The sequence below is a fragment of the Podarcis muralis genome, chromosome 17, assembly GCF_964188315.1.
Source record: "Podarcis muralis chromosome 17, rPodMur119.hap1.1, whole genome shotgun sequence".
NCBI lineage: Eukaryota > Metazoa > Chordata > Lepidosauria > Squamata > Lacertidae > Podarcis > Podarcis muralis.
The window spans coordinates 32,294,069-32,345,506 of NC_135671.1; the positions used below are offsets into that span (position 1 = coordinate 32,294,069).

The window sequence follows — 51,438 nt, forward strand, 5'->3', positions numbered from 1 at the left end:
TGCTATGGCCTTTTTAAGGAAACTGGGATGCACACTGACCGACTTGGCACTCCCATCCTTCCCACAGCTGCTTTTTTCTCTTTTGGAATGGGGTTACGTGCTGTTTCCAAGAAGTAGCTTAGTCTACATGGAATGACATCCCATACCCTTTGAGCCCAAAGGAAGCAGGTTCTCAGTTATATTCAACCAGGAATGAGCTGTGTGGAGTTTTGTCCGAAGACAAGGCCAATGGCCAACGTCTGAGGATTTGGTTGGGGAACAAAGGAACAGAAACCCAGGCAGGGAGGACAGAATGACTAAACCCAGGGGCTACTATAGCATTGTTTGGGAGGCTGTTGAGCTCCAGAGCTGGGGGCAAGGACAGGAAGTGTTTCCTTCTAGCATCTGGCAAAGCAGACTAGAGGCAGGCATTTATGGAACACCAGCTTAGCGACTTACAGGCTGGCATCAGTCGGTCCACCAGAAAAGACAAAGACCTCCAAATGCCAATCACTTAACAAGTGCTGTTGGCATACAAGCCTCTGTACACCCTAGGGAAGGGGAGGAACATGGGGAATGGTGGGTTGGAAGCATTTCAGAAAGGTGTCTGTGGTGGGCTCTGTTTCTATGTGCAGCAGCTGATTTTGGCACCTTCTGGTGGACCTCAAAACCGGTGGTCGTTTTAATAAAGAGCAGTTGCGTCAGGACACATCTCAACCAGCAGAGAAGGACCTCTGTCTGAGATCTTGGAAAAACCATTGCTGGTCAGAGTAGACACGATTCTGGTCGAGGCAAACCAATGACCTGAAACATATAGCCTCCACATGCTCATAGAACCCTTATTGTTAACCCCAGGCTATGTGGCATTCTGCAAATGTTCCAGATCACTTTCTGCTGTGGCTCAAATGGAGCCTTTGCTAGGATGGACCAGGACCAGCTGATGTGCTCTAGAAAGGGCTCCCAAAGCTCTGTGTTAGCATATAGAGTCCCTTGAGCCCTGAACCTTCAATGGCCCATTAGACCAGTTCCCTGTAGTCACATCCCCCATTGGGCTTGGAGCCATTTGCATGTGGGTATTCTAGGGTGACTTAGGGCAGACCCTCCAACCCTGTTGTCTCTTAGGGGCATGCTCTCACTACTGATACAAGAGTTGAAGCAACTTCTCTAAATTCCCATTCCCACTGTGGTCGAAGCCAGGTCAGGAATAACATTAGCTTACATGCATGACATAGATAGCTTCATTGTCCCTGCCACACCTCTTTCGCCCGCCAGCAGCAACCCCACTCTTCCAGATATTTCAGTTGCAAGCATCTTGGCAGACAGTGCTGTCCTCACAACATCCTGCCTGCCCACTGTGGGTAACCCCCCCAGCTTCTGGGAAGAAGCACTGACCTGGGCCTCTCTGCCCATACATTTGAGAGACCCCCAACTCCTATCCAAGCCAGCACCCCGGCCTGGTGCCGACAACCGCTGCTGTGCTAGTGCATCAAAACCACTGGGCATATTTTGGATACACCCTGGGGGCAGAGGGATGCTTCAGAGAGCATCAGAGGGTCTGGGCTGCTGCTACTATGCTTGGAGCAATGGAACACCCACACGTTTCCAGAATGAATTGAATAAACTAATGTTTTAACAATCTCTCTTGTTCAGGCAAGTCATTCATTTGAGGAAGGGTTCTGCTGGTTTGAGTGGAACTTGGGGGTGCCCAGTTCACTGTGGGTCAAATATGGACGGGTCAATGTTGGTTTCTCGTTTTTCCAATCTTAAGATCGGTTCTCCACATCAGTTTGGAATTTTAGCCTTCCTTCATGCTCTCCTCAAGTGCTTTTGCCTGGTCTCCTCGAACTGTGATAATGCCTCGTTTGCCTGGATGGAGAATGGAGTGGATGGGTGGGTGTGTCGAAACCTCTGACTTTTTGAGTGGCTGGAATAGAGCCTACTGTGCAAAGGTAAGAGCCATATCCATTAGTCTGCGTACTGTTGCTTTGGGTGCCACCCACCACTGGCAGGGCTGGCCCTTCCATAAGGCAGAAAGAGTGAGGCAGCTGCCTCAGACAGCAAATTCTGAGGGAGGAAAAGTGGCTAGAAATGTGCCATGTGGTCTCTCCTACAGCCCCTAAGCTAGCTCGCTGCCCTAAGGGTGTGGTGGAAGACATAATAATAATAATAATTTTCATTATTTGTACCCCACCCATCTTACTGGGTTGTCCCAGTCTATTCCATCACCAGTGCTGAAGTAAGATTCAGCTGTCTAGTCAAATTTTGTGCACAAAATGGGGAATTCACTTCCTTTCCCTTTGCCCCAGGTAGCAAAATGGCTTGGGCAGATCCTGACCTCTGGCCTGGAGTCCCAGAAGGGAGAATATGGCCTCCAGGCTGAAAAGGTCTTGGTCTAAATTGTCCGGGGTGCAGGGTCAGTGTAAAAAATAAATGATTTGCGAATGGTATATGCCCAAAGGTGGAAAGAAGAAACAGTCCCAACGAAAGAAGATTGGCAATTAAAACTGATGGAATTTGAAGAGATGGTGAAACTTGCCAGAAGAATAAGAGATCCAGATGAGAGACGTTTTTCTAACAGAATGTGAATTTGTTGAATTTATGAAGACAAATTGTAAACAATTAAAAACGTTAGCAGGATTGACATAAACAGGAACAGTAAAAAAAAGTAACATAGAGAGTAAAATGATTAAATTTATAAATAGGTTGGAATTGGTGATGCAGTAAGATTGTGATATAAAATAAGGAACAGCAGAGAGGAGGGGAAGCAAGTCGAAGAAAATGTTGGTTTTTGTTTAGATTAGATTTTATTTTTTTGTAGAAACATTGTAAAATGAAAAATTGGAAAAATGAAATATTTTAAAAATAAATAAAATATGAAATGACTTGCAGGGGAACGAGACAGAGTTTTGATGATTGTGTAAGGTGGCATGGAAGAAACTTCGTTCCAAGTTAGTTTCCCCTACCTCTTTCCTCCCTGATTAGGCTCCACAGCTTCATAAACAACAGCAGTATTGGTAGGCCTCTTCCAGGATCGGATTTTCCTGCCAGTAATCTCCCTTTAATGAGGAGACACCTTTGTATATGCCTGACCTGGAACAGAACAGCTGTTTTGTGTTGCGATGGGTATACATGATCTCTGGCAAATGACAGGGCTTTCTTTCTTCCTTGACTGTGGAGAATTCTCAGAAAAATTAAATTTGACTTCCCTATAACTTTAGGTATTAGCTAACATTCTTATCCTCTCCCCATTCCCAGTTGTGTTTCATGTTTCTATTGTGATGAGCTGTATTTCTCTTATTAGAAATCTTTTTTTTTTTTATAAAATTTTTATTAAGATTTTTACATTACAAAATAGAAAAAGAAAAAAGAAAAAGTACAAAATAGAAATAGTTAAAAACAATCAATCTTTTCATCACATTATTTTTCATTTACTTGTTTCTCGGACCTCCTCGGACCTCCCTTTTTTGTATTCCAATTCAATTTATTAGCTCAGCAGTTTCTTTCCCTCTTTATTCTACCCAGATCTTTAATCTTAAATTATTATAACCTTGAATTTTTACTTATAAAAAAACCATTTTTTCATATTCTTTTATACCATTACAGCTAGAAACCACTTAATTTCAATCCAACATCATTCTAACATTCATTAATTTTACAATATCTCTGTAGATAGTCTTTAAATTTCTTCCAGTCTTCTTCCACTGACTCTTCTCCCTGGTCTCAGATCCTGCCAGTCATTTCCGCCAATTCCATGTAATCCATCACCTTCATCTGCCATTCTTCCAGAGTGGGTAAATCTTGTGTCTTCTTATTAGAAATCTAACCCATTTGGTTTTTGTTTTTTTTTAAGGCGGTGGCCAAGGAACTTAAGGAGACTGCTCACTATGCTCCTGGCACAACTTTGCAGCTTTGCAGTAACTGTAAAATATGGGGTGAGATCCAGCATCAATCATACTCAAAGTAGACCCATTAAAAGTACTGGGTTAAGTAACTTCAAGTTGATTGATTTCAAAGGGTCTTTTCTGACTTAGTTGGATATCACCCATGGCATTTATTGCCTATAAAGATAGTTAAAAGTTTTGCTCATTATATTCAATAACTGGGAATTTCTCATTCCATCTAAAGAAATCCAGTACATGTGGAAAACTGTCATTGATTGATTTAACACCATCTGCTAACACAATCTTTCTTAACACCATCTGTTTACCATCCCATTTTGATGATAAAAAAAAAGCATTTTATGGAGAGGAACAGAAACACCTCTATCAAATATGAGGTAAAGGTACCCCTGCCCGTACGGGCCAGTCTTGACAGACTCTAGGGTTGTGCGCCCATCTCACTTAAGAGGCTGGGGGCCAGCGCTGTCCGGAGACACTTTCCGGGTCACGTGGCCAGCGTGACAAAGCTGCATCTGGCGAGCCAGCGCAGCACACGGAAACGCCGTTTACCTTCCTGCCAGTAAGCGGTCCCTATTTATCTACTTGCACCCGGGGGTGCTTTCGAACTGCTAGGTTGGCAGGCGCTGGGACCGAACAACGGGAGCGCACCCCACCGCGGGGATTCGAACCGCCGACCTTTCGATCGGCAAGCCCTAGGCGCTGAGGCTTTTACCCACAGCACCACCTGCGTCCCATCAAATATGAGAGTAACCCCTAAAAATGGGGAACAACATAAATAACAACTGAGAGAAGCCAGAGTAAGTTAGTTAGCCATACATCAAATATTGCTTCTTGTAACTCATCCAAGACAGACATGACAAGGCCATTATCTGAAAATCTTATTACTGACACATACGGTATTTGCCAAATAGTAAAGGTATAGTCTCAACTTTATATAAATTGCAGGGTTTGTTTAGCTTGGGAACAGAAGGGTTAACATTGATATGGGAACCAGGCATTGGGGAATCAATATGTAAAAAAAGGGAAGACTTTTTAAGATGGTCTCAGCAAAAGTTAGAGAGTCCTCTTTAAAACCAGTCCTCCACTGGTATCATTCTCCAATTAAATTAACTCTGTCTGTTGGAGAGGTTGCAGTAATAAAGGTACAGTCTTCCACATGTGGTGGACTTGCTCCACTGTGCAATTTTTTGGGGACAAAGGTCTTTGCTGAACGTGGTAATGTAATTTGGCACAATGTACAGCCATCTCTGGAACTTGCCCTGTTGCTATTGTCCGGAAAGCAAAACTGATCCCTACCATTTATAGAAATAGTGACATTCCTTCAGGATGCAGCAAGACAGCGAAAAGCACTAGATTGCTAAAATAAATAACATTTTGAGAATGTTATTTCCCAAACCCTACTAAACAATTAAGAGCGTGAATAAACAAAAATTATGAAGTTGAATTTGCAGCACTGTCACTTAGATAATATATGTTAAAGAACAAAGAAGGGAAGATCTCACTGAATGGTGATTCACTTCGGTTAAGTATCCCATCTAAAATGGAACTGGTTTTAAGCTCTTTTGGACTATTGGTCTAGTTAGATCAGAGATTCCTTAACAAATCCTCCCATGGTTATGGAACAAAACAGACAATGACAGAAATATACCGTATTTTTCACTCTATAAGACGCACCAGACCATAGGACGCACCTAGTTTTTGGAAGAGGAAAACAAGAGGAAAAAAATTCTGAATCCCAGAAGCCAGGACAGCATTCGCTCCATAAGACGCACACACATTTCCCCTTTTTAGGAGGGAAAAAGTGTGTCTTATAGAGCGAAAAATACGGTACTTAACATAAATAACATTCTAAGAAGAGTTAGGCAGAAACCTCAGGCAGCAGCAGCTCCTCCTCTTGCCATCCTGTCCTCCTTCCTGAAGCTAAGCTTGCTTGGTGCCCTCCTTCAGGTATGGTGGAACATCACCAATTTTGAAACAAGATTCAGCTTCTATTCTCATCTGATTCTCTCTGTAGTGGAATGTGCGCACACCATCTTTAATAATAATACCTTTATTGTCAATGTACAACCTGTGTACAATGAAATTAACCGAGCCTCCCCGCCCCCCACAAACACTCAGTCTCATTGCACTCTGTGTGCTTGTCACACAACACACCAACCCCAAAAGTCAGTTGCAGTATATTATATATATCTTGTCCTTTCCGTTGGGCAGCAAAATGTCTTCAGGGAGCCCTGTTTGTTAACCCATGTTGAGTTGCGCTGGAATCTGGCACCACAACATTTAAGTCTCTTCCATTAACAGCTACTAGTAATAACACTGCTTCTTTGATAATTTTATTGTGTGGGTGGGTTTCTTGCTCAAAAATTCAACATTGCAGCAAGTTCTCTTAACAGTTCAAATAAATCCTTTGGGAGATTGGTCAACCCATCAATCCCTGTTGAATGAACTTTATTCAGAGGAAATGGATCAGCAGGTTCTCCCAGTTTCTATCAAGTTTTGGGCAGGCTAACTAGATGCAGTGGAAGACCAGGCAAAGTTAAAGTTGATGTTGTCAGGTAAGGTAAAGGTAAAGGGACCCCTGACCATTAGGTCCAGTCGCGGACCGCTCTGGGGTTGCGGCGCTCATCTCGCTTTATTGGCCGAGGGAGCCAGCGTATAGCCTCTGGGTCATGTGGCCAGCATGACTAAGCCGCTTCTGGCGAACCAGAGCAGTTCACGGAAACGCCGTTTACCTTCCCGCCGGAGCGGTACCTATTTATCTACTTGCACTTTGGTGTGCTTTCAAACTGCTAGGTTGGCAGGAGCAGGGACCAAGCAACAGGAGCTCACCCCGTCGCAGGGATTCGAACCGCCAACCTTCTGATCGGCATGTCCTAGGCTCTGTGGTTTAACCCACAGCGCCACCCGCATCCCTGATGTTGTCAGGTGCAGCTTGTCAAATACGGACAAGGAAAGCTGCAGATACTGAAATTCCTTCTTCCTCACAGTGCAAAAATACAGTGGTATCTCTGGTTAAGAACTTAATTCGTTCCAGAGGTCCGTTCTTAACCTGAAACTGTTCTTAACCTGAGGCACCACTTTAGCTAATGGGGCCTCCCACTGCCGCCGCTGCGCAATTTCTGCTCTCATCCTGAAACAAAATAGTACCCGAGGTACTATTTCTGGGTTAGCGGAGTCTGTAACCTGAAGCGTCTGTAACCTGAAGCATTTGTAACCCGAGATACCGCTGTAAAATAAAATACAGGAACCCTGCTGAGTCTTCCTCTGCATTTGGCCACCTGAGTTATGGGGTCGGTCAGAAATCAAACTCTCTCTCTTTTTTTAAAATAATTTTTATTAACCGGCCAATCAAATCAAATTATATCGCATCATATAAATTCCGAATTACAAAGCCGAATTTTAAATTTTGTTGGGGGGACCCATATTTCAAGATCCGAAGGGGGATTCTGATCATCTTCTTGCTACTGCATTAATGTCCAAATCAGACCAAATCAGTCCAAACAGAGTTCATAATTCTATCCAGTCTTATCTTGCTGTTTCCACATCACATCTTGTTCATATATTTTCTCTTTTTTCTTTATGATCTCTTCTGATAGTCTCCTTAAGCCGATAAACACCAATATTAATCCTGTGTGAATTTTTCCGTTCTTCCAATCCTCAAATTGAGATGGTTTCCATATATCATCGCCTTCATAGATAACATCGCTCTTTCCATCATTAATCTCGCAAAACTGTCACTCTTAAGTCCCTCTGAGGAGTTTCACCCACAATATAAAAGCAGCTCTATTACTCTATTTCTCCTCCCAGACTCAAGACCTCCGACAGAACTTCCCAATATGGCGACGGCATTTTTAACTGCGTCATTCCAAAGCTCTTATACATTCCACGCTCTTCTTAAAACATGCTTTGGTTCGAAAGTTTATCTCCACACAGCCTTAAATCCACAGCTTAAGTCCTTAGAACAACATTTCTGACTCGTGAGGGGAGGGGATTCTTGTTTAATCACATAAGGAAAGAAAGGAAAGTTTTTCCCCCTCCCCCACCAGTCATTTGCCATACCGTATCTTGGCGTATCTTCTCATGATTTATTCTTGTCTTGTTTTGTCAGAGATCTCTTCTGTTAGCAGTCTTTACTCCCCCTCCTTCCTTGAAATATGTGCATTCCTGCATCCAAATTGTTTCTTTTGAAGTTCTTGCAGCTAGTGGCGCGGATCAGGGACGGCGTCCAGGAGTGCCGGAATCCCACAGGAGGGCTTTGTGCCTAGTGCCCCCATCCCCACAAATTCGGGGGTGGTATAGGGCACAGCAGCAAGGGCAGTCCCCCCCACCGTCCTGGGGGGGGTGTAGGGAGGCTAATTACTCCCATCATAGCCTCCAAATTACCTCGTGTGGGTCGGAGAGATGTTATTGTCAGCCATCTTCCGATGCGCCCCCTAGTGGCCCCTTCAGAAATCAAACTCTCTGCAGACTGTTTTCCATCAGATTCTTTCACATGACGTTGCTGAGGCAAAAGGAGTCTCTTCCTTCCACGCTTTCCTGTTGGAGAGATCAGCGTTGGTCTCAGTGGGTTCACATTTAGGTCTTCCCTGGATCCTGACAACAATGGAAAATGAATGCAAATATTAAAATATTTACTGTGATTGTCTTGTCTTTTATTTCTTTATGCATTTTTTGGTCCCGCCCCCATTATGTTTTATTGTAATTTTATTGGTGTTAGCCTCCCTGAGCCCGGTTCTGGCTGGGGAGGGCGGGGTATAAATAAAAATTTATTATTGTATTATTATTATTATTATTCTCATTATTATTACTACTATTATTACAGTGGTACCTCCGGTTAAGTACTTAATTCGTTCCGGAGGTCCGTTCTTAACCTGAAACTGTTCTTAACCTGAAGCACCACTTTAGCTAATGGGGTCTCCTGCTGCCACCGCGCCACCGGAGCACCATTTCTGTTCTCATCCTGAAGCAAAGTTCTTAACCTGAGGTACTATTTCTGGGTTAGCGGAGTCTGTAACCTGAAGCGTATGTAACCCGAGGTACCACTGTATTATTAAACAGTGGGCTTTGCGGGAGAGTGGGGTGCTCTGCTGCCTTCACCTCCATGCTTGGGATTTTCAAAAGCAGACAAGGAGAGACCGGGGAGCTCTATTTGGTGAAGGGATTTGGGGTCCCCCACTTCATCCTTGTATCTAACCACATATTGCTCCTCAAGAGTACATTTCTGGCCGTCATCAGTGTAAAGCACTGACTCCTGTTTAAGGATTTAAGGCTGCAGGATGACGCTCACTTACCTGAGCCCAATGCAACGTTCAAGGCGGTGACACAATTCTACTTTGCTTATGAAATGCGTAGCAGTGGCTATGCTGAAAAGCTGAAAATATTACTATCTTTCGTACAAAAGGAACTACAAACAAATTTAAAAACACTAAAAACAATTTTATGCTTTAAGGTTTTCATAACTACATTTCCCTGAATTATGCTTGTAACCAGCATTTGTAAATCAATTCGAAGTAGCTTAGCTTAACCCATTATAATCATTTCAATTAATCTGAAAAATAGTATTAATGGCGTCAGCGGCATATTTCTATACAGCAACTAAACAACAACTCCCTGAACCCCATCATATTGGATAATGTCTAGCGAGCCTCCAATATTCTATTCTTGGGCAAGATGCTTCAACATATAGCAGGGCTGCCATACGTCCAGGTTTTCCCAGATATGTCTGGGAATTGGGCAGGAAAATAGCATCTGGTTGGATTTTTGAAAAATCAGAAAAAAGAAAAAAAAAGTCTGGGGGAACCCATATGCAAGGAGCCTAATATATATATATTTAAATCAATTTTAAAAATTATAAAAATGCCAAAAACTTAGATCTTTTAAGGAAATGTTTTCAAAAAAAGCTCAACAACTTCAAGCAAAAAGTTTTGGGGAATATAGTGCCATCTCAATTTGAAGTGTTTCTGGATTAAGCAGATTATCAAAATTAATTAGTTACTGGATGATAACTGATTTGGTCACCTAATAGGAGATCTATACTAGTGTGATGGCCTGGGACTCGGCCCCGGACTCGGAACCAGAGGAGATTCAGTCTGCTCTGGATCCTTTGCCTGAGGCATCATCTGAACCAAGTCTGGGGCCTGATCCTGAAGAGTCCCAGTCTGCACAGGTTCCCCTGCAACAAACACCAGCTGGGCCGAGTCAGAGGCCTGAGCCTGCCCTGGCTCCAGATGCAGGGATTACCTCATTGCCTTCAGCTAGGCCATCACTTACAACTGCTCCACTACCGGTTGGGTCAGGGGAAAGTGAGGCAGCTCCTGGGTCTAGTAACCCACCGACGTCTCCCGAGCTGCAGAGACTAAGGTCTGAGAGAAGGAGAGACCTGAGTACTCGCAGGAGGACTGCTCGCCTTTGGGCGAAACAGGGAGGTGAGTCTCCAGGGGATCAGGACCAGCCGCTACCCCAACAAAGATAAAAGGCTGTCGGACCCTGCCCCAGGTTGTGGGAGCAACATTGTTGTATGCCAGATCCTGCACCTGTCCTTGCCTGGTTTCCTACCTCAGCTCTGTTGGACTGACTCCCAGAGGAACCTTCGGATTCTGGACCGGTCCTGGACTGTGCTTCACGGGTTACCCCCGGGCCCAGCACAACTAGGAACTGTGGAGGGTGTATGTATCCCTGTTGGTTGTGCTGGACCTCTCTGTAGCTTTTGATGCCATGCTACCTTTCTGGGCTGACTGGCTGGGATGGAACTTGAAGGCATTGTTTTATGGTGCTTCTGGTCATTTTTGGAGTACCGGTTTCAGAAGGTTGTGCTAGGAGACCCTTCTTTGACATCCTGGCCTTGGGCCAATGGTGTCCCTCAGGGTTCCACCTTGTCCCCCATGTCATCTAACTCCTAAATGGAACTGCTGGAGGGTGTTCATCAGAGGTTTGGTGTCACCAACAGGCTGATGACACTCACTCTCCTTTCCATCTAAATCCAAGGAAGCTGCTCCAGTTCTGAATCAGTGTCTGGACCAGATGAAACTGAACATACAGAAGCTTAATCCTGATAAGATATTGGTTCACCTGGTCAGTCAAAGAGCAGATCAGGGAATTCCACTTGTTTTGGAAAAGGTGCCATTCCTCATGAAAACTCAGGCTCACATTTTGGGTGCCCTCGTGGATTCATCCCTGAAGTGGACTGCCCAGGTTTTGGTGGTAGCCAGGAGTGTTTTTGCACAGCTCAGGCTAGCATGCCAACAGCACCCGTCCCTATAAATGTATGATCTGCCCATGATGACACATCAATTAGTTATATGGACTGACTCATGGGTCGGCAAACTAAGCCAGATCAGGCCCAATTGCCTTCTAAATCCAGCCTGTGGATGGTCCAGGAATCGCCGTGTGGATCGCCAGCACATGCGTTCTTTCCCTCTCCCTCCCTCTCCCTTACACGGTGGTGGCGCCTCCTCCTCCCTCCCTCCTCCTGGCTTTTCCCTGCCCTGCCTAGAGGAGGAAGGGGGCTGGGCTTTGTTGGTGCCAGCCCCTCTCCAGAGACCTTTTGTGCCCCACTCATTGTCCCTCCACTGCCACCACCAGCCCCTGCTGCTCGCAAGATACAAGAGCAGCAGTTGGCTGAGCGCCCCTCTCGAGTGGCTGCCATTTAAAGCAGCCCCTCTCTGGAGCCCTTTTGCACACCGCTCATCACCCCTTGTTCATTTTTTTTTGTTCAAAATCTAGTCCAGCCCTCCACAAGGTCTGAGGAAGAGTGAACCAATCCCCTGCTGAAAACGTTTGAGGACCCCTGAACTGACTGATCCAAGGTAGCCAGTTTAAGAGTTCTGTGTGTTCTGATCTCAGCCAGGAGATCCTGATTCAGTTATAGTCAGAGGGGAGTTATGGCCAGCTGGGAAGCAACACTCAGATCTTCTCTCTTGACTTTGAGAAACCCCACTGCCTTCCCTTGTGGGCTAAACCAGACGTGACACCTTTCACAAAATTAGCAACTGTGTTATTTGAAAAATCAAATAACTGGTGCCCGGACAGCTCCTTCACCCTGGTATAGGAAGGAAGACATTAACAACATTTTGTTCCTCTGCCACAATCCTGATCATGAGGTGGAGGGCTTGCTCTTTGGGGAGATGCTTGCTCTCAGAATCAGGGAAGTTCAGTGCTCTGCCCTGTGATAGAGAGAGGTGAGTCTTCTAGTTTCTCCCCAGTCCTTGGGAGAACTGTAGCACACCCAGCTTTGTTACCCTTCCAAACCTTCTCCTACCAGCTCTTTCTTTCTCCCTAGCATGACCTTTGCTCCTCCCTGGTTGTCATAGAGAGGAACCAGTCTTGTCAGCCCTCTGATAAGGTGCAGGTGCTCCACCTTATCCACGCCATCTCGATAAATATTTCAGAGCACCCTCCGGGCAGACATTTCCCCCCATTAATCACCCATTAGCTGAGAGTGGGTACATGGGATGGATCACCTGGGCAGACCATGATTCAATCACTGCCTTCCCAGGGGCTCTCCTTTTACAAGCCAGTCCATCATCCTAGGTGGAGACAGGCAGGGTGGATTGCTGCCTGCAAATGCCCGGCCAGGTGATTTTGGGTGGGGGTGGTGCTCAGAGGCATGGATTGGGGGGTGGAGGGTGAGCATGGCGCAGCAAGACAAGCAAAGAAAACGACCCTCTTCAGATGTTCTCATGCCACCCCTTGGGCATGTGGGTGGCATGAGAACAAATGCCTTGGGTTACAGACACTTCAGGTTACAAACATTTCAGGTTACAGACTCCACTAACCCAGAAATAGTACCTCGGGTTAAGAACTTTGCTTCAGGATGAGAACAGAAATCATGCTCTGGTGGCGCGGCAGCAGCAGGAGGCCCCATTAGCTAAAGTGGTGCTTCAGGTTAAGAACAGCTTCAGGTTAAGAACGGAGCTCCAGAACGAATTAAGTTCTTAACCCGAGGTATCACTGTACTATCTCTAATGGTGATGTGTGCATTTCTGCAGAGAGAGGGGTAAGGGGAAGAGAAATGTTTGCATGTATATCTCTCTGAGCATTTATTTGTGTCTGGTAGTGTGTTATTGTGCCCTTGTCTTGGTCTGGGCATGGGGCCGCTCCACACATGGCATTCCTCTTATGTGGGTGTGAAAGACTGCAGCAAAAACTTGCATCTGTTTGCAGTGCATCACCATATAGAAAGATCATGTATGTGCCTATTTCACTTCATGTCTCTGTGTGTGTGCTAAGCAGCTAAGCACCTACAGGTTTTTACCTGCACCAGGGTGAACCCCAGGTTTTCTTTTTTAATTATTATTATTGTTATTATTATTATTATTATTATTATTATTATTATTATTATTATTTTATTTTGCAACTCTTGATGAACATCAATAATGTCCCTGTATCTTATCATACACTGGGCAACATAACAAGAAGACATTAAGACATTTTTAATGACTGCTACTTCTCTCCTTCCCATCCTTTCTTTTACCATTGCTTGGATTGAGTCTATACTCTGGGTGGACAACTGATGGGTCTTGCTTGCATCCCCTAAAATACAAGAGAACATCATTGCCCAGTTGATGATGGTGACGATGACAACAACAACAACAACTTATTATTTATACCCTGCCTGTCTGACTGGGTTGTCCCAGCCACTCTGAACAGCTTCCAAAACTTAGCAAACTTTACAGGGTTGCCATCAGATGTCTTTGGAAAGTCGTATAATTGTATAAGCTGCCTCTCCAAAACTGCATCTCTCCCAGAAGTACCAGCAATGGCTTTTACACAGTCCTGTAATTTTGCACACTTAGCTCCCCTTTGTGGACTGGGCCCTGCTCCAGTGTCGACCCATGGACTATTGTAGCCTGGTCATCTCACATGTGGGTGGGTATTGGTGTAAAAAGGGATTTCACAGGTGTTTTGTTCCTGCATCCATGAAGAAGAAGAAAATCTTGTAACATGAAGTGAGACTCTTCCTCTGAAGAGACGTCTAGTCTCCTTCCTGCCTCCTTCTCTCCCTCTGTTATTTCCAGATTCGTTAACCAACCATCCAACCAGAGCTTTAGGCATACGAAATAGCAACGTCCCAGCTGGCAGAGTGCAGTGAAGCAAATGTGTTGGCTAGCTGCGAACCTCTTTGGGCATGTGGAACGTGCATGGTCACCGTTGATCTAAGTGCAATCAATGGGAGTGGCTTGCCTGCAACATGCTCTGTTTGGGGAAAGCTGGCAAGCAAGGGGTGAGGAGACCAGGGCTATTTAACAGCTGAAAGGCCAAGCATGGTGGGATATTGATTGTAGGTCCTCCTATGAGGCCAAGTGTAAAGTTGGTCTGGGCAACCTTAAGGGCAACAGAAGAGAAAGCAGACAGATCTATACCTGCCGCTGGGGGACAGAATACACAAGGCAACCTACAGAGGCACCCTGAAAAGAACAGGGCCCAAGTTCTTGCACAACTTCAGTCCCAATTGGGCTTGTTCAGGGAACCTTCCCCACAGGCTGATTAGAGTGGGGTTGACATCTTGGCCTGCCCTATAGGGCCTAGTTCTGCTCTGGAGCTGAAATGAGCAGCTGCAAAGATCTGAAAATTGGCCAGGACCTAATATGCCACTATTGAGATTTTTGAAAGGTGACATTTGAAAGATTTAATGGGAGGTTTTAACTTTAAAACATGAGTTATTTAGATGGCTGACATCTCTTGCCTTTCAACATTAAAACAACTATAGAGTACAGGATAGCTGACAGTTTTTGAGATGTTTTGCTTACCTGCCAACATGGAGAAATGAAAAACAGAGACCAGTAAGTGTAAACCATTCCATTTCCCAGAATAAAAATTCATGTTCAATAACTGAGTGACAAAACTGGAGAAGGTTGCCAAATGTCACATTTTTGCTGGGTTTTCTTGCAGCTTGACCACGTTCCTGATCCTCTCAGTGACTCTGCTCCTACTTCTCTGCACCTCAAGCTGGTTTCTATGAAGCTTGTTCAGGAGAACTTCCTTAGGTGGCTGGTTGCCCATGTGATGGGCTGGGTCTGTTTGCCCTGCCCCCAATTCAGCAGCTCTTACGGGTGCTTCACCTCATGGCAAGCCCAGTACTCAACTCAGTTGCATCCTCTTCACTTGGCACATGTTCCCCCCCCCCACTTTTGCAGGGCCCACCTGCCTGCCTGCCACATCCCAGTCAGAAGTGAGAAAGAAAAAATACTTCTATGTCTGCCACCCCTGCAAAGAAACCCATTTTTAAAAAGAAAACGTTTGCATCCTCCCTGAATTGCCTGCCAGCAGCTGCCAACGCTGCCTCAGCCCACTCCAAATTCAGGGGGGGGGGGAGGCGGCACCCACGTGCCCAGCTAAGTTTCCATCCCTCCTGACATCTCCACTCTCCCCCACCCCCGGGGCATTTAGGCTCCTGGGGAAAGTCGCACCAGGCTAGATGGCAGCTGAGCCCAGCCCTTTTCTGGGCTTGAAGTGGCTTTTGGCAAGGGGGTCACACCTCCTGTTTCCATGGGGTGCGTTTCCCGCCCCCGCCCCCATGTCTGCCAAGGTAGATTGTGTTTTAAGCTGGGTGGGGTGGTACTCAGACATCTCTCTGCGCTCTAGGCCGGGGCTGCGCCTCTCTGTGCGCGCGTCCATCAAGGCGCAGGAGGGCTGGTTTTTTCGCTCCCCCGTTTTTATACTCCGGGATGTGGGGTCGGGAGCCAGGAAGGGAATAGGATGGGTGGTGTGTTTTCCCCTCCCCTCCCAGAAACATGGAGGTTTCTGGACGAGGGAGGGTGGGAAAGAGGAAGCATCGGCAGGGATCGTAGAGAGAGGAGGGAGGAGAAGAAGGTGGGAGGGAGGGAGAGAAGGAGGAGGGCGTAATCTCCATGCTCACACCAGGATGGGATTCCATCAGAAATCCAGGGCTTTCCTCAGCTGGGAATGGACCGCGGAGAAGAGAAGAGGGTGGAAGAGGCTGAGGCAGCCTTTGGGAAGCTCCCATCAGTATTGGAGAGGCCAAAAAAGGAAACGGGGGAAAGACCCACAAGGGTGAGTCGGGGGCTTATCTGTCTGTCTTGTCTCTTTCTCGGTTTCGATCAGGGCGGAATCTCTGCTTGGAGCCTCCAGATTTCAAGGCAACCCCGATTTGTCTTCTCTCTAACGTTTCTGCTCTTGCGTGTTCCAGACTGGAAAGGTCTCCTGGTGTGTTTCAGCTGCTCCGGGAAGATGGCATTATTGCTAAGGTGTGGCAGGGGGAGAGGAAAGAGGGCTGCTCTGAACTCCCACCCACCCCCCACCCCGCTCCAATATTTTTTTTTTAACACCTTCGTATTTCCCTCTGTTCCCATGGCTAAATCCTATCCCGTGTGTGTGTGTTGTGGTGTTGTGCTGCCGCTTTATTAATTCCCCCCACCTGACTTTCTTAGCCCCCACTCCCGGGGGGGGGAGTTAATATTTCCTCCACCAGCTTTCCCAACTGACACTCTTGTGAGAAGGAGGAGAGGGATTGAAATGCCATTTCTGTAACCTGCTACACAACCACGAAATTGTGGGAGGTATATATATGTATGCATTTTTGTATGAATTTAATTAGGAAGCAAGAATGTACTCCTGTTCTTTCCATCTTGAAGAATGGTTTAAAGGTATTCCCAACATTTCCAATATCTTGATATGAGGTTCTTAATGTTTTTGGATTATTATTTTTTAAAATTACCTCCTGAATTTCTCTTTCTAAAGAACGACCCTGGAGGCTTCTGTTGGGCCAAAAGGCCAGACGAAAACACTAAAAATGACAGCAGTGTTGGTTTTTTTTTTTTTTGGTGTTTCTTTAAAGAAATGATTGGCTTCATACTCCTTTGTGAACTTAACATTTTAAAATGTTTTATTTATTTTTATGTTTAAAATGCACTCTTCCTAAATCTACTTATCCATACAGTTTCCCAATGAAATCTCTGGATTTGGGGGTGGGGGGGTGGGATTACTAAGGAAAAACTGAGTAACAAAAAATACTCTTCTGGAAATCCAGCACTAGAGATGGCTTGATTTGTCTTGGGAAGATATTGATCTTCAGAAATGTTTGCATTCAAAGTTGCATCTTAAGTCACTTATAGAAAAGCCCTTATTAAAGTCTTAAGGGGACAGGGAGGCCATATGATATAGGGCAGAAAGAGCTGGTCTGGCTTCCTCCATCCAAACCTTTCACCTTCCATTTCTTATCACCAGAGCAAAAACATGCCTTCTTTCTGATCGGCAGTCAGTGTGCATGTGGGGAGGAGGGAGAGGGGGGGGAGAGAGAGAGAGCGAGAGAAGTTAACTAAAGCTTATCCTTCCGCCTGGGGCTATATGGATCCAAGGCTGAGCGAACCCAGTTGCCAGATGGTTCCAGTATCTCCAATTCCCCCTGGATTGCATCTCACGTTGCCTGGTGCAAATGGCCCTCGTCAGATACCAGCACAACAGACTGGATGTTAGAGGTGTGATCTGGAGTCGTCCATCAATGGGATTCATTGCCAGAGCCTCTAGCCTTTCAACCAGGCTCTCAGCGATTATTACTGTGGGGTTTGGTTTGGTTTTCAAAGCGGAGTGGGCAGATGGGAGCTGGCCTTGGTGCTGGAATTCAGCGGCACTCGAGTGCTGTAGCAAGCATGCAGCCGAGTAGAAAATAGCTTGGCCTGAATTTAACATGGTCCAGTATTGCTAGGGCTGACCCTGCCATGCATCAGAGTGAAGCAACCCACGTCAGGGTGGGGAAGCTGGAGGCTTGAGTCTGAAAGTTGTAGCAAGACTATTTAAAAGTGTTGGCCCCAGCAGGGAGGCACCATTTGAGGTCGTAAGGGACGCGGGTGGCACTGTGGGTTAAACCACAGAGCCTAGGACTTGCTGATCCGAAGGTCGGCGGTTCGAATCCCCGCAATGGGGTGAGCTCCCGTTGCTCGGTCCCTGCTCCTGCCAACCTAGCAGTTCGAAAGCACGAAGTGCAAGTAGATAAATAGGTACCGCTCCGGCGGGAAGGTAAACGGCGTTTTCGTGCGCTGCTCTGGTTCGCCAGAAGTGGCTTAGTCATGTTGGCCACATGACCCGGAAGCTGTACTCCGGCTCCCTCAGCCAATAAAGCGAGATGAGCTCCGCAACCCCAGAGTCGGCCACGACTGGGCCTAATGGTCAGGGGTCCCTTTACCTTTACAGGAAGCAAAAGCTCTTGGGCCAACACAGATCACTGCTTCAACAACCTAAGGAAACTTCAGCCAACAAGTAGAATATTATGAAGATTTTGCTTTCAGGGTGCCTGGCAACAGAGGTTTGGAAAGTAGGTGGGCTGAAGTGTGTGTTGGGGGGGGGAGGAATAAACAACAAGAGGAAACTATTTACCTTTAGAGAAGCCACAAAACCCATCAGTCCTTATTCCCAAGCTTTTCCCACTCCCCATAAAACATAGACACCTTCCTTCCTCCCCACAGTTTTTTTGTCATCCAAGAAAAGAGAGACGGCCTGATGCATACAATCATTTTCGGAGATCTGGGTTCCTAACATTTATTTTGCTTCCATCTCTTCATCTGTTGAAGTGGTAGGGATTGTGGGCCATTTACCAGCTGACAGGTGAACATATGACACACATAGTAATTTTAAGTCTGTAACATTGTACTGAGGGGCATTTTGCTACATATCTGCATCTGGTGAAATCTCGTGAAGTAAAGGGAGTAGTAAAATTCTCTCCTCCAAATGACTGGTGTACCATACAGTTCTGTACATACTCTGGAAAGCCGTTGTTTTGTAATTGGTGTTCCGTATTTGGCTAGTGACTGCCTTTGTTAGGGCACTAGATCTTAAAAGTGTGGGATAGGTCTCACCATGGAGACTCAGTGGGGGTCCTCCCTTAAGTCCAAACCATTGTCTAACACCGAACAAACCATTGCCTCGGTAAAGGTAAAGGTAAAGGGACCCCTGACCATTAGGTCCAGTCGTGGCCATCTCTGGGGTTGCGGAGCTCATCTTGCTTTATTGGCCGAGGGAGCCGGCGTACAGCTTCCAGGTCACGTGGCCAGCATGACTAAGCCACTTCTGGCAAACCAGAGCAGCGCACGGAAACGCTGTTTACCTTCCCGCCGAAGCGGTACCTATTTATCTACTTGCAGTTTGACATGCTTTCGAACTGCTAGGTTGGCAGGAGCAGGGACCGAGCAACGGGAGCTCACCCTGTTGCGGGGATTCGAACCGCCGACCTTCTGATTGGCAAGTCCTAGGCTCTGTGGTTTAACGCACAGCGCCACCCACGTCCCAATTGCCTCTCTCAGCCCCCTGCCCCAATTTTTAGTCCTACAAAGTGTTTGGTGCATGGTACATTGCCTCTGTACTATGCACCAAACACTTTGTAGGACTAAAAACTGGGGGAGGGGGCTGAGAAAGGCAAACCTCATTCTATTTCTCCTCCCCACCTCCACGTGCTCCTGCTTTTTCGCCTTGGCCTGCATGTCTCCAAGCCCAGATGACATTACAGTGGTACCTCGGGTTAAGAACTTAATTTGGACTTAACCATCCAGGGGTCCTTTACCTTTTTTTAAGATACAGGGCACAGGCCCAAACAGTTCTGATAGCACCAGTATTTCCTAGCATGCACTGCCTGAGGTAACCTCACTTTACTTAAAGGTAGGGCTCCCGTGTGTGAGTGTGCTCTTCCACCAGCGAAGCTCCAAGTTGGCATGATGCCACAAGTGATGAAGTTGTGCTAGCATCCTTGCAGTCCTTGTAGGATTGGGCTATCAGTAACGAAGCCCTGGTCTAGGCTGATGCTCAGTGTTGGCTGTGGAAGGCCCTGACTGTCTCAGTGTCATAGTGGGAACTCTAGTCTGTCTGTCTATCTATATCTATCTATCTATCTATCTATCTATCTATCTATCTATCTATCATCATCTATCTATCTATCTATCTATCTATCTATCTATCTAATCAATCCATACACACACACACACACACACACACACACAGTGGTACCTCAGGTTAAGTACTTAATTCGTTCCGGAGGTCCATTCTTAACATGAAACTGTTCTTAACCTGAAGCACCACTTTAACTAATGGGGCCTCCTGCTGCCGCCATGCCGCCGCTGCACGATTTCTGTTCTCATCTTGAAGCAAAGTTCTTAACCTGAAGCACTATTTCTGGGTTAGCGGAGTCTGTAACCTGAAGCATATGTAACCCGAGGTACCACTGTGTGTGTGTGTGTGTATCAGTCTAAAAGAGACTTGCCTCCTGCACCTGGGCAAGGAAATGGGTCAAAGAGCCACTATACATTTTGAAGGTCTGAGCAAAAATGAGGAGAATGTGCTGAGAGAAAATAGCATTACACCACAGCTCTGTAATGAGAGCCACTTTTGTCATTTGTGGGGATTGTGTGACTGGTACTGTACAAACGTTAATATCCGCTCCATTCCTCTTGCCCTGAATAAATATGTTTCAGAGTAGTTCCAGTTCTATGATCTGCTAAAAAGCCAAGAAGGCGGAAGGGCAGGCAGAGGGGATGGCCAGCTGTTTCTTTTCATACCTGGAAAACTGGTGATAGTGCCATCCTATACATAATCCTACTCAGACGTTAGTCTCATTGATTTTGACTGCGATTACTCCCATTTAAGTGGGTATAGGGCTGCACCATGAATGGGACAATTGGGGGGGGGGGGGAGCAAACAATCTAGGCACAGATTTGTGCTTTAAAATTTCCCTGTCCAAGCACATGTGCGTGTTTTTTTGGTTTTGGGTTTTGGTTTAGTTTTGGGCCTCTCACTTTCCCCACAAAATTCCGCTCTTTACCAGTGAATCAGAACAAACAGCAATCTACAGAGAACCCCATTTGCAAATTGTTCTGATAGAGCATTAAAGAGCAGGTTTTCCCAGCAAAGCAACGGGGCAAAAAAGGGCACTCAGACCCCAACCAGGAAAGGGTGGAGTTGTGCCTAGCAAGCACAGGGCAAAAGATCTGTGTGGATAAGCCCTAACTTCCAACAGACTAGATGTTGGAAATGCAAGGAAGCCCAGGGCAAAGGAGCTTGCGCAATCAGCTCAGAATATTGCTGTAGCATTTGTTTATGCTGTTATTTTTAATTGTAAACTGTGTTAGGTGGCTTGCCAGAATATAAATGAAATAAATAGAATAATAGAGTTGGAAGGGACCCTGCGGATCATCTAGTCCAACCCCCTGCAGTGCAGGGATATGCAGCTGTCCCATAAGGGGATCGAACCTGCAATCTTGGTATTATCAGAAAGCCAGCCTAACCAACTGAGCCATCCAGTGAGATAATAAATAAATGTGCCAGATACTCCAGCTTCACACCCCAAAGTCAACGAAAATGTGTGTGTCAGTCCATCGAGCCCAAATGGATGGAAAAACCAATGGATGAATGGGCAGTTGATAAAACTAGAAGTAAGTGTTCATCCTTTCAGCTGTTATAAAGGTAAAGGTACCCCTGCCCGTCAGGGCCAGTCGTGACCGACTCTAGGGTTGCGCGCTCATCTCGCTCAAGAGGCCGGGAGCCGGCGCTGTCCGAAGACACTTCCGGGTCACGTGGCCAGCGTGAAGAAGCTGCATCTGGCGAGCCAGCACCAGCGCTGCACACGGAAATGCCATTTACCTTCCTGCTAGAAAGCAGCCCCTATTTATCTACTTGCACTTAGGGGTGCTTTTGAACTGCTAGGTGGGCAGGAGCTGGGACCGAATGACAGGAGCTCACCCCGCCGCAGGGATTCGAACCGCCGACCTTTCGATCAGCAAGTCCTAGGCTCTGTGGTTTAACCCACAGTGCCACCCGCATCCCTTCAGCTGTTATATATAGCTATAAATGGGAATTAAGAAGGAAAGACAGGGCTCATTCACACTTCCACTTTGCCCCAACACTTTCCACTGGGGAAACCCAATGTTTATCACTGAATCAGAGCAAACATCAGTCGTGTTTTCTCTAGATTGCTGCTTGCTCCAATTTTGCGTTAAAGAGTGGGTTTTCTGGGGGGAAGCAGCTGGGCAAAGGCAAAACCTCTCAGATCCAAGCTGAAGTGTGGATAATAATAATAGTAATAATTATAAGAATAATAATTTATTATTTATACCCCGCCTATCTGGCCGGGTTTCCCCAGCCACTCTGGGTGGCTCATATCAACATGCTAATATCACCTACACAGCAGGCAGGTGCCATTATTAGCACCTTTAATAAATAATAATAATAATAATAATAATAATAATAATAATAATTATTATTATTATTATTTATTTATTCCCCGCCCATCTGGCTGGGTTTCCCCAGCCACTCTGGGCAGCTCCCAACAGAATATTAAAAACACAATAAAACATCAAAAATTAAAACATCAAACATTAAAAACACCAAACATTAAAAACTAAACAGGGCTGCCTTCAGATGTCTTCTAAAAGTCAGATAGTTGTTTATTTCCTTTACATCTGATGGGAGGGCGTTCCACAGGGCGGGTGCCACTACCAAGAAGGCCCTCTGCCTGGTTCCCTGTAACTTTGCCTCTCACAGTGAGGGAACCTCCAGAAGGCCCTCGGAGCTGGACCCCAGTGTCTGGGCTGAACCTTGCGGGTGGAGATGCTCCTTCAGGTATACTGGTCCGAGGCCGTTTAGGACTTTAAAGGCCAGCACCAACACTTTGAATTGTGCTCGGAAATATACTGGAGGCCAATGTAGGTCTTTCAGGACCGGTGTTTTATGGTCTCAGTGGCCACTCCCAGTGACCAGTCTAGTTGCCCTCAGAGCATTTCTCAACAACTAGGCTAATGCTAGGAATACACATTAAGTCTGGAGACCCAGGTCTTCTTTCAGCAGCTGTACATCAGCAGAGAGAGAGGACCAGTTGTTGTGGAGAAGCAGCTGGCAGGAGGAACTTAACCCTGTCCCCACCTGCTGCTTTCCCCTTGCAGGCTCATCCATAACCAGCGACCTCTGAGTAAGGGAAAGGTGCAAGTGGTTGCAGTGGGTGGAGAAAGGACTAAGCCGCTTTCGTCTACACTCCTGTTAAACCTCCCCTGCCACTTGGTAAGAACATGGGTCCCAACCCTTGGCTGTGGCTGAACATGTAGCTGTGATCCTGTGCACTCACACTTGAGAGTAAGTCACATTGAAATGAGTGAGACTTACCGTACCCCTTGGTACGTTGGTGCAACACAGGGGCAAAGCAACTGTGACTCAGGAAGTACCTGGTGCAGTGTCGGAGCTTGGCTTCTCAGATTTCAGCGGTGCCTTGTCTGACACCAAAATTTGGTGCCCCTACCTCTCATCATACATTCTAAATAATAGTTGTAGCATCCACTACAGCAGGGGTGTCCAACTGGTCAAGTTTTCGCTGTGAGGCAGATAGTTTTATTAGCGATTTTGTGGGAGTGACTTTTCCCCATTCCCCTTTACTCAGTTTACCTGAACCCCCCAAAAATGGGACTTCACCCCCTAAAAAAAGCTTAACAACTTTGACTCGAACTCCAGTATCCCCAGGGCTCCGTGCCCAGTGCAGCTGAACCGGTTGTGCTCCTCTAAATTTGCTTCTGCCTGGCGTGGCCTTCAGCAAGCCGCACACTCTCAGTCTCAGCCCTCCATCTGCAATATGGGTAGTAGTGGGGGTTTTTCCAGCTGGAGGATGCCAGAGTGCAGTTCCGGCACCTCTCAGGCGGACACCATTGCGGGCCAGCGCTCCCCCTGCCCGCTTCTTACCTTGACATACTTCTGAGAAGCCCAAAACAAGCTTTCCAAGTCAATATGGAAGGTGGCCAGTCTTTTCAAGGCCAAATGAAAGCTGACCAGTGTGCACAAGTCTACAGTTCTTTTTGGCTCTGTGACTCCACTTAGCTCCTAGCCGCTCCTAGCCATAATTGGTCAAGCTATGGGGCAGGGCCAATTTCTATTTCCTTTTCTTCAATCTGTCTCTGTGCTGGTCCCGGGGGGGTTACCGTGTGGCATGGTCTGAGTCCGGTCCTGGGTCGAGGGTCTGGAGACTGTCCGTCAAGGGCGAAGCGGGGTCCAAGGCAAGGAGCCGGTCGTGGTCAGGAGCTCTGGAAGAGCAGGTCAGGGTGCTGGCAGGAACAGGTTTCCAACGATGTTGCTCCCGCAACCTGGGACTGGGCTGACTGGCCTTTATCTCCTCTGAGGCCTGGGGTGGTCCTGGCCCACAGGTTACTCGCCTCTCCTGGCCTTCAGGCAAGCACTCCTCCTGAGAGAACTTAGTTCCCTCCGCCTCTCTGCCCTGAGCCTCTGTAGCTCCGGAGAGGCTGGAGGGTTACTGGACCCAGAGGCAACCTCAGCTTCCCCTGGCAGGGCTGGGAGAGGAGCACCTGCAGGCAATGGGTCCTCAATCACCTCTGGAGCCAGAGCGGATTCAGCTGGCATCTGCTCCTGAGGATCCGGCACAGGTGAGGGCCCTTCAGATTCAAGCCCCTGCCAGCCCTGGAGGCGGGGACTCCTGTGCAGGCTGGGAATCCTCAGGTTCAGCCTCTGAATCCGATTCCCAGGCCATCACAGTCTCCTTTGTAGTTGAGGCAAATGTTAACTTTTCCATCCAGGTCTCTACCTGCACAGGGACCCTTCTGAGCTGCCCTAGCCATCTGCCAGAATCTAAGAGAATGAGGGGGTCCATTTATTTGACCTGCACCAGAACCAGGGGCCACCCCCAAACCAGCTAGGGAGACGGCTTGCCATAGTTTTTAACACCTCTGTGGGCAGTCAATGCGACTGTTGTCAAACCAGCATCCGTCAGGGCTGCCCCAAGTCACCCGGCAATTTATTGTAACAATTTCATGGTGAGTTCCGGCACCTATTTATCTTGAAAGAAAGCACTGAATATGGGGGACAAAAAAACCTGACTAAACTGTGAGTAAATATCTCTGACAGGGCTGTTACAAAGCACTTTGAACATTTGAAAACACTCTACCAACGTTACATGGTGATGCAATTGTTAATAAATATGGATAAGATTGGGCTGCAAAGATGCACACATGTTACAGACAAATTAGTTTAGGAGTAACTCCCTACCTTCTCTGAGAACCCTGGGAACTAGTTCTGTAAGAGGAGAGGAGATTTCCAGCAAGGAGTTCTGTATAGTGTTTGAGCTTTCATCAAACTACGGTTCTCAGGATTTTTTGTGGAAGACAAGAGCAAAAGTAGAAGCAAGATACAGAGGAGTGCTGGGATCTGAATGCATGTGAGTCACAGCCTGAAACGTTACTCTACCCAGAGGGTCCCCAAATTAGGGGATCTTCATGATTCATCGCAACATAATGTAAAGGGATCTGGGCCAGTAGAATCAGCAGAGCTGGGCTGTTGCCTGTCATTCAGAGATATGGCCTTGTGCCGAATTGATTGCATCCCTGTATAGGGAAGTTTTTGATGTTTTATTGTGCTTTTAATATTCTGTTGGGAGCTGCCCAGAGTGGCTGGGGCAACCTAGTCAGATGGGTGGCATATCATCATCATCATCATCATCATCATCCTTATCATTACAGTCAAACCTTGGTTTCCAAACGCCTCCATTTTAGAATGTTTCAGCTCCCGACCGCTTCCTGAAAACCCGGAAGTAAGTGTTCTGGTTTTTGAACGTTTTTCGGAAGCTGAACATCCGACGTGGCTTCCACTTGAGTGCAGGAAGCTCCTGCAGCCAATCAGAAGCTGCACCTCGGTTGTTGAACATTTCGGAAGCCGAACGGGCTTCCGGAATGGATTACGTTTGATAACTGAGGTTTGACTATACAGTGGAACCTCAAGTTGTGGACATAATCCATCCTGGAGGCATGTCCGCAACTCAAAGCTTTCGCATCCAGAAGTGCTGTGATTTAGCGCTTCTGCGCATGCGCAAGCGACGAAACCCGGAAGTAACTGTTCCAGTACTTCCGGGTTGCCGCAGGACGCAACTTGAAAAGATGTAACCTGAAGCGGACGCAACATGAGGTATGACTGTATTATTTTTAAGACAGCAGAGGTAGAAAGTTGTGCCCAGTTAAGCAAGAGGGCACTTTGTCTAGTCAGGACTAAAAGTAGCCACCGGAAGATGCCTCTCCTTTTCTTTTTCTGTCTCTTTTTTTTACAGGCCAAGATGCCTCCTTCGAGACAATTCCCGTTGTGGGACTTTGCTGAAGAGGACCCAGCTGAATAGTTGACTGACTAGCTCCCTTCGATGACGGGTATTCTTGGGTATATAATACAGATGGCGTTGTTATTGCTTGAGAATACGCGTAGTTGAGGGGAAGTTGATTCGTCTCCGCAACTGTTGGAAGGTGCTTTCCTGCCTCTCCCTTTCTCTTCCACTTCCTCCACCTCCACAAAGTGTGTCTTCCAGCCTTCCTTGAACAAAGCGAATGGAATGAAGAAACCCTACACATAAATAAACTCCACTGGAATCATCTTCTTCCAGGCCTTGGACTTCCTGTCCAGATTCCTGCTTGACATATTTAGTCTGTAGAACTCATTGCTACTATATCTTGCTGAAGTTCAAAGCTTTACAGGATTCTAAGAACAGAATAGAATAGAAGCTCTCTTATTGAACAAGGGCACAAGCTGCAACCAGGTATTTAAGATATATGTTCCTCTTCCCCCAGAAAGGCAGGTGGACAATCCAGTTGTTTCCTTTTAGATAGAATGTGAATAGTTCTGTTCCGGTGAAATGTTATTATTTATTGAATTTATAAACTGCCCTATACCCAGAGGTCTTAGGGCAGTTCACAAAAAAGATCACAATATATAAAATCAAAATACCCCCCCCCCCGAAAGAGCCACATTTTAAAAGAGTATAGGAAAAAAGGAACATTCTTGCCCGACGCCCAAAGGTGTATAATGAAGGCGCCAGGCATACTTCCCTGGGGAGAGCATTCCACAGATGGGGAGCCACTGCAGAAAAGGCCCGTTCTCGTGTTGCCAACCTCTCAAGGAGGAGGCACACGAAGGAGGGCCTCAGAAGATGGTCTCAGGGTCTGGGTAGGTTCATATTGAAAGAGGTGATCCTTGAGGTATTGCGGTCCTGAGCAGTTTAAGGCTTTACAGTGGTGCCCCGCAAGACGAATGCCTCGCAAGACGAAAAACTCGCTAGACGAAAGGGTTTTCCATTTTTTGAGTCGTTCCACAAGACGAATTTCCCTATGGGCTTGCTTCGCAAGACAAAATGTCTTGCAAGTTCTTGTGAGTTTGTTTCCTTTTTCTTAAAGCCGCTAAGCCGTTAATAGCCGCTAAGCCGCTAAGCCGCTAATAGCCGCTAAGCCGCTAAGCCACTAATAGCCGTGCTTCGCAAGACGAAAAAACCGCAAGACGAAGAGACTTGCGGAACGGATTAATTTCGTCTTGCGAGGCACCACTGTATAGGTCAAAACTAGCACTTGGAATTGGGCCCGGAAACTAATTGGTAGCCAGTGCAGTCAAACCAGGATTGGTGTAATGTGCTCAAACCGTCTTGCTCTGGTGAGCAACCTGAATTCTGTACTATCTGAAGTTTCCGAACCATCTTCAAAGTTGACTTTGTAACACAGCTTCATGGCATGGCTCACCTGGCTAGCTGGCTCTGGAGTCTCCATGGCCTTTTGCAAGCTGAGCAGGTGCATTCAGAAGCATTTGGTACCTCCTTTTGTTGGGGACAGGAAGCTATTTTCAGCAGAACTGGGCTTATAACTGACTGGTACAGTGGTACCTCGCAAGACGAATGCCTCGCAAGACAAAAAACTCGCTAGACGAAAGGTTTTTCCGTTTTCGATTTGCCTCACAAGACGAATTTCCCCTATGGGCTTGCTTCGCAAGACGAAAACGTCTCGCGACTTTGTTTTCTTTGTCTAAAAACAAAGACATGTTTTGTTTATAAAGTTAATTTATTTTCCCTTCAATTTTTGAACTGCTCTTTACAGTATGTGTGACTTTAAAGAGCAGTTAATAAACTGTTGTTGTACCAAATTTGGCTTTGTTTGGACTTTTTTTGACCATAGGAACGCATTAATTGATTTTCAATGCATTCCTATGGGATTCCGTGCTTCGCAAGACGAAAAATTCGCTAGACGACAAAAATTGCGGAACGAATTAATTTCGTCTTGCGGGGCACCACTGTAATGCCCTTCATTCTAAGACCCTTCAGGCTAGTTTCATGGTAGGGTATGCCCCATCCTGTGCTATCCATCTTCCATGATGGGGTGGATATAGGTCAACTCCAAGGCACACAGCAGGTCACCCTCAGTGCATTGACCCCAAAGGGCAATCACCAAAGGGATTTACTCAATGGCAGGAGCACCACCCTCTTGATGGTTGGCAATAGGTGGAGAGGACTTCAATCCTAGGTGAGAGTTGGGTCTGAGAGGGTGGAATCTCTTAGCTGAGAGAACTGCCCTATGTGAGTGTTGGGGAGGTGGTTGAGATACACATACCTAAGAGCTGAGAGCCACCTATCATTTGGGAGAAGGGCTATGTGTATACTGTACTGTGCCCTGTGGAAATTCATGCAATGAGGGGTTCGATTTTGACTACAGTAGCAGTTTCTTGTGAGGTAAGCTATTTATGTATACAAGCACAACTGTATTACAAACTATTGCTGTCTTGTTGAGAACTGAAGGCTGTGGTTCTCTGGCCACTTAAAAGCACTGTAGCACTGTATTTTGGATTGCGGTTGCATTATTGGAGCCCTAGTATTTTGCATTTTTTGTTCATTTGCGGCCTTAGGAATGATGAACTGTGGGGTCTGTGGAGCGGGATTCAGCAGGTGCACCTATTAACAAGGTTTTGGCGCAGAAGGAGGTATGGGGCTGGGTGGTGGAAGGGGTCACAGATATTTAAAGCCCACTGCCCCATTTCCTGCATGAGATTTGGGTTGCCATGCCTGTCGGTTTTCCCACTTGGTGCTGTTGTTTTCGGATGCCAATGCAGCCCATAATAAAAACAGAATCTGGTTGTGGTTGAAGGGGCTGACCTGTCGTGAATTACCGAGAACTGGGTGGATGAGCTGGGTGAGCCAGATTTGTCTGCCTTGATGTTCGCTGCTGCATCAACACACTTCAGAAGGCTGGCTGGGTTCTTTTTGGCTTTTTCGCCGTAATCCATGGAAATTCCATCTTTTCACGAGGCAACCAATCTTCTTGGGAGCTGGATTTGAGGGTTTGTGCCTGGTGTTGGGTCAGAAAAACAGAACAGGAGTTTTCCTGGTGCACTGTTCACCCTACTGGTGTTGGCGTAGTCTTGAAGATCGTGTTGGAGGATTTCACTATCTTTGTTGGGAGAGCTCAGAATTTCATGGCCACCAAGACAACTATGAGGTTATCTCAGGGCATTGTGAACCCAAAATATGTGGCAGATCGTCTGCTTAATCTGGTTTTGCTACAGAGTGGTTTGGGAAAGATCCAACAATAGACTGGGTTCCATCTTACTCAGGTGTCATGGACAAATCACTCCCTGGAAAGATTTTGATTATGCGGAGCAGTCTCACCCCTGCAATGGGGGGTGGGGGGGTGGGGACCTATTAGCACATGGCTTGGTGACCTCATACGTAAGAGTGACTTTAAGTAAGATGCAGTTGTTATCAGGTACAGTGGTACCTCGGGTTAAGAACTTAATTCATTCTGGAGGTCTGTTCTTAACCTGAGGTACCACTTTAGCTAATGGGGCCTCCCGCTGCCACCGTGCAATTTCTGTTCTCATCCTGAAGCAAAGTTCTTAACCCGAGGTACTATTTCTGAGTTGGCAGAGTCTGTAACCTGAAGCGTATGTAACCTGAAGCATCTATAACCTGAGGTACCACTGTAGATGGATAGCTAGAGGTAGCTAGAGAGCCACAAAGCTGGAGCCTGCATTTATCTCAGACCCTCCAAGTGTCCCGATTTTCCAGGGACAGCCCTGGATTTACAGAAGCTGTCCCAGTTTCTGATTTGATCCCAGAATGTCCTGCTCTTCCTTAGGACATTCCCATTTTCACTGGATAAATGTTGGGAGTTATGATGTGACCCCTGAGCCAAAGAGATAAGAAACTCTATAGCCTTTAGAAGACATCTGAAGGCAGCCCTGTATAGAGACGTTTTTTAATGTTTGGTGTTTTATTGAATAGGTTGGCCCTATTTTCATCGGAGAAATGTTAACTAGGAACCAAGACGATTTTCTTACACTGTATCCAACAATGGCGGGCAAAGTGTATTCCTATATATGCTTGGAAGTCAATCCCGCTGGGTCCAAAAGGCTCTACTTCCAAGAAAGTGTGCTTGGACTGGACATGTAGGAAGCAGACCTTCACAGAATCAGACCACAGATCTTGTCTTGTCTACTCTGTGCTAGCTAGAAGCAGCTCTCCAGGTTTTCTGACAGAGAAGCGTCCCCAGCCTTATCAGGAGATTTAGCCTGAGACATTTTGCATATGAAGCATGTGCAGAGCCCATGAGACAGGGTCAAGCGCCACCACAAAGGAGATGTTCTCATGTGCTGTGTTGATGCTCACCTCCCCTGCCCCGGGGAGGAGAAGCTGAGCAGCAGTAGTTTGATGAGCACCTTTGCTCCCACTGAGTTTGGTGAGAGTGGGGCCATGGCAGTGACAGAAGTTCAGTGGCTTGGGATATGACCCAGGGGAACAGGAAGCAGCAATTCCTGTTTTGTCTCAGGTGGAAAACCGGATGGGCCACCCCTGGTCATGTGCTTAGGTTTAATAAGAAATTGTATGGCTCTGCTTCCCCATCTTACACTAACCAGTGTAGGGTGAGGAACTGGATGAAGGTCTTGGACAGTAGGCCCCAAGCACCAAACTCTCTGCAAGGTAGGGTAAAGGTAAGGGACCCCTGGACGGTTAAGTCCAGTCAAAGGTGACTATGGAGTTGTGCCGCTCATCTCACTTTCAGGCCAAGGGAGCCGGCCTTTGTCCACAGTTTTCTGGGACATGTGGCCAGCATGACTAAACTACTTCTGGTGCAACAGAACACAGTGACAGAAACCAGAGTGCATGGAAACGCCATTTACTTTCCCACCACAGCAGTACCTATTTATCTACTTGCACTGGTATGCTTTCAAACTGCTAGGTTGGCAGGAGCTGGGACACCCCGTCATGGGGATTCGAACCGCGAACCTTCTGATCGGCAAGAGGTTCAGTGGTTTAGACCACAGCGCCACCTGTGTCTCTGCACTGCTAGAGCAACTGGACTTTAGCCTTATAGAGGAACCCTGCAAAGGTCATAATTAAGCCTTGATGCATTCAATGGACTTACTCCCAAGAGGCATATACTGTATAGTATGGCAAACTTAGTTACCCAATGGCTCTTTTCCCAGTTACCCACACACTCTGCCAGATCTTCAATAAAGTCCCCCAGGTAGGGACAGGTGCCAGGTAACCATTGGTGAGGATTAACAGACAGTAGGGCTTCAGTATTCTTTTCCTGGTGAAAGAACCTCACAGCTTCAGATTTGGTATCCAGTTACAGCTTCATGGTCACTTAGGATTGAAGACCACAATGATGATCCCAGGTTTGTGAATCAGTCCACAAGAATCACCAGCCCACAAAAATAATCACTAGCCCACCTGACCAAATATAGCCCTTTTAGTGTGAAAGGAATGGTGTGAGGAACCTCCTGCAGGGCTTCCCAGCTTAGTCACCTAGAAGAGATTTTTCACTCGCTGCAGATGAGCAGATACGGTTCATCTGCTCATTCTCGCCAACTCCCAGTCTCACCAATGGAAGAGTGGGGGGGGGGGATGAAGAAAAGACAGATAGCTTAAGACCCACCTCGTCTATATAAAATATATATGGTTTAAACATGCAGGCAGGTAGAACACTGTCAGATAACAGACACTTACTCTGTGGGAGACTGACTTGATCATATTGAAGAATAGAAAACTGTGTGGGGAGCCTTTGATTCAGGATTTGTACTGAAGGGTGAATCTTTTGAAGAACCTTGTTGTAAATTTGAGAACCTTTTGCAGAATCGTTTTTTTAAAAGGCTAAGTTTGAAAATAGCATTGTGTGTACATGTGTGTTTGGTTCTTTACAGGATAGGTTCAGGTCCAGGAAATGGCTTTGTCCTTTGACATTCATAAAGGCAGTGATCCAGCTACTGTACTTCAGTCTCTGGTCCATTGAAATATACTCCGAGTCGAGAGTGGATTTCAGCTCATAGTGGTGAGGAGGAATGGAATCCCCCAAAATATCTGCTTTATATACATTATTTGCACAATGGGCTGCACGTGATTGGCTAATTCCGGGATTCTCCTGTAGGCCAATCAGGTTGTGGATTCACTTTCACCTGGAGCTGGATTGAGTGGCTCCTGTGGACCAATCATATTGCTGCATTGTTCTATGACCAATCAGACTGCTGCATTCTGAATCCTATGGTTCTAGGACGATTCAGACTGCTGCATTTTGGATCCTATTGTTCTAGGACCAATCAGACTGCTGCATTTTGGATCCTATTCAACTCAGTACATAACATCTACAGAGCCTCTTGATCAGGCAAGTGGTCTCTTTTCTGCCTGGCCTGGCCCTTCTCGTTGATCGTACCACCCGCTGCAGTTGTGCAAGGCAGTGACTTCCTGGCAGTACTGCAAGGCTTGCCAAGCTGTGACCCACTCACCATTTAATCTGCCCCACCGCAGCGAAGGCAATTTAGGGTACAGCAATCAATTCCACTGCAATGGATACCAAGCCTAGGGGGCACCACAGGGTTCTGCAACTACTATGTAGCGAGTTGGAAAGAACCAGTGGCATAGCGTGGTGGGGGAGACCCCACGGGGTGGTTGCCCCGGGCACAAAATTGTTCAGGGCACAAAATTTCAACACCCAGTGCTGCCTCGATACAGCTGTGTGCTTCCGTTGTTGGGCTCTGATGAAAATGGCTTCTCTATGTGAACCAGGAAGTGACCACTCCAGACAATGGAACGACTCTTCTTATCTTATCTCTGCTGCTATGATCTCCTGGGTGATGCAGACACCATTAGGCAATTGAATGTGCACAAGTACTCCATCTATTTTCCTCCCACCCACCCACCCTGCCCTGGGCACTGGCAACCCATGCTACACCATTGGGCAGAGCAGAAGGCGAGAAGCAGAGGGTGGTGAATTTTGACCTCTCGCAGGGTGCCACACTGAAAATTGAAAGTGTGTCCCTGACCTCAGTGACCCACCCAGCTGCTACTAGTGCCAGAACAAGAAAGGGGGGTGTAAGCTACACGTGGCAGGCAGACAGGCAGGCAGCATAACTTAGGTATGTGATGGCCTTCCTTCTAGCTAGATCAAGTGTGCTGGTTCGCCCCTGTGATTGAGAGGGCTGGCACCATGTGCCACACTAATGCTGTGTGCGCATGCTGTACAACATGCTAATGTCACTCATGCACAGCATCCAACATGCTGATGTCACTTGGGCACCCCATGCGATGTGCTGACATTTCGCGGGCACCCTGCGGCATGCACAAGTGATGTCAGCATGTTGGGTGGCGTGCGGGAGTGAAGTGAGCATGCCGCACGGTGTTCTCGCATGGCCACCACAGAATTTTGAGGAGGCCTGGCCCCCTCCTTGAAAAAATTGTTGTTGTTTTATATTTATTTAAAGCATTTTTTTAAAATTCAAAATTATAACAAGACATATTATCCAAAAACATATCATCCTTGTTTCCCCCCCCCCATTTTCCCTCCCTCCCCCCCCCCGACAGAACCCACCCACCCCCACCCCACCCCCCGACTTCCCTCAGTTCTAGTCTTTGGTTTCTCTGAGACTGCTGTTTTCTGCATGTTACAAAGTTGTATAGATCCTCAAACTATTTAGCTGATTATTATCAATAAAAAGTTTGTGAATGTTTATTCAAAACCTGCCAAGGAGTCCAGTTCGCTTTGTTGCATCTTCAGATACTTTGTAAAGGGTTCCCATTCACCCTTAAAGTCACAGTTATCCTTGTCCAGTAGCTTATATGTCAGTTTTGCCAGTTCTGCATAGCCCATCAATTTTTCTTGCCGTGATTCTTTAGTTGGGGATTCTTCAGTCTTCCATCCTTGTGCTACCAGAACTCTCGCGGCCGTTGTCGCATACAGGAAAAAATTGTTTTGGGGGGCCATGGCCGCTCAGCCCCAGATGACGCCCTTGAACTAGGTGGTTGTTTTTGCTCATGGAAATGTAGGCCTGTATATTGGACAGGCTCTAAAAAGGCATGGGAGACTCATAGGAGAACTGATTGTAGCGGCTGGAGTTCAGGGACTGTGCCATCAACGGGAAAGACTGTCTCAGCAACTGTTGGCTGTTAACAGAGAATTTAACTTCCACCAGGCTCCACTGTTGATTCCAGCCTGGTTTGATAATGACTCAGTTCTGGCAGGACACCAGACTTCCAGGGCATGTCTGTTTCCTTACAGAGGCAGATCATCCGAGCCACTAAAAGGATGTTTCTCTGTCTTTGAGCAGATGCATTGCAATGGCCTTCTGGGGAGCTGGAGAGCAGCCATCTGGTTCCTGGGCGCCATACTCAAAAGCCATCCACCCCCAATCTGGACTCAATGGTGATTCTTGAGAGCCAATGGCCCCATGGCCCCCTCTAGGTAAAAGGTAAGGTTCATCCTTTAAAAACACATGAAACTGCCTGATATTGAGTGACATTACTGATCAACCTCCTTCAGTATTGTCTACATCAGAGACAGGCAACATGGTGCCCCAGAGATGTTCTGGACTCTCATGAATCCCAGCCAGCAATGCCAATGATCAAGGATGATGAGTTGGAGTCCACAGCATCTAGAAGGCATCACTTGGGGTGGAGAGGAGTGCCTTGCATAGGGATGTAAGAAAACAGTGACTGCTGCCCCAGTCACAATCAGCGCTATGTCAAAAAGTTCTTCCTGATGTTTAGGCATAATCTCCTTTCTTGTAGCTTGAAGCCATTGGTTCAGGTCCTAACCTCCAGAGAGGGACCCCACCCCCTCCATTTTTATCCTCATAACCTCCACCCATGTGCAGAGGAAAGGTCTCATATATGGCTACATATCTGGAATGTTCAAAGGGCAGTATGCCTCTAATTGCAGTAGAGTTATTACCTTCATGCCCTGCTTATAGATCTTCTAGAGTCATGTGTCTGGCCTGGGTGGGAAACACAACACTGGGCTAGTTGAAAAGGTGATCAGACGCGTTTCATTGTGTTTGTTGACTGAACTAAAAAGTTTCAGTACATATTATGTTGACTTGTTGAGGTTAATTAATTGTCAGACGAAGTTATTAAACTCGTTTTGAATACAGTCATACCTTGGGTTACAGACGCTTCAGGTTGCACGTTTTCGGGTTATGGATGTGCTGAAACCCAGAAGTACCGAAACGGGTTACTTCCAGGTTTCGGCGCTCACACATGTGCATAAGCACTAATTGCACTTTGCGCATGCACAGAAGCGCCAGATCGCAACCCGCGCATGCGCAAATGCGGTGCTGCGGGCGCTGCGGGTTGCGGACGTGCCTCCTGCACGGATCACGTTCGCAACCTGAGTGTCCACTGTAATATTATTTTCCCCAAAACAGTGTTGTGAGCCCAATTTTTACATTTTTATTGTAAAAACATATATTTTTGCCATTTTGTCACCCCCCCTCAGTGATGACATCCGGGGCAGTCTGCACCCCCCGCACCCCCCTTCCTACGTCACCGCCGTTGATCTGTTCCAGCAGGGCTTCATGAATGCTCCTGTGCTCTTACTTGATGTGTCCAAATCAGTAATGCAGCTGGGTGCTTTTTCAACTCTGGAATCAGCAACGGAGGAAGTCGTTTGGGTGCCTGTGGGCGCACCACAGGGCCTCTGGGGTCTGCCTGCCTCCTCCCACTCAGCCACCCTATAGCTGGGGGGGGGGGGAGGCAGCGGATGGACTGCTTGGGCAGTGTAGAGCCTGCGGGCGCAAGCCGCCACATCTCTCCCAGGAGAGACACATGGCTCGGGCATGCTGCAAGTCTCGCAGTGAGTGCTGCCCAGCATTTTGTCCACCCCCCCCCCAGTGGTGACACCCAGGGCGGCCCGCACCTACCACACACCCCTTCCTCCGCCCCGTCTGGAATTCATGGTCCTTGCAAAACTGTCTAGAGCACACCTCTAGTCCAAATAATGGCATTCTTAGCCGCTCAGTCTCTTGCTCTGATGCCAGGACAGACCCTCCAAGTGTCCCTATTTTCCAGGGACAGTCTCGGATTTACAGAAGCCATTCCAGTTGGTGGTTTGATCCCGGAATGTCCCGCTTTTCCTTAGGGCTTCCCTGTTTTCATCAGAAATGTTGGAGGGTCTGTCAACTCTGGGATAAGAGACCCAAGCCATTGACCCCAACAGTGGGGCTGCACCAGAGCGGTCCCAGAATTCCCACTGGCTCCCTGCATATGATAGGAAAACAGGTAAGAGACAGGATCCCACCCAAGGAAGGCAGAGTGAACTAGTGTGTTATTGCAATGGGACTGGCGGTGGTCATGCTGTGGGCACACTTTGGTCAACAAAGGAAACCCATCACTGAGATTTTTATTTGCTTCTATGCTTGTTTTCTTTCCCATTCCATCTAAAAACAGAAACAAAAAACAACATGATCTGAGAATGAAGAGCAATCTGCCCCAGCCAAATGCACTGTAATTGAATCACCCATTCTGTTCAATCCCTCTCTGCTTCTCACAACATCCAATTCCAGATCACTAATGGTCTGAGGAGGATATGCAAGACGTTTCTCCAAATTACCTTTTATTTTGTTTTTGCTGGTTCAAACGCTCGGAGCCATTTTCAACCATATCTGGTTCATTAAATTACATTTTCAGAAATGGAAGGCACTGCAGGACCGAAACATTTTGCTGTGGTACAAGAAGATGTGAACTCTGGCTATCACAGATTAAATAACTCACCAAGAATGTGTTTCTAAGAGTAAGGAAGACCCAGAGCATTTCATTTCTGATGCATCCTATTCAGAAATATGAAACTCTCACATATGAAATTCAGAAACTCTCTTCCCCCCATCAAATGGTGAAATTTGGTTTTCATGTTGTGTTTTGCTGCTTTTATTTCTCTACATCAACTGCTCCCTGTTTGTTTGGAAAAGGCAACCTTTGCACGGATCCTGTGCTATGCAACTTTTTTTGTTTGTCTTTGCTTTTGATTTTTTTAAAATTTTTTTAATAAAAATCTTTATTTTAAAAAGGGGGTGTTTTGCCACAGAAGCCCCCTGGCCTGAGCATGACCCCATGACCAGCAGTCCATTTCTTAAGACACGTTGCAGAGGAAAGCTTCAACGTGCTTGGAAACAGCTGAACTTGGCGGCTAAGGGAAGATTGTGTGTGCTTCAGGAGCTCTCTGTGTTTCAAAGCTGACTGTGTCACTCAAATGAAGTGAGTTGCTTCTCAGTTATCGTGAAATGACAGCAAGAAAAGGGGAGAGAGAAAGGGAAAAGGTTAGTTGACCCTGTGGAGTTGCCAAGTTTTTACTGACTCTCACATTTATGTGCTTTTAATCGCAGCTGGGTCTGCAGGCATTAATCAGTGCTCCTGTTTATCCCCAGGCCTCAAAAAACATCACCTGCTAATTCTTGCATATCAAGAAGTTGTCAAAAACACAGGAGCAAACCAGGCTTGGTGTTTTCCTGCTCTGCTGGAAATCCTAACTGGGAGAAATGTTACAGCTTTCATAGGGGAGAAGCCAATTTCAATAAATGCAGAGAGTGAACTCATGCTTGATGGATGCTGTTGAACTGTACGTGCACACAGATGCACAGGTACAGTGGATGAAAACAAAGTTAACAAGAGGAAGGGGGAATAAATGTTAAAAACAGGCTGCTTATGTGGCAGCTTGTTCAAGTGTGGAAGACTTCCCATGCAGTTACAGTGGTACCTCGCAAGACGAATGCCTCGCAAGACAAAAAACTTGCAAGACGAAAGGGTTTTTGGTTTTTTGAGCTGCTTCGCAAGACGATTTTCCCTATGGGCTTGCTTCGCAAGATGGAAACGTCTTGCAAGTTTGTTTCCTTTTTCTTAACACCGTTACTACAGTTGCGACTTGACTACGAGGAGCAACTCATAGAACGCGGTGTGGTAGCCTTTTTTGAGGTTTTTAAAGACTTTGGTGATTTTTGAAGCTTTTCCAAAACTTTCCCGACACCGTGCTTCGCAAGACGAAAAAAATCGCAAGACGACAAAACTCGTGGAACGAATTAATTTTGTCTTGCGAGGCACCACTGTATAACTTCAGAATAAGGGCAAGTATGCAGACTCTATCAAGCACAATGGTCATCACATCTGCGTGTCTTTTTGTTGTGCCCTTGCCAGAATAGAGGAAGTTTGGGAAGCAAGCCCTGTTTCTCACTGAGCACCAGCAAGCCTGCCTGGAAATGCTCAGGACTAGAAACATACTACCTATAAAATTGTGAATCTTAGAATCTGAGGCAGATTCTTCTTCTTTGGCAATCACTCATAGCCGAGTAAGATTGTCTTCCATGAACATGGTCATAACAGTGAGTCCGTAACTGTCTGTGGAGGCCAATTCTGGATCCACACGTCCTTCCCCAGTGGGGACATAGGTTTCTGGGCGGGAGTTGGTTACGGTGAGAGTTTGCAAAACATGCCTTCTTCTTAGCATGTTTTCCCCTTTTGTCCTGAGTTTGTGCTTCTTGAAAGTCCACGGCACCTTTGGTAAAGGCTGTTCTCCAACTGGAGTGCTCACAGGCCAGTGTTTCCCAGTTGTCAGTGTTTATACTACATTTTTTAAAGATCTGCCTTGAGGGAGTCTTTAAACCTCTTTTGTTGACCGCCAGCATTACACTTTCCATTTTTAAGTTTGGAATAGAGTAGTTGCTTTGAAAGATGATAATTGGGCATCCACACATGACCAGTCCAGCAAAGTTAATGTTGACGAACCATTGCTTCAACACTGGTGATCTTTGCTTCTTCCACTACACTGGCATTAGTTCGCATGTCTTCCCAAGTGATATGTATAAATTTTCGGAGATACCATTGATGGAATCTTTCGAGGAGTTGGAGATGGTGTTTATAAGTTGTCCATGTTTCACAAGCATACAATAAGGCTGGTAGTACAATAGCTTTGAAAACAAGTATTTTGGTTCCCCTGTGAATGTCCCGGTCCTCAAACACTCTGCACTTCAATCAGGAGAAACCTGCACTCGCAGAGCTCAGGCGATGCTGGATTTCGGCATCAGTGTCAGCCCTTGTGGAAAGATAACTGCCCGGGTAGGAGAAGTGATCAACACTTTCCAATGATACACCATTGAGCTGGATTTGTGGCGCTGCATAGGAGTTGCTTTGTGCTTGTTGAGCGATAGGCCAAGCTTTTTGTAAGCTTCTGCGAAGATATTTAGGATGGTTTGGAAGTCATCCTCTGACTGTGCAAACGCTACATTGTCATCAGCATACTGAAGCTCTATGACGGAAGTTATGGTAATCTTTCTCTTTATAAAAATAGGGACTCTTAGAATCTGAGGCAGATTATACACCTTCTGAGTCCAATGTCATCCCTTCCACAGTTGCCAGCTTTGGAGCTGTACCCTTCAAAAGATACCATATACATCAGACAGCAAAATCAGGGCTACCCTATATTTTATCTAGAGATAGACTGATCACTGATGACTACTCTAGTGGATGCTCATATTGGGAAATGGCATGGGAGTGTTTGCTCATGTACAGATAGATTTGGTGCCATTCATGTGTCTATAAAAGTGCACATAATGAGGTCAGTCTGTGGTGTGAGCTCTGTGTATATACATACAGTGGGATGTGAGTGGCGCTGTGGTCTAAACCACCAAGCCTCTTGGGCTTGCCAATCAGAAGGTTTGCAGTTCGAATCCCCGCGACAGGGTGAGCTCCCGTTGCTATGTCCCAGCTCCGGCCAACCTAGCAGTTCGAAAGTACGCCAGTGCAAGTAGATAAATAGGTACCGCTGTGGCGGGAAAGTAAACAGCGTTTCCGTGCGCTCTGGTTTCCATCACTGTGTTCCATTGTGCTGGAAGCAGTTTAGTCATGCTGGCCACATGACCTGGAAAGCTGTCTGTGGACAAACGCTGGCTCCCTTGGCCTGAAAGCGAGATGAGCACCGCAACACCATAGTCGCCTTTGACTGGACTCAACTGTCCAGGGGTCCTTTACCTTTATCTTTTTTATACATGTACACACACACACACGAGCACACACACAGAGTGATGGGGAAGGGAGTGTTGTGGAATGAATAAGTTTCTCAGGAAAGTGGAATTACGTTGCTATATTTCCCACCCAGAAACCCTAAGAGGCACACAGCATCGCTTTCCATCTTACTGGTTGCCTCTGAGCTGTGGCATCTATATTTGCCGAGGAACGCAGAAAAATATAATTAAGGGTTAATATAACCTTTTAAGTGGGTTGATGATAGGAATTGGGTGGTGGTTGGGGGTGGGGGTGGGGTGCTGGTTTCCTAACTATAAAAGTCTATCCATCAGAACCCTGAAAGGAGTTCTCTGTGTAACCTGGCAACCAGATCGGCAGTCACTAGGCAACGTGGTTGCTGGGCAGCACTAAAGGTGATTGGCAGCTCTGACAGGCAAGGCTAGAAAACTGCACTTGACCTGCCCCACCCCCACCAAGGAAGCCGCAGCACTTTGCTACATCATAGCCCCCCACCCTGAACAGAAATCAGATGTTGGTCTCTCTCACTTGCAGCTGTGAGCGGAGGGGGTGGAGCAAAGGGACTCGCCTGTGTGGGTAGGTGAAAGCATTTTGTTAGTTAATGACATGTCCATCAAAACAATCTGATGCGTGTCTTGGTCACAATGAAGTGATAAAGGATTTGAAGGGCTGGCGGCGGGAGAGAGGGAGCTGGAAATTCAGAGTGGGAAAGTGGCAATATTGTTCACTCTTCTTCCCCCCCCAGGACTGAAATGGGAAAAGTGAGAAATCTTCAGGGGAGGAAACAATTGCCACCTCCTTGGAAATATTATCTCTTTCAGGACAATCACTGCAATACTTTTGAGTGCTATGTTGCAAAATTATTATTATTATTATTATTATTATTATTATTATTAAAAATATCATCCAGCCATTCCTACCAAAGGCATAGCAACATCAAAGCCAAATGCACTGTACAACAACATAAAATATTGTCTGGGTAAATATAAAGTAAATAGGAAAGCTATAGAATACAAAACAATCTTTAAAATGTATTGTCCTGTTTAGGAGTCCATCAGCCACCTGCAATGTGGTGCCATCAATTGGATAAGACTGCGCAGTGTTCTGAAGATATGAGCAATTTAAAATGTTTTTGTGCTTTAAACTGCTCCCTGGGCTGATTCTGTAGAGTCTGAAAGTGCATCTAGCGACACTAAGGATGTCTTATACAAAATATCTTCCACTTAATGCCTCTTCGCCTCTCACTTGCCTCCCATTCCTTCATTTTATCCCTTTATTTGAATACCTGCTTACTGCTTTCCCCAAACTTTCAAAGCAGTTTACATTAGAACAAACACACACACACTCTCTGACACAGACACACACACACACACACACACACACACACACGTACGTATCAAACAGAATACGAATCTCTTGTGTAGCCATGGAAATAGCACTTCAATCGAAGCTTTCTTTTTTAAAAGGTAAGTCGTAGAATGCTTTTCAAAAATTCAACAAAGAGGTAAGCTTCCACGGTTTTGCAACTGTTCCAAACGGCTGCTGTTTGCACCCGTTGCAAAGTCAGTAAAGGTAGGGTTGCCATATTCCCAAAAGTGAAAATCTGCACAAAATTGTTGAGCCTTTTGGGGGTGGGGAGTTGTTGAGCTTTATTTGGGGAGATCTCCCCAGAGATGGTGTGTTTTAAAAAATCTCCCTACTTGCCATACGTCCAAGTTTTCCTGGACATCTTGCTGATTAAGCAAAAACCCGCCTAGATTTTATTATTATTATTATTATTATTATTATTATTATTATTATTATTATTATTATTTTGCAGTCTAATTCCCGGATATGTCCAGGAAAACCCGAATGTATGGCAGCCCTGGTAAAGGCAGCAGTGCTGCTGTCATAGACGCAACACCCAGGACATTTCTCTGGTAATCACACATATAGCACATGATGCCCGCTTCCTGGGTCCCCCCCCCCCACACCATCCCTTTTTAATACCTGGAAATGTTATCTGGGCAACCACCATTTCTGGGAGTTAACAATACGCCTGCCGACCCCATTGGTGTGAGATGTTGATCCAGAAGCTTTTGTGACTTGGCCAGACCTTTTGTTCCAAGGGTGATTTCACAGGGCAAACCTAGATCTGCCCCTGTCCATCAATCCTCACTCCCTGACCACGCAGACTTATATGATATGTGTGTTTGTAGACATCCATATTGCACCTTTAGGTTTACATTGTAGCACAGTGCACACTTAAAGGGACCCCTGACCATTAGGTCCAGTCGTGACCGACTCTGGGGTTGCAGCGCTCATCTCGCTTTATTGGCCGAGGGAGCCGGTGTACAGCTTCCGGGTCATGTGGCCAGCATGACTAAGCTGCTTCTGGTGAACATAGGCGCCGACTCCATGGGGCTTGAGGGGGCCCGAGCCCCCTCAAAAATTCGTTTGGGGGGGCTCTGCCCCCCCAATAATCTCCGGCGCCCCTCCAGCAGAGCGCCATCGCCGCCCCTCCCCTAGCCCAAAATGCACAGGGAGGGGCGGGCTGCATGCCTCCTGCCCTCCCTCCCGAGCAAAAGCTCCACCCAATTTCCTTTGGAGCTGATTAATAGGCGCAGCACGCTCTCCCCTATTCGCTCACGAGGAGGCGGCGCCACTTTATTTGCATATTCATGAGCTTATTTATTATTCATGAGCTTTCCCGGGCCCCCCCAATATTTTTTATAAGTCCGCGTCCCTGCTGGTGAACTAGAGAAGCACACGGAAACGCCGTTTACCTTCCCGCCAGAGCAGTACCTATTTATCTACTTGCACTTTGACGTGCTTTCGAACTGCTAGGTTGGCAGGAGCAGGGACCGAGCAACGGGAGCTCACCCCGTCGTGGGGATTCGAACCGCCAACCTTCTGATCGGCAAGTCCTAGGCTCTGTGGTTTAACCCACAGCACCACCCGCGTCCCTAAAATAATGTAGTGCACACTTAAAAACAAATTAGTAAAATACTCGTGTGCAGAGGAGAACCTCAGCACTTGCAAGAAAGTTGGACCCAACTGAACTCTTGGGTCTTGGTAAGCTGAGAATTTGGATCAAAGGGCTGCTTATTTTGTCTTCTGCCTCCCTTACTTGCTTCTCTTTCTCAAGAGCCAGTGTGGTGTAATGGTTAAGAGCGGTGGACTCGTAATGTGGTGAACCGGGTTCGCTTCCCCGCTCCTCCACATGCAGCTGCTGGGTGACCTTGGGCTAGTCACACTTCTCTGAAGTCTCTCAGCCTCACTCACACCATGGAAGGGAAAAGGAGATTGTTAGCTGCTTTGAGACTCCTTAAGGGGAGTGAAAGGCGGGATATCAAGTCCAAACTCTTCTCCTTCTTCAACTAAAAAGCCCCCAAACTTTCGCTCATAGCGGAGCTACCATCATATGGCAGTAGCTGCTGCTGACATCTCAGATGGCTCCTCTGTGCCTTGGCTCTAGCAGAACAGTATCTAACGCAAGAAGACCTGACTCTTTCCCCCACCTGCTGTGCTGGTCCCGGGGGAGGTTACCGTGAGGCGTGGTCAAAGTCCGGTCCTGGGCCGAGGGTCTGGAGACTGCCCACTAAGGGGGAAGTGGGGTCCAAAGCAAGAAGCTGGGCGTGGTCGGGAACTCCGGAGAAACAGGTCTGGGTGCTGGCAGAAACAGGTTTCCAATATGGTTGCTCCCGCAACCTGGGACTGGGCTGACTGGCCTTTATCTGGGCTGACTGGCCCACAGGTGACCCGCCTCTCCTGGCCTTAAGGCGAGCACTCCTCCTGAGAGAACCCAGTTCCCTCCGCCTCTCTGCCCTGAGCCTCTGCAGCTCAGGAGAGGCTGGAGGGTTACTGGACCCAGGGGCAGCTTCACCTTCCCCTGACAGGGCTGGGAGAGGCGCACCTGCAGGCAACAGGTCCTCTATCACCTCCGGAGCCAGAGCGGATTCAGCTGGTGTCTGCTCCTGAGGATCCAGCACAGGTGAAGGCCCTTCAGGTTCAAGCCCCTGCCCCGGCTCAGCCGGCCCTGGAGGTGGGGATTCCTGTGCAGGCTGGGACCCCTCAGATTCAGCTTCTGAATCAGATTCCCAGGCCATCACACCTGCCTTTAAGTCAAGCACCAAGAAGAATCCAGCTCCTTCCTTGCCGTGCGTGGGAGGAACCTCAGCCCTCCCTCCCCATCCTCATGCACGCCTTTCGCACTCAACAGATGGTGAGGGTTTGCATGCATCTCCATGCCTCAGCACTGCCAAGCATGCAGCAGATGGTGGCACCGGTCCGCTGAAAGCACCAGCATTTAGTAACTGCTAAATGTTTTAATTAAGCCCCTTGTTGCCTGCCCCTCATGTCTCAAAATGACCTCTGAAACACAAAGTCAGAATGAAGACAGGTGAACTATGTATCTGCGCAGGAGGGCAACCTGTGCGCCTGGAGAGGGGCAAGGAGAGATCCCAAGGAATTGCAGACTCGAGGGCAACTCCCCAGTGAGAAGAGAGTTACAGCCGGTCCTTTTTTTCTAAGAAAAAAGAGGTGCTAGAACTCACCTTGAATGCCTCCCTTGTTCTCTTATGATGGCAATGGTGCCCGCCTGAGAGGTGCCAGAACTGAGTTCCCATGAGTTCCAGCTGGGGGGGGGGGGACCCTTGTTACAGCATTTGTGGCTTCTTAGTTTGTTACAAAGGGCAACTGGGCATGATTAAGGTGCATTAAGATTTTTTGTGGCATGGAGAAATGGAGTGTTTTTCTCCCTCTCCCGTAATACAGTGGTACCTCAGGTTAAGAACTTAATTCGTTCTGGAAATCCGCTCTTAACCTGAAACTGTTCTTAACCTGAAGTACCACTTTAGCTAATGGGGCCTCCTGCTGCTGCTGCTGCACTGTCGCCGTGCGATTTACGTTCTCATCCTGAAGCAAAGTTCTTAACCCGAGGTACTATTTCTGGGTTAGCGGAGTCTGTAACCTGAAGCGTCTGTAACCTGAAGCGTCTGTAACCCGAGGTACCACTGTACTAGAACCTGGCGCCATCCACTGAAGCTGAATGGTAAAAGATTCAGGGACAGATAAAAAGAAGCACTTTTTCTATATAGCACATAAGTTCATTTATTGAGAGCCAGTGTGGTGCAACAGACTAAGACTTGTGAGACCAGAGTTCAAATCCCCACTGAGACAGGAAGCTCACTGGGTAATCTTGGGCCAGCCACTAACCCGAGTCTACCTCGCAGGGTTCTTCTGGGGATAAACGGTAAGGAGAACTATGTTCAATAACCTGAGCTCCTTGGGAGATGAATACAATAAATAAAACAAAAAAGATACCATGATGGTCACCAACTTCGGAAAATCTACTGAGATTAGATTAGACCACCCTTTCTCAATCCTGGGTCCCCAGATGATGTTGGACTACAACTTCCATGATCCCCGACCGCTGGTCCTGCTAACTAGGGATGATGGGAGCTGTAGTCCATCTGGGGACCCCAGGTTGAGAAAGGCTGGATTAGGTAGATGGTAAGGCCCAACGATGGCTACCAGCCCCAAGAACTATTTATTACCTGCAGAACCAGGACAGCCATGCCACTGAATCGACTCACATATGAATAGCAGAGGAAGGTATTGGGGTTACATATGGCATTAGGGGGGACGCGGGTGGCGCTGTGGGTAAAACTTCAGTGCCTAGGACTTGCCGATCATATGGTCGGCGGTTCGAATCCCCGCGGCGGGGTGAGCTCCCGTTGTTCGGTCCCAGCTCCCGACAACCTAGCAGTTCGAAAGCACCCCTAAGTACAAGTAGATAAATAGGTACCGCTTTATAGCGGGAAGGTAAACGGCGTTTCCGTGCGCTGCGCTGGTGCTGGCTCACCAGAGCAGCTTCGTCACGCTGGCCACGTGACCCGGAAGTGTCTTCGGACAGCGCTGGCTCCCGGCCTCTTAAGCGAGATGAGCACGCAACCCCAGAGTCGGTCACGACTGGCCCTGATGGGCAGGGGTACCTTTACCTTTATGGCTTTAGGAGAAAACCAGCACTTGAACTGAGCCCAGAAATTAACTAGTAACCAGTGCAGTCATGCCAGAACTGGTCTTTGGACCACCCAGCCCCAATCAATCTGGCCACTGAATTCTGCACCTGCTCTCTCTGCCTGAAGAACAGCTGCCTGTCAAATTAGAAGGCGGCCCAGTGAACTGATTCAGTCTAAGGCAGCTTCACATGATCCTGATAAATCTACTTTAAAGGTAAAGGGACCCCTGACCATTAGGTCGTCGTGGCCAACTCTGGGGTTGCGGCGCTCATCTCGCTTTATTGGCCGAGGGAGCCAGCGTACAGCTTCCGGGTCATGTGGCCAGTATGACTAAGCAGCTTCTGGCGAACCAGAGCAACGCACGGAAACGGCATTTACCTTCCCGCCAGAGTGGTACCTATTTATCTACTTGCAATTTGATGTGCTTTCGAACTGCTAGATTGGCAGGAGCAGAGACCGAGCAAGGGGAGCTCACCCCGTTGTGGGGATTTGAACCACCGACCTTCTGATTGGCAAGTCCTAGGCTCTGTGGTTTAACCCACAGCGCCACCCACACCCCAAAATCTACTTTATACATCCCAAAACTAAGTCCTGGCATTAAATAAATATGATGGGCCTGTTTTGTGACTTACACCTCCACCCAAATCATCATAGGGATGGGTGCAAAAAGAGTGTGTTCTCTTCTAGGACCCTGCTGGGCAAGAGATATCCCTCACCCCTACGTTGCTTGCCGTATGACAAGGCTCCTTCCTATGAAGGGTAGCAGTGGGTGGGTGGGTTCAACACCCCCTTCCCCATGGATGTTCAGAGCAAAAAAAGGTTGTGATCAATGCAATGTACAGTGGTACCTCGGGTTAAGTACTTAATTAATTCCGGAGGTCTGTTCTTAACCTGAAACTGTTCTTAACCTGAAGCACCGCTTTAGCTAATGGGGCCCCCTGCTGCCACTGTCGCTGCGCCACAATTTCTGTTCTCATCCTGAAGCAAAGTTCTTAACCCGAGGTACTATTTCTGGGTTAGCGGAGTCTGTAACCTGAAGCGTATGTAACCTGAAGCACATGTAACCCGAGGTGCCACTGTATAAGCATTGTACAATTTTAAATTTTAATTTGTTCTTAGATTTCTTTTTTTATTTGAGGGTGCATATGATTGTGACAAGCTCATTTCAACAATACTGAACATGGTAGTTTATAACCTTATTATCTGCCCATTAGATAAGCAAGATTTTTTAAAAAAACAACAACCAAGTATACATACAATCATGACAAGCTCATTTCAACCATCTTCAATATGGTAACTTAAGCAGATATATAAATGCACCTGAGAAGCAGGCAACATTCCTCAAATCCGGGTTTGCCTTTCACTTCCTTGTGCCTTGTATTCCCACCACAATAATGGGTTGGTTTTGCGGCAGACTTTCACAGCAACTAATCTCTTATGGAGAAAGTGGAATGTCACCCTAAAGTAACGAATAGAAAGCCAGAACAACGAAGCAATCTCCAGTATTTTCCTCCTGCCTTAGGAGCCGTTAGAAAGCCGTCAATCAGTTAGCCTCCAAACCTCTCAGCGAAAGTCTGGGACAGTCCATGGTCCAGAAACTCGGGAAAAGTCGCACTTCTAATAAACAGCGCTGTGGCTTAACTGGGAAGGGGGTCCCCTAGGGCTGCTGCGACTGCCCACGCGAAGCCTGCGCGCCTTCGCCCCGCAGTGGAGAGGTGCGATTTTTGCACCCATGTCACGGGGGCTAACCTGACCAACTCTAGCTAGGCACCGTCTGCTCACCAGACCTTGACCCTGCGCTACTCAGCACGCTACTCTAAATCGGGGTTCTGTTCGGCGACCTGGTTTTAGCAGCCTAACCACTACCTGCTCCGAATTATTGATGAGACCAACTAGGAGCTGAATGAAGAAAAATAATGGCAGCGCCGGATTGAGGGCAGTGTGGGCGGTTCTTCGCACAGGGTGCCAAGCCGGACAGGAGCAAAATACTATTACTAATTCTACTACTACTAAAAACAAACAAACACACACACACACACACACACCCTATATTTATACGTAAAGAAAAGCTACCGTACCAAAATGAATTATTGTGAAAATACATCTTTTAAAGGAGGGCGCCAATTTTGGCCTCGCCCAGGGCGCCATATTAGCAAAATCGGAGCTCCTTAAGGGCGGGCAGCGATGAGATCGCCGTTGTGCCAAAAAGAGAGACCCCAATCCAAAGAGAGGCGGCTCGTGCGTAAAAGGAGCGCGGTGCCGATGTCCCGATTTGGCGACCTGTCTCTCCCCCCACCCCGTTCAGAAAGGATCAGTTGCACGAGACAAACAAAAAAAACCCACCCCCGAATCCAGCTGCCTCTCGCATCTAGGGGACGTTCCCACGCGGCTGCGAAGCCAGCCCAGCCACCAAAGCGGAGCGATCCACACCCGCTGCGCCGCCGATTGGCTGTCGCCGCCGCCGCGCCCACTCTCTGCGGCTTCCCCTCGGCAAAGGCGCGCGCGCGCCACCCGGTCGCCGGTTCCGGGCATGTCGGCGCTGCAGCAGCAGCAGCCGGTTCCGGGCGCCGACCCGGCTAGCCTCCTCCTCCTCCTGCCGCGGCCGGCGCTGCTGCTGCTGGGTCCCGCTGGCTCGGGGCGCTCGGCGCTCTCTTTCCGCGCGGCGCTGCTGGGTGCTGCTTCCTCGCGGGCTCGCGCGCTCTTCTTGGCGCCGCGGCCTCTGGAGCGCCTGCCGGCCGGGGGCGCAGATGCAGCCAGAGCCGGAGCCATCCAGGTGGGTGGGCGGGTGGGTAGGTGGACCAGCAGCCCCCCCCCATGAGGCCAGATTGCGGGACCGGATTTAGGGCGGGGCGGGCGCGGTGGGCGGGCGATTAGCTGAGGGAGTGAATAACAACAACAAAAATACCTATACAGGATTTATGTGGGTCCCTACTGAGATTAATAAAAAAAAGCAGCTGTACCAAAATGAATTATTGTGAAAATAAGAAATATTTTTGGGGGTGGGTGTCACATTTTGTCCTCATTCAAGGTGCCATTGAAATTTGAAAGGACGAAGTCCACTGCTGCACCAGGGGACAAATATGGTAATATGGCGCCCTGAGCAAGGACAAAATTTCGTCCCCCCCTCCCTAATATTATTTTGCATCCCCTCGACTCCGTGCTATGGGGGTTTAGGGTGGTCAGGTGGTCCCCCCCCGGGGGGGGCACAGAGTCGAGGGAATGCAAAATAATAATATTTGGGGGGGAGCACCAAATTTGGTCCTTGCTCAGGGCGCCATATTCATAGCTGTCAACGTTTCCCTTTTCTTGCGAGGAATCCTATTTGAAATAAGGGAATTGCCCTTTAAAAAAAGGGAAAAGTTGACAGCTATGGCCATATTAGGGATGCGGGTGGCGCTGTGGGTTAAACCACAGAGCCTAGGACTTGCCGATCAGAAGGTCGGCGGTTCGAATCCCCGCGACGGGGTGAGCTTCCGTTGCTCGGTCCCTGCTCCTGCCAACCTAGCAGTTTGAAAGCACGTTAAAGTGCAAGTAGATAAATAGGTACCACTCCGGTGGGAAGGTAAACAGTGTTTCTGTGTGCTGCTCTTGGTTTGCCAGAAGCGATTTAGTCATGCTGGCCACATGACCCAGAAAGCTGTCTGTGGACAAACGCCGGCTCCCTTGGCCAGTAAAGCGAGATGAGCGTTGCAACCCCAGAGTCGGTCACGACTGGACCTAATGGTCAGCGGTCCCTTTACCTTTTTATGGCCATATTACCAAAGTAATATGCAAGTGAGGCGACCACTGCCCTGGCCTGTAGTGTGGCTTATTCATTCCTACAAATTGGCCATTAACCCTCTTCCCTTTCCCTCCCTAGAGAATCCACTTCCTGTACCCGCCATCGTTCCGGGAGCTGCTTCAGCTGGTGGCCTCCCTACATGAAACTTTTTCCTGCTCCCTCTCCCTAGTCGTTCTGGATGGCTTGGAGGAATACTTGGGCAGCTGCTCCAGCCCAGCGATGGCAGCTCAGCTTGTGGCCTTGCTGCTGGACACGGCAAACCATTTCAGCCAGAAGCTCCCCGTGGAGTCTGCTGCCGGCTGCAAGCTCGTCGTTTCCATGAAGCTTTCTGGAGAAGCTGGGGAACAAGCGGAGTATTTCTCGGCAATTGAGCGCTACTTCCCAGCCCAGTGCTGGCTGCATCCGAGCACAGAGGAGATTGCTGATTCAGGTAGCCAGGGCATCACCAAGCTGATTAGAGCACGTCTCTCCCAGCCGGGCACTAAGGACCAAGAATGGCTGGTGAGATTTGATCCACAAGGGGACATGAGGATTTCTCTGCTTCCGTGCGAAGGGGAAGTTGATGGGTGCACAGCTTCGAGGAGCAATCGACCCCCTGAGACTTAAGCCCATCCTTTTCTCGGCTCCCAATCTTAGGCCTCTGGTGGTCCTTAGTTAAGTCATTTTTGTGTTCAGGTAATCAACTACCTCTGACCCAAACGCGTACATTCACATCCCAGGTGATAACATCTTTCTTACTCCAGTTTGTTGTTTGTTTCTTCCCAGCTTTGGGCTGAGAGGTGGTTGTTGTTTTTTGACGAGCAGCAAGTTCCAATGCTGTACTATAGAGTCATTTCAGCTTCCCATCTTCTCTGCTTACACCGGAGACTGGCTGCACCTCCAATTGCAAATGTGAAATGTACCTTTCTTGCTTTGCCAGTTGCAGAGAAAAGCCCTGCAAGGAAGCGGGGCCCTAAGACTCGGCAAACAGAACACCAAGAGATTAAATCTCACACTTCTGGGTGGGTTTGTTTTTTCGTCTTTTAAAAACCCAGTTGTACGGTGCAAGGGAAATGGTTTTCAGAGCATGACCTGGGGGGAAGATGTGGACAGTTGCCTGTGGAGTGGGTGAGCAAAGGTGCCTCTTGGATTCTTCCCACTGTATTACCTTGAGCAAATAAAGAGAGAGAGATCTCTATCCCTCCGTTGACCTATTTTATGTTGGTTACAGCAGATAGGGAAAGTGGTTTGGGTCTTTCACATACAGGCGATTCCCCACTAATGTGGGGCTTACATTCTGAGCATCAGTGCTCATAAGCGAAATGCACATAAGCAGAGTGAGTACAGTTTCCTGCCCAACAGCTGTTGCAGTGATAGCTCCTGCACACCTTTTTGGAGCCCTTGGAGCATTTTTCCCCCTGGACTTTGGACTCTGGGGAGGGTCTCCTTGTGAGTCACTAGGACTCTCCCACCATTCCAGGTTAGTATTGAATTATTTAGTTATTTCCTGGCAAGGCACATATGTGCAGTTGCGTGCAAGTCAATTGCACACAAGTGGTGTGGTGTTGTCTGTATGTTTGTCATGTCTCATGTTTGCTTCCCAGAATAGTCAAAAGCATACACAAAGCACATGCTCTTCCTAGGGAGTTGTGACCGAGTGCATGGCACGCATTCAGTGCACCACGATGTGAGAAATCCCTTGTGTTCCCTCTGGGTTTGGTCGCTCTTGTAAATGTGCTCCCCTGGGGTGAAATATAACACATGGGGCTTGATTTGGGTACA

General features: G+C 47.5%; 1 protein-coding gene across 2 annotated transcripts; it reads left to right on the plus strand.

Annotated features, from left to right (window-relative positions):
* The first annotated feature begins 15,767 nt into the window (after positions 1–15,767).
* SWSAP1 (SWIM-type zinc finger 7 associated protein 1) lies at positions 15,768–50,854 on the plus strand. Of its 2 annotated transcripts, none has more exons than XM_028712344.2 (2): positions 15,768–15,890; positions 49,756–50,854. In XM_028712344.2, exons 1-2 carry the CDS (start codon positions 15,783–15,785, stop codon positions 50,281–50,283), a joined length of 636 nt encoding a protein of 211 aa, XP_028568177.1. In that variant the 5' UTR covers positions 15,768–15,782; the 3' UTR covers positions 50,284–50,854. The 2 variants fall into 2 exon arrangements, with proteins under 2 accessions (XP_028568177.1, XP_028568176.2); XM_028712343.2 differs by lacking the exon at positions 15,768–15,890 and adding an exon at positions 48,271–48,669.
* The last annotated feature ends 584 nt before the right edge of the window (positions 50,855–51,438 follow it).

What these genes read in the sequence shown, in the direction of transcription:
- SWSAP1 (XM_028712343.2), top strand. Translation starts at nt 48,427, where the DNA reads ATGTCGGCGCTGCAGCAGCAGCAGCCGGTTCCGGGCGCCGACCCGGCT. An exon ending in CCAGAGCCGGAGCCATCCAG is followed by an intron (nt 48,670 to 49,755) that starts GTGGGTGGGCGG and finishes TTCCCTCCCTAG; the next exon opens with AGAATCCACTTCCTGTACCC.